General features: G+C 42.5%; 2 protein-coding genes across 3 annotated transcripts; both read left to right on the forward strand.

The window, feature by feature from the left end:
- Positions 1-1,296: 1,296 nt before the first annotated feature.
- Positions 1,297-16,722, forward strand: LOC128407559 (sulfhydryl oxidase 1-like). The gene is made up of 12 exons (XM_053376063.1): positions 1,297-1,617; positions 3,199-3,299; positions 4,596-4,644; positions 5,633-5,738; positions 6,227-6,308; positions 7,214-7,359; positions 8,273-8,407; positions 9,208-9,337; positions 11,884-12,006; positions 13,314-13,458; positions 14,323-14,478; positions 15,884-16,722. Exons 1-12 carry the CDS (start codon positions 1,353-1,355, stop codon positions 16,039-16,041), a joined length of 1,596 nt encoding a protein of 531 aa, XP_053232038.1. The 5' UTR covers positions 1,297-1,352; the 3' UTR covers positions 16,042-16,722.
- Positions 16,723-22,391: 5,669 nt separating this feature from the next.
- LOC128407561 (urotensin-2 receptor-like) lies at positions 22,392-29,241 on the forward strand. 2 transcript variants are annotated; one of them, XM_053376065.1, is made up of 2 exons: positions 22,392-22,815; positions 27,187-29,241. In XM_053376065.1, the coding sequence occupies exon 2, from the start codon at positions 27,355-27,357 to the stop codon at positions 28,462-28,464; it is 1,110 nt and encodes a 369-aa protein (XP_053232040.1). In that variant the 5' UTR covers positions 22,392-22,815; positions 27,187-27,354; the 3' UTR covers positions 28,465-29,241. The 2 variants fall into 2 exon arrangements, with proteins under 2 accessions (XP_053232040.1, XP_053232041.1); XM_053376066.1 differs by having other exon boundaries at positions 22,392-22,630.
- The last annotated feature ends 42,848 nt before the right edge of the window (positions 29,242-72,089 follow it).

Consider the following 72,089-nt stretch of genomic DNA (forward strand, 5'->3'; position numbering starts at 1 on the left):
TCCAATAAGCTTTCTTTAACTCCTAACTCTCTCTGACTGTCCTGATCTCTAGCTCCTGATTCAATCAGTGCTGAAATACTTCAGGGGCTGGACTGAAGCCAACGTTATCTGCCAACAGGAGTTGCAAAAGCGGTCAGATACCTTGACTCTGTGTCAAGTTGCATGTGCCAGAATCCATTCTTTTTTATGGGAAACCATGAGAGAACATTGGTTCAGAATAGGTCACATCATCAATGGTTGGTAGTGGGTAATGAATGTGTTATAGTACTCTGTTCAAAGGTTAGGGTTGATACAAATGCACAGCTTGCCACACGCTGTCCATATGCTGTCCATATCCTGGGCATTTTTCTTTTCTCTTTACATGCTGTTTCCCACAATACAGGTGTTGTATCCTGGGAGCTCCTTCATTACGTTGCACATTCTGTTTATTGCAATGTCCTGACTGTTGAACAGCATGCACCTGTGTCTCTTGTGTTGCTTAAAAAGGTAAAGGTACCCCTGCCCGTACGGGCCAGTCTTGACAGACTCTAGGGTTGTGCGCTCATCTCACTCTATAGGCCGGGAGCCAGCGCTGTCCGGAGACACTTCCGGGTCACGTGGCCAGCGTGACAAGCTGCATCTGGCGAGCCAGCGCAGCACACAGAACGCCGTTTACCTTCCCGCTATAAAGCGGTACCTATTTATCTACTTGCACCCGGAGGTGCTTTCGAACTGCTAGGTTGGCAGGCGCTGGGACAGAACGACGGGAGCTCACCCCGCCGCGGGGATTCGAACTGCCAACCATGCGATTGGCAAGTCCTAGGCGCTGAGGTTTTACCCACAGCGCCACCCGCGTCCTCAACTTAGGCCAACAGAATTGCATACTTCTTGCCATGGGCATAGCCAGGAGTTTTGTTGGGGAGGGGGGAAGCCTTTTATTAGAGGGGCAGAACCTCAGTTTGCTATGTATTTTTATTGATGGGGGAGAAGCTGTCCCTCCCTGCCCCCCCCCAGCTACGTCCATGCTTCTTGCCCTTTGTCTCCAATAAGGTAATAGAACAACTTTACTTAGTTTCTCCTCCTCTCCCTCCCTTTGAGCGGGAAGCGGCGTCGCGCCGAGTTTGCTTTCGACGCCCTGGGCAAACAACGTCGGGGACACTGGCACAGAAGCCCTCCAATTCCGGGACTGGATGGAGTCGCAGAGGATCCACCCCATCGTGCGCCCTCCAAAGTCTGGAGGGTGGGCATGATGGAGGGGGGGTCTGGGGGCGGGCCTGGTGGATTCCATTAAAAGCACCTCGCTCTCCCCCGCTGCACACCCAGCAGTGTGCGCGCCTCTCTCCCTCCCAACGACCCAGATCTTGCTGCTCGTCATGCCGAGGCGTCTCCCCCGAGTCGGGCCAGGGCTGCCCGCTTGCCTGGTCCTCCTGGCCGCCGCCTGCCTCTTCTCCCCGCCGTCGCAGGCCTGCGGCGTCTCTCGCTACGGACCCCACGACCCCGTGGTGGAGCTGCAGCCGGACACGCTGCAAAGCCTCTTCTTTTCTCGCAGCGCCTGGGTTGTCCAGTTTTACGCGCGCTGGTCTGCCGCCTCCGCCGCCTTCGCCCCCACGTGGCGAGCGCTCGCCCAGGATATAAAGGGTAGGACAAGCCGGGCTAATTGTGCTGCCGGGATACCTGTCTCTCACACACCCCTTCACCGTCAGATTTGGCGTTGGTGGCTGGTGAATGTGACGGAAGGACCCTCTGTGCATGCTCAGAGATTTTCTTTCCCTTGAACAGTCGCATTGCGCGCTGTTCAAGGCAGAATTATCAGGGCGTCGAGGCTGCCCCTCCAACTTATTTAGAGAAAGCCCATGTCATGCTCAGAGAGAGCGGCTACTGCTGCATCTTAAGGGACAGGAGCTCGTGCATTCCCCCTTCTCTGCTCAACCCTCGAGACACCAGCCAGCTCTCTGCCTTGAGTTAAAGCTCCGTGGCGCTCCCATGGTATTTCCCGCTTGAACCACCCTATCTCTTGCTTCTTCCATTTGAGTAGGTGGTCTCTGAATGCCAGCAGACAGTGGCCATGCCCACTTTGACAACCCCCTGCCCCATAGAACATGGGTCGGTGTGGCCCTTGAGGCAAAAAAGGCTAGATACCCCAGCTAATGGGACACGGGTGGCGCTGTGGGTTAAACCACAGAGCCTAAGACTTGCTGATCAGAAGGTCGGCGGTTCGAATCCCCACAACGGGGTGAGCTCCCGTTGCTCGGTCCCTGCTCCTGCCAACCTAGCAGTTTGAAAGCACGTCAAAGTGCAAGTAGATAAATAGGTACCGCTCTGGCAGGAAGGTAAACGGCATTTCCGTGCGCTGCTCTGGTTCGCCAGAAGCGGCTTAGTCATGCTGGCCACATGACCCGGAAGCTGTACGCCGGCTCCCTCAGCCAATAAAGTGAGATGAGCGCCGCGACCCCAGAGTCAGCCACGACTGGACCTAATGGTCAGGGGTCCCTTTACCCCAGCTAATGCCTCTTATTTTGCACTGTACATCACCTTGTAAGGCATTGGAGACAACTCCTAGGGGCCGAGGGGTCTTTGCCACCCCAAATAAAATATTTGAGGGTGCCACACCCCCAAGTTGATGGTCATTCAAATGGTATGTGTGCACCATGTCTTAGGTTTGATACGCTGAGTGGGGCTTATCTCCCCTCCCCCCATTTTTAATTCAAATTGGCAGCACCCTTGATGTAGATGTCAGCCTTCATCTCTGCAGGTGCATGCACCCCTTCTTTACTCGTCCTGTCTCCAAGGCCTTTTTTTTTAGGGGAAGAACTGTAGCTCAGCAGCTGAGGCCTTGGCATGCAGAAGGGTCTAGTTCAATCCCCAGAAACTCCAGGTATCAAGGGAGAGACCCCAGTCTGAAATCCTGGACAGCTGCTACCAGTCTGAGTAGGCGATACTGAGCTAGGTGGCCCAACGGTCTGACTGAGTAGAAGACAGATTCTTATGTTTCTATGTTCTTTCTCTTTCACATTCCACCCTCTGGCCCTTTCATCCCCTTGTTCTTTGGAACACTCACTCTTTCCAATCTCCTTTCTTTGACTGTGGTGTTTGTGTGTGCTATGTTTAAAAGCTGATGCGTTCATTGAGTGCTGTTAACTTTGCGTTCTATGATAGATTAAGCAGCCATCCCCTATTAAATCTTTTCCCCATCCCATATGGCTTTATCTGCCTTTTCAGACTGGAGACCTACTTTGAAGCTGGGTGTGATAGATTGTGGCAAGATGTGCAATGAGAAAATGTGTTCAGACTTTGAAGTCACCGCATACCCAACTGTGAAGGTAATGGTAATGTGAAAATTTGGAGGGCGTAGTTTGATGAGATCCACCTGATTTTTGTTTTGTTTTTTGGGGGGGCAGGCGTTCTTCTTTTTTAAGTGTAGTATAAAGGTAAAGGGACCCCTGACCATTAGGTCCAGTTGTGGCCGACTCTGGGGTTGCGGGACTCATCTCGCTTTATTGGCCAAGGGAGCCGGCGTACAGCTTCCGGGTCATGTGGCCAGCATGACTAAGCCGCTTCTGGCAAACCAGAGCAGCACACGGAAATGCCGTTTACCTTCCCGTCGGAGCTGTACCTGTTTATTTACTTGCACTTTGACATGCTTTCAAACTGCTAGGTTGGCAGGAGCAGGGATCGAGCAATGGGAGCTCACCCCGTCGTGGGGATTTGAACCACTGACCTTCTGATTGGCAAGTCCTAGGCTCTGTGGTTTAACCCACAGCGCCACCCGTGTCCCACAAATGTAGTATATACAACACCATAATTACAATTCCAGTGTTCCTATACTGGCTTTCTCCTTTTTCATATCTCTGTATTTCCTTCAAAATCTGTTGAAATCCTTATAAAGATAATGAGCAATAGTCTTAAATTGTAACAAAAGTTAATCACTTTGTCATTTTCATAATGTTAGCTCTGTTTCAGCCTATGGTGAAGTTATGACAACACTGTGAGGATGCCTTTTGATTGATTTTCTTGTTTTCCCATAACATTTTGCAAAAGGCAAATGTATTCATTTATACACCCACACCTTCCTGGGTCATTCATTTATTGTAGATAACCTTCTGCTGCACTCTGAAGACCAGAGGTCTAACTTATTTACTGGCAGCAGTAGCACTGGGACCCACTGTCCCTATGCTTTCCATATGGAAGAGAGAGCAGGTAGCAGACGATCAAGGAGGAAGTGGTGTCGCTGCTCTTCTTGGGTTCCTAGGGTCCTTGACACTACCATTCCCTGACCCTGGCCCTGTACATTCCTTATGGATGTGCAACATTCACAACTGCTATGTACATATTGCAATATGCAGCAATAACAAATAGAAAGCAATATAAGGAAAGAAGAGAGGAAGAAGATGAGGCCGCCAGAGCAATCCAGTCAATCACCACCAGAAGAATCCAGCAGCACCAAAATGTCCAAAAATGACTTCATCCTCCTTGCCAGATCTTCTAAACAGATGGGTGCAATCCCCAACTTGCAACCTTGTGCTTAGGCAGTATGGTGCGTACCCTACGTACTGTAGCAGACTTGGAATATATGATGCCCAAAGCAAAACCTGACTCTCTGGTTTGTTTCCTTCCAGTTTTTAAAGCCATTCTCTACATATGCTGGCGATGGCATAAAGCTTGAAGGTATGTATCCTGAAATTGATTCTAAACCTCACATAATTATTGAATCTAGAGCTCTCACTGCTGAAATGAGGGCCAGAGGTTAATTTGCTAGGCTGCGACTAGCTGGAGGGAGAACTGAGCTTCTTGCTCCCTCCTCCCCATTCTCCACCCAGATGAAACAGATGGTCATGGCCTTACAGAGCCATGGTTGTCCAAGGTGGAGGGTGGTTATCAGTGCAAATGGCTAGGACAGACACAATCTCTCTGGCTTTACCCACTTTTTCTCTTTTTGTGATGTTTCACATTTAGTGAGCAATTAAAATAACCTGCCACTCTTCTGACAATCAGCAGCTTGGAGTTCACACTCCTGTATGGGAATATATTAGCAAACTGGAAATTCATGCACACTGCACAAATATTTATATATGTTAAGATAAGACATGGGAATATATGTTCTGGTCCTGAAGGCAAGATGAACTTGACGTCCTGATATGTGTTTTAGAACCAAAATAGGCACACACAACCTACAACCCAATACCCATAAAGAAGGTGAGGTCAGAGTGGTTTCCAGACTATATTTTAGGGATGGTTTGTTTTTTGTAAAAAAAAACCAGCACTATTTTTCTCAGAGTTTCTGTTCCAAAGCAACCTTAAAACATGGCTGTGTACTCAAGCTTTGGGAAATTCTTAGTGTTCAGCTTGGGATTTTTAAAGATGCTGCTGTGCAGGGTTTGTTTTTTTACTTGTGAATAGTGATTTTATTGTTTAATGGGTTTGTTTAAAAAATGTTCTTTGCCCTGAGATTTTGAGATGAAGATTAGGATATAAATATTTATAAATAAAGTTTAAAGGCCAAAGGGAAGCTCACATTCAAAATGTGTTAGAAATTGGATCTGGCTTGCAAGCAGCCTTTGCTGGCACATGGCATCTGTTTGTGGGTGGTGTTTGGGTTGGAGAATGCACAATGACTGTCCTCAGAGTTATGACCAGCCTTTCCCTCCCCTCATAGAAATTAAGGATGACCCTCAGAGCCTGAGGGAAGACATAATCACCTTTGCAGAGAGTCATCTAACTAGTTGGTGGTCCCCTGACGCCCCACTGTTGGCTCCACTCAGGTAACTATTTTAGGCATCTTTAAATCCATTTCTTCACAAAATATGTTAAGAAGTCAGGTATTTATTGTCATCAGTCCCATGCTATGGAATACTCTTCCAGCAGAAATTGGGCAAGCATATTTACTATTGACTTTCAGGCTTGGCAGATCTTTTATGCAGACAGTTGTTTACATTTCTTGATTAGCCAATCATTGGTGATGTGTTATGTTTTATTGAATTTTTGGTACATTGCCTTGATATTTTACACAGGTTGGCAGTATATAAATGCCTTTATACATAAATTTAAAAAAGACATTTTAATTTTCTAATCTCCCACAGTGTCACATGTCAATATGCCAAATCCAGTTACGTCAAGGGATCAGTGCGTGATTTATGCCCATGAATAACTGTTGAACTATTGGGAGGACCAGTATTTGCATGAAAAGAATGTTCATGTGGGACTTTCTCCAAATTTTGTTTAACATGCTATTCTCTTTGTTATTTTACAGTACAACAGAATTTGTTGACTCCATTCAGGGAAGGAAGGTGGCCCTGATATTCGAGGGGGAGGACTCCTTTTTGGGCAGAGAGGTGAATTTTAATTGGTTGATTAAAAACAGTGTTGGATAGAGCAGATCTAGATCTGTGTGATTCACAATAGATCAGCAAAGTTTTTGGACTCTGGGTAGTTCAACAATATCAGCAACAAGATGACCCCAAATTATACTGCTGGATGAAGAAAGATTAGGGTAACTGGGAATGAATTATGGAATTATGACCATGAGGTTTTTTAAGTTCTGATACTCAAAATAAAAGAATTATGAGTCCAAAATTTATCTCCAGTTGGTGGATCTCAAGGGTTTTGTGAAAAACAAAGTAAACCCCCTTTTGCCTGAAGTCTGTGTACCCTGGATACAAGCCTGATACTAGGCTTGTAAATATGTTAGACTTGCATGTTGCATAACTCTGTAAATAAGTCACCAGCTAGAGACAAGCAACTTTTACTCACATTAATTGTAGGATTGTTATAGGATTAAAATGCCTTCAGTTTCAATGAGAAGTTAAGAAACTTGCAGATTTACTTTACAAAGGCCACTTGGGTGGCACGCACACACACAAAAAGGGCAGCTGTAGATTAAGGTTCTTGCCTAAACTTCTACACAGTGTAAGCAGTTAATACTTTTTATAGTTCTGTGTGAGGAAAGGTTAACTGGTCCATCTTGGGCTTTCTCTGGGAGAAAAGGGCATAGACACTGTCTTCTGCTGTTTCTGCCCTTCCACACCCTCAGCTGTTTGTAAAGGAACCATCTGAGGCATGCGCGTTATCCAGAGCAGCACCATCTTCAATGAAGTAGGTACTAAGACTCTGTTGAGGTGCAGCAGAAATGATCTGATCACTTGGTAGACAAGCATTAAGAGGAGGAAAGGGAGACGGTTTGCTTGTGAATCTAAAAGAGCAACTCCATTTGTAATGCAATGTGCACTTCTGATCTTAGGTCATATTGGACATGGCCCAGTATGAAAACATTGTTGTGAGGAGAGTATTGAAGAGCAATGCGGAGCTAGTGGCTAGATGCAAGGTCACCACCTTCCCTTCTGGCTTCCTGTATTCAAGCAAAGGCTCTTGCACACCCATCCCTCTGTGAGTTGCTGCTGGTATCCATAATCAACATACATATATGAGCTGCTTTTGCATAACAGTGTTCATGGTGCTTGTGTATATGATTTATAAGCTACATTCCTTCAAACCCCCATTGAGCAATTACTTATGTCTTCCTATTACACAGCCTGTGAACTCTGGGAATTGTTGATTTGTGAAGGGAATAGGGGTCTCCAATGACTCTCTGCACCATTCACAAACTACAGCTCCCAGGATTCTTTCGGGGGGAAGCCATGGCAGTTTTAAATGGTATAATACTGTTTTAAATGCATAGTGCAGAAGGGGCCTGTGTGTCTTGAGTTCTAAACTAAAAGAACCTAAATTCCATCATCTGAAGGAATTCAGTGGCCACTAAAGTTCAGCCACTAAAATCAATGATGTGCATCAGGAATTTTTGCAGGGGAAATACATGGTCCATATCATACTGCATATGCTGAATTGCATGTCAAATTGCAACCTGACAGGATCTGCTCTAGCCCTATAATTCTGCACAATTCAGTTTTTAGATAATGGGTGGTATACCTCATTCTGGGAGCAGATTTGGGCTTCCTTAAGACAAAATCCGAAACATTTTTGGCAGTGGTGCTGGAGATGTGTAGCTGTGTGCATAGGTGCATGTTGATGCTACACAATGGAGTGCCCTGCACTGTTTCTCTCTTGCATACCTTGAATGGGGTTGAACAGGTTTTATGGCAGCTGAACTGAAGAGGCTGCATGAAATGGGTTAGAACAAGGATGCCCACATGGTGACCTGCAGTTGCAACTGGAGTCAAACCCCCAACAGCCTCAGCATGGCCCATGGCATTGTAGCAAAGGGAGACCTCCTGCATCAGAAGGTCAGAATTGCCTGCCATCTTAGAGTAGAGTCTCCTCTCATATTTTACTTCCTTCACAGGGCAAACAATTCAAGATCCTTCTACACAGACTTCCTGCGGACACTACCTGGGGTCCAGAGAGAAATCATTGGCACTTCTAAGCCACCAATAGCAGAAACAAAGGCTACCCCTGACTCCTGGGAGGTAGCAGACAGGTAAGAAGCAAGAGCCATTTTAGTAGCCTCCCCTTTCTTCTGTTCTCACTGCATTTATGTAACACTGGTCATCCTTGACACTTGGTGAGCATTCAGTAGCTGATCAGGCACAGCTTTGGGAGCAGAAGGGAAGAAGGCCTTCTACTGAAGATGACTCTGTTAGTCCCTGAGCAGCAACCTGAGTTGTGGTCCAGGTGGTGCCAAAGTGGGCCCTGATTTGGTTCTTCAGAAGCCAGTTCCTGATTCCTGCAGGGTAGATCAGGAGTGGTATAGATTTCTAGGTAACTTCCAATAGATGGGCAAGGACTTCTGACTCCCAGCAGCAAAACCCAAATGCTCTCTTTACCATAAATGATGCTACGGAAATAGAAAAAAAGCTTAAGGAAACCAGGAACGGATTGTTCTGTGGAAGGGATGTGAACTCCATTCTGCTCTGGTCAGAGGCATACTAGGCTCCCTTGTGTCCTTGGCAAGGAGCTGCATTGGCGCCCCACCCCCTGTCCCTTGCGCCCTTGCCAAAGGAGCCAAGACAGAGTGGAGAGGTGCAATTTTTGCATCTCCCTAGGCCTGTGCCCTTGGCAGGGACCAACCTAGTCAACCCCTAGGTACGCCTCTGGCTCTGGTGCTCAAAAAACCAAATTTCAGGCCTAAAAATTCCTTAGGGTGTCTTTTGCACTAGGCTCCAGTTGATTCATCTCTGGTAAAAACACAGATGACCTCTGAAGTCTGCCCTCTTGTGATATAGATGATATGGCTGCTTCAATGATGAGGTTATCTTTCCACCCTCTTATCTGTCACAGGACACAGCTGTGCATGGCTGACCTGGAGTATGCGGTGCTTTGCAGCCTGCACAGAATTGAAGTAAGTTTAGCCAACTTCACTGAAGAGAGGCTCTCTGCATTGAAGCAGTATGTGCATATACTGGCCAAGGTAAGTTTTCTACATACAGTATATCCAGGCTTCTCTATTGTTGGTATAGTAGCGACTCCGTTTTTGAATGTTTTGCGAGATCTTTTAATTTTCTTTTGGGCTCTCTCATTTTCAAAAGTTCTCTGTGAGCGATTACTTGGTCCTTTGGGGCAGTAAATAAAAACTATGCTTGTCACATTTTATTTTATTTTTAAGCTATGTTTTCAGGAGGAAAACAGTTCCTGAAGTAGGCTGGTGGTGGCTTTTAGACATGGTCAAGTTTAAAACTTAACTGTGTAAGATTGTTCTTTTGCATTCCTGCATAATTTTGGCCTAGCCTTGTGATATTCCCTTAGCTAAAGGCAGATTTGTTTGAGAGGGGAAGTGGCGTTTATGTTTGAAACTCTGCAGTGGACGGTATCAGCAAGCAAACTTTTCCTAGTGTTGCTCTACACACAATTAAAACAAGCCAATTTCCCCGTTTCCTCTCCATCTGTTGTCCCACTCAGTCCATCCCCTGGTCAACCTGTCATTCCTCCAGTTCCCTTTCCCTCCCCCTCCCCCCCTCTCTCTCTCTCTGTCTTTCTGTCTTTCTGTCTTTCTGTCTGCCTGTCAGCAACCACATGCAGAATATAAATATCATAAATCTATCAGAGTTCCATCTCAGACTCAGAGTTTCCTACTTGGAAAAAAATCCAATTTTGAGAGTTTGTACCTGAAGTTGGATGTAAGGCTTTGAAGGAAGACATGGTGTGAATAGTAGAATGGTTCCTGCATACAATCTAGCAGTGGGGTTCCTCCCCCCCCAAAAAAAAGTTAATACTAGGAAGAGAATACAAAAGAACTATGGGAGTTTGGGCTAGACTAGAGAACAGTTTCCTGCTTGGTATGCTACTTAGACTGTTTGAAATGTGAGTCAGCATTCTAGAGGGAAGGCCTTAAACTACCTCCTCTGAAACAACGTGGTTTGATTAAAGGGAAGAGTTGTTGGGAACTTTAGAAGGGATTGTGAGCCTGTTCCTGGTTGTGGGCTGAGATCACAGAGCTATTGACTGAGTTGCCTGGAAAAAAATCACTAGGCAAAGAAATGGATTGCTGCTCTTCAGAGAAGGCTCCGTGAGCTCCTAATCCATCTTGAGCACGCTGAGCTTGCAAATCTGAGCAAATTAACCTGCAGAGAGAAGGAGAGAGAACAGAGGAAGAATAGCTCAGGTGGAGGTGTCTGTCTGCTGAACTACTGAAGAGAAAGCTGCATCGTGACACTGGAGTGGTTTTAACACTCTGTATTGTATCCCCATGCTGTGATGGCAAGCCATGTTTCAGATTGATTGATCTACTTAGAAGCTTTGAGCATCCAGGCTACTGAGCAACTGCCTGAATTACTGCAGCTGCTCACTTGCCAGAGACACCTGGAGGGAAAGAAAGGGTCCCTACTGCTCTAACGTAATTCTTCTTTGCTTAATGTGATGAATTAAACATATGGTTGATGCTATGCTTCTGGTGTGTGGGTTGCATGGCAAGGTGCCTGATTAAAAAAAAACCAACAGGGTTGGTGAGAATAACCCCTTGCAATGTATGAACCAAGTATTTGGGTAAAGCATGGAAGAAAGGACTGAATCTCTGGTTGTATTGTCTACCTTGCTTTGCCTGAGCAGACAGAGGTGCTCTTGGACCTCGTGTTGGAGATATCCAACTTTTGGTGCCAGGAGAGTCTTAACAGGAGTGAGGAAGGGCCATAGCTTAGCGCTAGAGCATCTGCTTTGCATGCAAAAGGTGCCAGGTTCAATCCCCAGCAACATTTATTTATTTAATTAATAATGGTGGGGGCATGACACTTTCAGCACCACGGACCACTGTATCATCCTGGGTTACCTCAGGTTACCTCAGGTGCCTTGTGTTTCTACCTGGAAGGTAGATTCCAAAAGGTGGTATTGGTGGAATAGTTAAATCCAAGGACTTAATCTGCTTTCTGATAATAGCAGCTCAAGACGGCTGATTGCTTAACCTTGGCTCCTTTGTAGCGGGAACAGGATTCCTGGTTCATACAATGTGTCAAACTGACATTAATTTAAAGTTAAATTGTGCCTTTGATCTCCTAGTACATACACCTACCTGGGTACAAGGGGAGTTTGGGGTTTGGAAAGAAAGAAAGAAAAACTAAGATTCTCAAGTACCTGAACTCTGTGTCCAGCCAAATTCTCCCTTGAGTGCAAGTGCATTGGAACTTCCAATTTGCTCTCTCATGCCCCTCCCCTGTCTGCCCAAGTGGGTTGGTAGAACCCCGAGAGCACATTGTAGGGGCAGGGGGCAAAGAGAGGAAGTCAAATTATGCAGGTTGACATCCTTGCTCTTTGGGGATGACTTGGTGGTGTACAACACAGTACTTTGTTTTTACATAGCCCTGCAGTATGTACACAGCTCAGCGAACAGCCTACAGAGCTTCACACACACACACACACACACACACACACACACACACACACACACCACTTTTCATTCAGTTCCATCACAGGTAGAAGTTTACTGGGCTCCTCTTATTAATCTTGTTTCCTATTGCTTTGTTTCAGTATTTTCCTGAGCGCTCTGCGGTCCACAACTACCTTCACAAACTGGAAGTGTGGCAGGAGTCCAACTTGTCAATAAATATTTCGCGGGATGAATGGATAGAAGCTTTAAAGGCTGCAAAAGAGGTACATGAACTAAACAAGGAGATTCTTTCCAGCCAAGTTGTGTCTATGGCATCTCTTCCCCCAACCCCATTTTCCAGAATTTCTAACTGAGTAGCTTTTAAACGTTTATCTTCAGAGAACTTTCCCCACACCACCATGTGCCAAGAAACTTCTATATCCTTGCTGTGGAATGTCCTCTGCAAGGTACAGGGGTTCTTGGGGGAATGTTCAATGGCAGCAGAAGCCTGTTTTGGACACATCTCCCATCTCAGCCAGCATAGTCAATCGTTAGGGATGATGGGAGTTGTAGTTGAAGGCACCAAATTGGCTTCACGTTCATGTGTGTCAGGTCCTGACCATCACTGAGACCATCACTGCCTGGACTGAGAGAAACATAGATTGTACCCAAAGAATATCTTCATAGACTTAGCTTATTCTAGTTGAGAAATATGTGGAGAGCTGTTCAATCTTCTAATTTTTTTTAATTCATCTTACTTATAGACACAAACAAAAATAAAAACCAGAGAAAAATGTTGTGGTGTCAAAATTTAAAGGATGGAAATTATATCCTGTGGGATGTGTGGGAAATTGCAGAGGCTAAAATAATTACACACAAAATTTGATGAATGAGAGAAATAGAGAAACTAGGAGATTTTATCTGAATTAGAATGATATGCATTCTCTGCCCCGCCCCATCACGTCTTCGACAGCTGCAAAAATGTGGAAATGACAAGAAAAAGAACAATAATACAAAATAAGGCAGTGAAAATAGCTACTTTCTCATACCTACTCCTGTAGTTGAATTGTTGCTTTTGGTTGTGTACATAGTCTTTTCCCCTTCCACAGGTTACCCTGTAAATTAAAAAGAAGGAATATAGATACGATTTAGCTACAAATATTATAAATGAGATTTTTCACTTTAAAGAACACACACACACACACACACACACACAGCATTATGCCCACGAACCACAAGTTAAGTGATCAACAGTGGCATTTATAATTTCTTTCCTTTTCGTTTTGATGCTTCAACAAGAACTGCTCAGTCGACATAATATATTGGAAGGCAGAAGAAAGGGCTAATGTTATGCATATTCTTTCCCTCTTCTTTCTGTTCTCTTCAGGATATTTTTCTTTTTTGCATCAGATTTCTTGACTCAACAATAAAAGCAAGAAAAAAACAATGTGCCAAGTGACACACACACAGAGAGAGAGAGAGAGAGAGAGAGAGAGAGAGAGAGAGAGAGAGAGAGGGAAGATGAGGAGTGATGACAAAGCTCACCCTCCACTATACTATTACATTAAAAGAGCTTCCTCATGCTTTTCAGGGTCTGAATGCCAGCTTTCCAGAGACTCCACACTGCGTGGGATGTCAAGGAAACATACCTGGGTTCGAAAGTTATTTATGCTCTCTCCGGATTATCTTCCACCTGCTGGCAGTGCAGGAAGCACTGAAAAGTGATGGGGCAAACCGTAAGCAAAGTTCCTTCTGTTTGGTTTTCCATATTGAAGCTCTAGCTAACCTCCAGGTACTGTTTGAGCTGTGGCAGCAGAGAGTGGCAAACCTGCAGCCTGTAGGGTAGATCAGACTCACAGAACCACTCCTAGTGGCCCACCAACCCTTTACCAAAATTGGGGAAGAGGAAAGCCCTCTTCTTATCTTGAAAAAGGGTCTCTGGTACTGTGCCATTACAACAAGCGGGGAAGGGGATCTGCCAGACACATGGCCTCCCCTCAGCCCTATTATTGCTTACCCAGAGGGGGGGGAAGGAGGTGGCAGAGAGGTCAGTGTGGTTGTGGGCACAGCAGAGGGAGCGTCCAATGGGCTTCTGCTGCTGTACTCCTACTGCACCAGGCTCCCATTGCCTTGTCCCTCCAGGTAAGCTCATGGCTGAAGGGAGGCCAGGTGCATGGCTCTGCCTCTTTTCCCTTCAGCCTAACAGAAATATTGTCCAGAATGGCAGGCAGGGAAAAGGTTCTGCAGTCATTTCCCTTGTGCTTCCCTCAGCTACAAAAAATAGTGTTTGGCAGTGTGGTGTGGACAATGCAGAAGTGAATTGATACAGAAATGAAGTACGTAACTGCTGAAGTCAACCATTGCTGTTCAAGAGTAGAGGTGGAAAAGCACTCACCACACATCTTGTTGCTCTTCTTATCTGCAGTGGCTGCAAAGTATTTGTCCTTGAGGAAAGTAAAGAGCCTGTTTCTGAATTCACCTTGCGAGGCCTAAGATGTTTTGTATGTGTGGTCAAGCCAATTTCCTCCACCACCACCTTACTGATCTGTGGTTCTCATGGTGACATCCTTGCCCTTTCTCTCTGTTCTGCCTTCCCTTAGCATCATCAGAAGTCTTTCCTGCAGCAAGAGAATTCATGACAAACTTCTATTTTTACTCACCGGCCGCAAAGCGCTTTGCAAGTTTGCCAGCAGAATTCATCACCGAAGTGAAGGACCAAGATGAGGCTATTTTTCAGCTGTGGTCAACCTTTACAGGTACGTCAAGCACCTCTGTTGTTTTCATTTCAGCAGCAGTTGAAGATATACCTCTTGAACTCAGGCTTTGGGGTTTTCTTTTTAGTGACTGTTTACAACATTCCCCTTTGTTTATCTTTTTTAGTTGCCTCCATCTGCCTCTGTTGCTTTGTTTTTAATATAATTACATATTGGACTTACTTAATGACAAAAATTAGTCTCTAGAGGTTGTAGCCAATGTTAATTCTACTCAGAGTAGACCATTGAAATTAATGGACCTAAGTTAATCATGTCCTTGAATAAAGGAGGGAGAAAGTAAAAGAAGGGCAAGATATTGAGTCACAGGTTTTATTGCTGCTGTCAGCATCTGTAGCCTCTGGAGAAACTGAGATCTTGGAAAGATAAACTAGAAAGGAGACTTATAAAGAATTGCTGAAAATATGAACCTACACTAATGCAGCTCTTCATAGAAACATAAACTTTCCATAGTTAAGATGTGTTTAAAGATATTAAATGTTCTTAACAACAGAGTCATCTTGATAATTAATCATTATTGACTCTCTCGGTTTGAAACAGTTACAAAATCTGACTGAAAAATGTGTACGTTTGCAGCAAAAGTCTTTGCCCATGTCTATTCTTCCTGGTTTCCTGTCTTCTCTTATAGCAACTCTTTCAGATTTTCCTTTAAGACTTTATCTCTCCTGTAATTTATTCAGGTACTTTTGCATATCATTGATGTCCTTTATGTTTGCAACAACTTGCTATGTATATATTCTTTAGATAGAAGGGTTATCCAAGAATACCCTACTTAAATTTCTCTCAGAATTTAATAGGTTTAATTTTTGCCTTGTTTTTACAGTATCAAAACCTGACTAGAGTTTTGTACACACTGTACAGAACTGCACTGCAAACCAGTTAAAATCTGAGTGTTGGCAGCTATCATTTTATTTACATCATTCTCTCTCTCTTCAAAATCAGATTTCTTCAAACTTTGTAAACTATGTCTCTGACTTGTGGCCCATCAGATGTGGACTAGAACTTGCATCATCCCTGGCTATTGTCTGTGCACGCCAGGGCTGATGGGAAGTGGAATCCAACAACATGTGGAGGGCCACAGGTTTCCCATCCCTATTTTTTTTTAAAAGGAAAGCAAACTCTTTCATTTGAAGAGTGCCACTCATCCACATAGTACAGGGGTGTCCAAACTTTTTTCAAAGAGGGCAAGATTTGATTGAAGTTGTTGTTGTTGTTGAGCTTTTTTTTAGGGATTTGACGGAGCAGATTACGCCCCCAGGCCAGACTTTAAACATACCAAACATAGTTTTACAAACAATTCAGTTTCAAGCAGTTTCAACTACAGAAGAATGTCCTTTTGTGCTTTGTGGTGGTAACATATTGAACTTCACTTTTGCTTTACATTGCATAGGTGCTGAAAGCAAGGACGACGAAATTCCCAGGACCCTGTGGCCTCCCCAAGACTTGTGTCCATCATGCAGTGAAATCGCAAATGAGAAAATTATGTGGAAAAAGGCAGCTGTTTTGAACTTCCTCAAGAAATATTTCTCAATGGACAACATTTCCTAGGGCTTCCCAAACCAACTCCTCAATGCTACCTTCAAACCAAAACCACACATAAACAAATTTACTCACACATAAACCATCCAAAGAAACAGGATACATATTGCTTGATTCCCTAAATGATAGAAGGCACTGACTACTGCACTTTTGGACTGCTGCTTTTACCTGAGCAAGGCAGCAAAAATAAGCAGACCTTCACAGAAGATCATCAAGAGCTGCTGAGGCTTTTGAGTTGGTGTGCAGCTACCTTGTGTGGCTGGTGAGCAACTAAACTGCATGCTGCAATATTTGCATAAGCAGTTCAGTAGCCTCAGGTTGTGACCTCCCTGTGTCCATCTAGGACAGAGCTTCACAACATGTAAGCATGTGTGTGCTTAGCCTTTGCACATCTATACAAAAGTATAAATTGTCAAGTGAGAAGTTGGCCACTTACTTCCACATGAACCTGCCCAGTGGTGAATAAAATATTCTGACGTTAATTGATGGGCATCTCTGTCATCTGAGATCCATTAGGTTCTGGTGATCAAGGAAACAGCCTTTTTAGTTATGCTGACACCACAGGCTAGAGAGAGTTCTTAAATTTTATAGTCTCTCCTTGGGAGCAGTTAGCTGGAAGCATTCTGATCACATATGGAGACATTTTACAGTCCTCCTCCAAGAATCAGAGGACAAAATATAACAACAACAGTAATAGTATTTTTTTTATTTGTATGCTGCCCATCTGACTGGGTTGCCCCAGCCACTCTGGGCGGCTCCCAACAGAATATTAAAAACACAATAAAATATCAAACATTAAAACCTTTCTTAAACAAGGCTGCTTTCAGGTGTCTTCTAAAAGTCAGATAGTTGTTTATTTCCTTGGCATCTGATGGGGGGCTATTCTACAGGGTAGGTGCCACTACCAAGAAGGCCCTCTGCCTAGTTTTTGTATATGTAGTTTTTCTATGGCCAATTTGGGAGCAGGAGCAAAATGGTACTTTTGAAATATGATTGGACAGAGAACACTGTAACTGGGGAAAAGTTGTTTTTTAAAAGAGTTGCATCCTGTCACTTTCTTGGCTCTGTTAGTTTGTTTTTTTCCCTCTGAAAAGACCATGACCAGCCCTATAAAAATTAAATATTATTTTACAGACCCACACACCCAACATTTTTTCTTCCATGGCTATTTTTCTATAACTTACTGAAAAGGCACTTGACAATAGAATTCATTAAAAAGAGCATCAACACATCTGCAGTATCCTTTGTGCTTTTAAATCTGAAACTAGGGTTTTGTATTCACAGCCAACCAATGACCCCTGTCTGCCAAGGGCAGTCAGCACACACTCTCCAATGAATTGTTCAGTTCCCATTATCCAAGGATTCAAGAGGCTTTTGGGGGTGGGGGGTTAAAGACTAAAAGAGCTCAAGAAGGATCCTGATAGTTGCTATAAATAGAAAAAAAAATGTGTTTGTGAGAGTGGGATATTGGGAAGCTTCTGCATAGACTCTTGTGATCTGCATAGACTCTTGAGATCTGAAAAGAAGGCATGATGTCAAATATTTGAAAAGTAGACAGACTCTGTGTTCCCCTTTACAAGTAAATTTCAGCATTAGGGGAGCATTGTTTATAAGCAGGAAAGTTTGTATCCTTTGGCACGGGACAAATCAGAAAGACACTCTGCTTGGAGACAAAAAAAGCCTCTTTAATGATGATATTTCTACTACAAGCTCTGGTCAGGATAGTGTAAAAATATTCTGTGCAAAAATACTCACTGCTTCAAGAAAGAATTCCCTCTCCAAATTCTTGTTTCCATAGTAGTGCTGTATTGCATAATCAATAGCACAATAAACAAAAAAATTAAGTATATTGATTGGGGAGGGTGTTTTAAATCCATGGTGGCCTTTTAATCCATGATGGCAAATTTTCATAAATTGGGCTTTCAGCCATTGAAACAACTACAATGGACAATGGACCATTTGGGGCTAATAGGTTTTGTATCCAACGAAATCCTACCTGCAGTGGACCCACTGAAATTAAGTCCATTAAGTTAGCCATTAATTTCTATTGAGTCTAATCTGAATAGGACCAAAGTTGGATACAACCTTAGGTGCCCTCTAGCATTTTGTTAGCCATGAAGAGAAGATTGCGATAATGTATAGATCACTATATCCTGAGAAAGGGGGCTTTTCAAAAGTCTGCTTCCATGCTGTCCCGTCTCTGCAGCACTGACATCCTTCACTCACTCTTAATGGAGAACCCAGTTCCTCAAACGTCTGTGGTTTTGGTACTGTCCTCCCCATGTTGTTGTTGTTTTAGAACTGATTCGTGGTTGCTATGCAATTGAAGCATCAGCCTGTCCAATGTAGGCTGGCCAAGTGCTGCTGATACATCTGACATTGGCATTTAAGCTGATGCCTTTCTGTATCATTGAAGCTGCCATCTTCTGGTTGTCTTGCCATCATACCTTCTGCAAAGGGGTTCCTGACATAGCTTAGTGGTAGAACATCTGCGTGGTTCAATCCCTGGCATCTCTAGGTAGGACTGAGAGGTAACGCTATGTGAAATCCTGGAGAAAACCAGCAGCAGCCTGTGTAGATTATATTGAGCGAGATTGACCAATTCCCTGGCTTTGAATAAGGCATCTTCCCTTGTTGCTATATTACTCTGAAACAATGGGAATGGAGCTGTAGGGTGATTTTTAAGCAAGCAAGGAAGGAAACCAAGTAACTAGAACCAACCACTGCAATTTCTGCTAACGCATAAAACCGATCTTCTATTTCACAATATCAGTTTCATATACAGTGGTACCTCGGGTTACATATGCTTCAGGTTACATACGCTTCAGGTTACAGACTCCGCTAACCCAGAAATAGTACTTCAGGTTAAGAACTTTGCTTCAGGATAAGAACAGAAATCGTGCTCCAGCAGCACGGTGGCAGCAGGAGGCCCTATTAGCTAAAGTGGTGCTTCAGGTTAAGAACAGTTTCAGGTTAAGAACGGACCTCCAGAATGAATTAAGTACTTAACCAGAGGTTCCACTGTAGTTTGAAACACACATGTGGACACAGAAACACGTTTTACCCCTCCTAATACTAAAAAAAATGTCTCTGCTATGTGCTAAGGACTCAGAAATCCTAACAGGTCTGAGAATGGTTTGTAGTGGTTAGGCAAGGAAGGTGCTTGGAGACCCCCTTTTCCTCTTTTTAGCAACACTCCACAGTTTATTACATCCAGAACATAAGAGCAGGTGAGATGCATTCAGCTCAAAAGAGGGCAGTGTAGCAATCCTGATGTCGCATTCCTTTCCCCTTCCCCTTGATAGTCATTACAATGGCATGTGAATGAGGAAAACAATGCAGAGTCCTAATTTAGTTTGACTGACACCAGAAGCCACCTGGTCCCCGAGAAAATCTGTCTACAACCATCTTCCAAATGCCAACAGCAGCAATGACAAGTTTGCTTCTGCTGCAAAGACTACAGGAGAGCTTTGATGAAAAGACTTATTAGCATGGGATAATTTGGTTCTCCTGAAGCACAGTGAAGCAATCTATGAGTGGTTTGCAAATGCTGGCTTAAGCCTCGGATCAGAGCTAAGCAGGTGAGGGATTATATCTCTTCCCAGGTAAATCTCACACATTAATGAGCGAGCAGCTCTTGCACCATCATGACAACCGTGCCCAATGTTAATCAAGATCCAAGCATGTACAGGAAGGAAAAGGGTGTTGAGGAAGCAGAATGACATGGCCAAGGCAAAATGATGATGCTGTAGCAAGAGGGATGAGGGAGATTAAAAGGCCAGTCTATGACCATTGCACAAATTCAAGGCTATCTATCCCAAAGCTATCCCTCTTGGATGGCTATACTGGTGGAAGTGCTTCAACTACTGATATTTCATTGCTAATTGATATTTTATTTTTTGGCTTTGCTGTCTGTAGCAAATGTTAGAAAGCCACAAAATAAACCATAAAATACTTCTTCTAGTCCAGATTTGTTAGCAAACTATTTCCCATATTTAAACTAGCTCTTCCTCCCACCAGTTTAAGCCCGTATTCTTATTACATCTCAGTTACCCACTCAGAATGCAGTTAACTCTATTTGGCTTTAAAAAGTATGTATATATTTGAAAAGATCAGCCATATTTCCTGGCTACTCTAGCCTTTGCTGGTGATGCCCGGTGCTTTTAAATGTACTTTCTGTCAGCTTTCCTCCCCCTGCCACAAATTATAACACTTGTATAATAATATTCAGTACTTTTCCTAAGAACTAAATTCTTGTGACACATCAATAGTCATAAGCCAGTGCTAACACTCCCTCTTACAGATGTCTTCAGGCTGCTCTATAAATTAATGGCTGTGCTAAGTTTAAATCCCCCCTCTCACATATACTACTACTTTAGTCTAGTTCTCTAATTAATGTACCCCAACAGATTCAAGGGTAAGTTAAAATGAAAAGGCCTTAAGCACTGAAACCAACAGACCAGATCAAAATGAGTGAATAGAAGACCTGTGCAGTGTTCCCAATTGGAGGCAGTGAGATGAAAAGGAAAAAGAGAACCTAGGAACTGAGCAGAACATGGAAGAAAGTCAGGGCTCATTGAGGCAACTCCAATTTCAGGGATGGTCTTGCCATGGGGCTCTTTTGGGGACTCAGGTGGGCAATAAAGGAAATACCAAGTTGCACTTTAACAGGAGTTATTTACTATATACAATACAAAGCATAAAGCTTAAGTTACCACTCTGCTTCACACCACACTGTATTAATACTTACGCACAGAGGTTGATAATTTAGATTATGACTTGGCAGTGTCGGCAATGTCATTTTTGCCATTTTCCCATAAAAATAGCTCAAAAACAGCATTATTTTTTTAGTGATTTTGCCCAAAAAGCTCAACATTTCTGTCCGGATTTTCACTGTTTGAAATATGGCAGCCCTGGATTATGAAGATGTGTTAACAATATGACTGAAGTGAAGCAACGTGGATGCAACCAAGAGACTGGCTCAGCAGTTTGTTGTGCTAAGCCACAAATCAACCAATTTCTTAGCCGAACCAACTGACTTTGCCCAAGAGCTCTTAGTGCAGTGAAGAGACACAAGAGTCCAAGCCTGCCCTTCCTTTCAGAGCAAGCTGGGGCTGGATTCAGAAAGGTGATGGACTATACAAGCCCCTGTCAACAATCCTCGCAGATGCTCCCCATACTTGCCATGAACTGCTTCCTTGCAGCTTTTTAACATGTGCCCAAAGTTCCACTTCATTTCTACAAACGTGTGAAATATTAAATGTAGCTAAGAGACGTACAATTTCAAATATTTGTGCAGATGTGTATATTGTTGAACATTTCTATAAAGTACAACTGTAGGGTTTTTCAAAACTATCTTGGTGTTCTGAAGAGTTTTATGAATTGCCTTCATATCTTGTGTCGTATATTACCAACTGCTTGCTATACCATGCTCAAAGAAAAGAATTATTTAAATTGGCTGCATATCTGTGTGTACAGATTTGCAATACCACACATTCTGCAATATTTGAAAATTATCATTTTGCATTAGTCAATAATATAGTATAAATTTGATGCTTTGTGAAAAAAGAGCACCATTCTTATATCGGTCACTGTTATGTCGTGCCATGTGTATCCTCACACCAGTATAACATGCCTCCACATCTGAACATGATCATTATTAATCAGTCCACAAATAAGTTTTGTGGACAAGTGCACTATTGTGAAAATTTGAGCTCTGCACTCCAAGAGGCTCCAAAGCTTAAGCTTAATAATTAAAATAAGGCAGTATAAGGAGAGGTTCCACCTTCCACCTTCCAGTAAAGGGTCCAGCAGAGAATGATTCTGTCAACAATGAATGCTTCTTGAAGGAGAGGAAGGGGAGCAAGTGATTTGGCCTGGCATCTGCAGCCCCTACCTGCGTTCAGCTCCTTTTTCTTTCATCTTCATTAAGCAGCTTCTCCCAGTCCTAAAAAGTTTTCATTTTCAAAGCAGTCCGCTCATCTTTTTCCCTTTAGTTTGCCACAGTCATCCCAAGTCGAAAGGGAAATTAGCAGAGAGCCCTAAACAAGTTGGACAGCTGTTTATTATCATCAGGACAGCAGGTCTTAAAGGTGTCACTTATGATACCCGAGTAGTAGATCAGCTGTCAATAAATCCTCCAACCCAAACAAATTCACAGCTCCCTTTTGGAATTAAATCTCAATGCCAAGTCTCCCGCTGGCACCTTCCCCAGAAGGATTTAACCCTTTCTTACACAAACCCCAGACCTGTTTTTTTATTCCCAAGCTTCTGCAAAGAATATTGGATCCCCTCCCCTCCCTACACAGAGATCTGTTTGGGGAAAGGCTAAGAATGTTTCAAGGAGTATATAAGTAGCCCTCTCAGTCAGGATGAAACAGTCCTGATGTGCGATGCATGGCTTGCGGTCTCTTGGGCTAGCAACCAGCTTTAGTTTTTGAAACGCTGCATCTTTAAAAAAAAAATAATGAGAGAGGATCCCGGCTAGCTCGCCTGCTGCAGTTGCAGTCCAACAATGTTGAGCGTCACGGGGAGCAGCATAAATAGCAGGCATAAGTGAATGCAAGGATTGGGAGGGCACACATTTCAAACATACTTAGTGAGGTTTCTCGCTCTCTCACTCTCTTTCACACAGTCATCCCAGATGCTCTGAGCACTGGGTTTTGCACCGTTTCCTCGTGTCTAGGAAGATCCTCTGGAGACATTTTCACCAAGCCACCCATTATTTATTTACTCCACTCACGCAAGAAGAAACTTCATCAGCTGGAATTTCACAGAAGTCAGGTTTGGATCTGGAATTTCCATTTCTGGATGGGATTTATTTATCTCTCTGGGGCAACTCCTTGAAATGTGTGTGCTGGTCACCTGAGATGAAAGATGTAACTGAAGGTCAGGAAGGATAGTTCTTATTTTTTAATGCCTCTGAGGGCTGCATTATGCATTGGCAGTTGATATCAAAATGCAAACATGGTATGTATGTGTTTGTGTGTGCCTGTGCCTCATTTTTGACATGCTGATGAAAATCGAGTCTTTTTCTCTTCTTCCTACCCTCAGCTCAGGAGGATCTTTTGTGTTTTCTCATTGTTAGGAAGGTATGTTATCGTCTGGGTGTTTTTAGCCTGTTTCCAAACTGAGCACACATCAAGATGTACTTTAGAAGTAGCATCTTTGTGCAACTAGGGCTGATATCTTGGGTCAATTTAGAAGTGTTATTATTATATGTCACTGGATTGAATGTGCAGCTTTTTCATTCGTGTGTGTGTGTGCGTGCGCGTGGAAGAGGAATTTGACTCCAATGGGATATTTCACCATCAAAACAAATACCAGTTTCAGAAGAAGGATTTTCCTCAGCACTGCAGCAGGGGAGGAAACAGTTACATCCCCCTTCCATACCTGCTATGATACTGATAATAGCTCCCCAGCCAATGCTATGTGCATTTTGTCAAAGCTGCAAGTTGAATGCAAAGTAGGGCTACATTACAGGTAAAAGGCATAGGACTAGGCTGCCTGAATCCTTGGAGTAGTACTATATGAATCAAAGCAAACGGGCTGTCTCAGTCTTTTTGTCTATGAGTGCATTGATCTAATTTGCCTGAAGTGCCTCACAGACCTGTTCTTTGATGAAGTCTGAACTGCTTGTGTTAAGGATAGAGGAACTTTAGAAGTGTGTGGTCCCCAAGAGAGGCAAACAAGATAATTTGAATCCCTCCTTCCACATCTGTTAAGAAGCAAGCCTCAGTTTAAAATGTTACCCTTTACCAAGTCTGGACAAAAATGCCCCCTGCTGTGTTGCATTGCTTTGTAACATAAGGAATTGTGCTGGGCGCTGGGCGACAGATCTGTGCTCAAGCCAGGCTGGTGACACTTTCAACACCTGCTGTCTCCAGCACAGATATTTTCCTTCATGGCAAAAGCCTGAAAGGACTTTGTTATCATTTGTTCCTCAGAAATATTAACAAAATATATTAATGGTTCCCCTCCCCTCCAAATCAGTAGAGAGTGTGAGGAGGAGCGAATTTGTCTTGGAGGTCTGTCAAAACTTCATGCATGATCCTATATTTTTGTGACCTGTTTTCAGCTTTCTCAGGAAACATTGTTAAGAAATGCAAAAACAAACATTGGGCAGTACAGACCATTTCAAAAAATCACTTATTATTGCCTACCTTTATGTGAACTGGACCTAAATGTGAACTTGGGGTGAGTTCAAAAATTTTAAAATCCTTTCTTTCTCCAAGCAAGCTTGTCCCATTTATGTACAACCAGGATGGGGAACCTGTGTCTCTCCAGATGTGGTTGGACTCCATTGATGATGGCCAATGGTCAGGGATCATGGGAGTTGGAATCGAACAACATCTGGAGGGCCACAGGTTCTCCACCCCTGATGTACAAGATCATGGGGGGAAACATGGTTTGCACTGGCGACGTGTTCTCTCTGTGCTAAATTGCTGTGGTCGCAGTGGCTCCCTACAAAAATCCAACTATGCGGTTGCAGAAATGACTTGGTGTCAATTGTGCACGGTATGTTTCTACTGGTAATTCCTATGTGAAAGGGCTCAATAAACATGCCTTCAGAAATCCACAATGCACAGCAGCCTTTTTCCTCTTCCTGCTCATTGCCTGTTTGCACTGGCTGAGCATCTCCTACATCAAACACCCCTCCACCCTTAAACACGCTCACATTTCGTAGGTTGCCAGGATTGGGCACCAAACAGCTCATCTCTCAAAAGAAGCAAGGTGCAAAGAGCTTCTCTCTGTGAGTGGTGGTGGCTGGTATAGGTGCCTTTCCCTGCTGCCTACAGATAGGGGGCAGGTGATGAGACAGGTCATTTTTTATTTTCCTGCTCTTTCAGGTGTGACAGCCATTAATGCCGTCCCGCGGCAGCCATCTGATGTTGTATCCTGCCCCACATGGCATCCATTTTTGTGTTATACCATGTCCCGCAGCATTCATTTTGTGAGTCTACCTTACACCATCTCAAAATTCCAAATGTGCCCACAGAAGACCCCTGCTGTTTGGGGTGAACATGGAAATCACTTTCGCTGTACAAGATCACTGGTATATTGTCATCTAACATCCTGCTTCCCACCATGCCAAACCTGATGGCCACATGGCAATGGCCCTCCCCTGTTGTTCTTCTGAGCAGCCCATCTAATTCTGGAGGCTGACAAGACTTCTTTTCTAGTGTTTGTCACTTTGACACCCTTCTGAAACCATCACCCAACCTTGTGGCAGTAGCCAGTCCCACAAATCAACTTCATACAGTGGGCAACAAATTGGTGAAATTCTTTGCCACAAGGTAAGATGAGGGACTCTTGCTGAGAGGGCTTTAAGAGAAGACTGTGGAGGTTGAGTTGTAAGAGAACCCCAGGTGCACACTTCTGCCAGTGCACCATTACCAGCCAAAGCATCAGAAACTCTTGACTGGGTCCCAACCAATGTTTCCTATTTTTTAAAAAAGATAGAAAACAAATCAGTACACATAGGTTTCGGAAATGATGGTTCAACATGAGAATGTTGTGCTGAGATGAACCACTGAGTAGCAGCATGCCCGCGATTGCCACCTCATCCCAAACTGATGACAAGCCTGGAAGTTAGCCTGGGCTCATTGAAAATGGAGGCTGAGTCATGTGGCCATTTCTTTAGCCACATAGAAATACAATTCATTATTGGTGATTCATTATTGAAGAGTGTGAACAGTTTACCAAAGGCTGTTGGGGTTCAATTTAGTAAAATGTATTCTTCGTCTATAGAGCCAGGGTGGTTGCCTTATGTTGTTGCTGGTTTTTTGCAAGAGTTGCATTCATCCTTGGCCAACACTCTGGTGTCTGAATGCCAGCAGTAGGTGTGACTATCCCACATTCTTGCATGTGCACATGTATACCCGTTTGACAAAAGACATGCACACACACACACAAGTTCCCCCTCCTCAGCTGATCTGTGCAGATTAACAGAAGAAAGGGTTCTCACCTGCCTCATCAAATGACTGGCCTGATGACCAGTGGGTTGGTTTACATCCCCATCGCAGTGCTGGGCTAAGCAGGAAAAAATATTAATAATCCTGGGGAGAGTGGAGAGGTTTAAATCTCTCTGCCTAGCACAGCAGTCTAATGGGGATGCAAATCATCCCCTACCAGCTCATCAGATCAATCATTTGTCGTCTGGGGAGGAGACAATAAGCCCCCTCCTTTCAACTGATGGGGACAAAAATCCCCCCTCCCTGCTGATTACATTATACATTATACAACATTAATAGTAGTAAGGTAAAGGTAAAAGGACCCCTGACCATTAGGTCCAGTCTTGGACAACTCTGGGGTTGTGGCGCTCATCTCGCTTTCCTGGCTGAGGGAGCCGGCATACAGCTTCCAGGTCATGTGGCCAGCATGACTAAGCTGCTTCTGGTGAACCAGAGCAGCGCATGGAAATGCCGTTTACCTTCCCGCCGGAGCGGTACCTATTCATTTACTTGCACTCTGACGTGCTTTCAAACTGCTAGGTTGGCAGGAGCAGGGACTGAGCAACGGGAGCTCACCCCATCGTGGGGATTTGAACCGCCAGCCTTCTGATCGGCAAGTCCTAGGCTCTGTGGTTTAACCCACAGCACCACCCACATCCCATTATTAGTAGTAGCATTACTATTATTATTAAAGTTTGTATACCACTCTTCATCCAAAGATCACAACATATAAATACAATTGATGAGGGTCTGATGAGCAGAGGGTGGGTGGTTTTTATCTCCAGGAGAGCACAGTGAGCCATGTTTATTATAATGTTTTCCCTCTTGCCATCACCATAAAGTTGCTTGGGTCTTGGAGGACCAGAAACATTTGCCCAGGGGGAGCCACCCCTGCTATAGGACACCTTTGGCACCTTGGACAGTGCACATTTCTGTACTCTGCTGGTGGCACCAAAGGCATCTAAGGTAGCAAATCTCTCGTTCTACGAATGCAGATAGTTGGACTAGCTGTTCAGAAAATCAGAATGAGAAGGGGCCAAATTCCCAAGTAGCTAACAAAACTCAGGCTGCCTGCCAGTTTGTAACCCTGTCACTTATCCAGACTCACAGTCTAGACTGCAGTTGAAACTTCCACCTTTGCAGCCCTCCTGTTCTATGATTCTCCCTACCCTAACACTGTTTCTTCATGTCCTTTCTCTAGAATAAACCACTTGGTGTAAACTTCGGGGAAGCTGCCTCTGCTTCGGCACAAGCAATAAAAGCTGAAAAATGAAGCCTGCTTTGCCCTCCTTATGGTGTCTGGAATACCCAGCTGAGAAGAACTCACTTTGCACTGTTCATGGGCTGCTGAGTTAGATCATTTAAGAGGATGGAGGACACCGTCTCCTCAACAGTGAAGGTGGGCACAGATAAGGGCAACCTACTCAGAAGCAACCCCAACATTTCCTACAATACAACCTGGGACGGGGCCTCCACAGAGGACTTCATAGCCACCTGCACCATCGGGACTATCCTCTCCATCATGTGCGTTATTGGAGTGACAGGCAACATCTACACCTTAGTGGTGATGTGCCATTATCTGAGATACTCTGCCTCTATGTACATCTACATCATCAACCTTGCCCTAGCGGACCTACTCTACCTTCTCACCATCCCTTTCATTGTCGGGACATATTTCACCAGGGGATGGTACTTTGGAGAAGCTGGGTGCCGGATCCTTTTCAGCTTGGATTTCCTCACCATGCACACCAGTATTTTCACCTTGATGGTGATGAGCACAGAGAGATACCTGGCAGTGCTGAAGCCCCTGGACACCGTGAAAAGGTCCAAGAGCTACCGGAAAGCCATTGCCGTCATCATCTGGGTTGTGTCTCTGCTCCTCACCCTCCCAATGCTCATCATGATCCAGCTTGTAAGAGAGGACAAGAACATCTGCCTCCCTACCTGGAGCAAATTGTCCTACAAGATCTACATCACCATCCTCTTCTGTACCAGCATTGTGGGTCCCGGGGTTGTCATCGGGTATCTTTACATCCGGCTGGCAAGGACTTACTGGGTGTCCCAAACGACTTCTTTGAAAGAGACCAAGAGGCTGCCCAACCAAAAAGTGCTGTACTTGATCTTCACTATCGTGCTGGTCTTCTGGGCCTGCTTCCTGCCTTTCTGGATCTGGCACCTCCTCTCCCAATACATCGACCCCCTCCCAGTGTCTCACAATGCCACCAGGAACATCAACTACCTGACCACGTGCCTGACTTACAGCAACAGCTGCATCAACCCTTTCCTCTACACCTTGCTGACCAAAAACTACAAAGAGTACTTGAGGAACAGGCAGCGATCCTTTAACAGCAGCGGCAGCTACTTCCAGAGGAGAAGCAGGTTCCAGAGGATCTCTGGGAGATCGTGGTCCACAAGCAGCCAGCACTACACAGAGACCTTTGTGCTCCCTCCCATTCCTGGGGGAAACAGCAGTCCCTGAAGGGGGGGCGACACCTCCAAGCACTGGCTATCCTCATGGGAGCCTGGACTGAGAGGCTGCTGTGTTGTCAAATGGCAAAAGCAGAGAAGCAGGGAACCACCAAAGGTGGCATTCAACTAAAATGTTCCATCAGCACAAGGATCACTGCTTGCATAGTAGGTCTTTCCCACTTCTCCTCCCCCAGAGGTTTGGTGGAACCCCTAGAACAGATCTAGGGGGTGTGCATGGGGAGGAGGAAAACACTAAAAAAAAAATCCTTGTGCTGACAGAAGATTCACTTAGTGCTCCATTGAATGCAATGCAAAGTATCAAATGGATATCATAAAATAGACATGTCCTGACTTAAGGGTATGATCTTCTAGCAGGGGTGCCAACTTCAAAAAAATATTGGAGGTGCCCAGGTAAACCCTGCCCCTCACAATCAATCACAAGACACAGTGTGTGTGCACCATTTGAATGGCAATGCCCATCAACTTGGGGGAGGGGCTCAAATATTTTATTGGAGGAGCCGATGGGACCTTCGCCCCTAGGAGTTGCCTCTTATGTCTCCTAGAGTTCCCAATCCACTGCTTTTTGCCTTAGATGTAACTTTGGGTGAACTCACTCAATCACAAAAAACGTGTAATACACCCCAACTATCCCATGATGTGTCAACTTAAATTATTGAACCAATGTTTGTCAAAAGTTTTTTTTATTATTATTACTGTTGTTTTGAAGTATATCACCCAAGCAGTTGTTTGGGGAAATAAGTGAAATCAATAAAGAACTAAGACTTCAGTTTGTGATCATGTGTGTCTTGTTGCGGTTGAGAACCAACAGAGCCGTTGAGTTTGGGGAAAATGGTATTGAGTACATTGAGGCTAGTTTCAGGTTTGGATACATGATACTTCTCTTACTCTGTTTAGCTGCCCTGCTACTACCTCACCCACACACCCAAAGAGGTTCCTCAGCTTCCATAGCTAGCTGTCAGTACTAAGTGTCCATGTAAACATGGTTAATCAGTCACACAAAGCCATATTTGAAGTTAAAGAATAGCAGAAACCTGGTAAAATAATTTTCTAGCCTGAAGCTACAGCTGTCAGTCACAAACTACACTGCCGCCACCGCCTCCCTGCCCCCCACACTCCTGGTATTTCTCTTTTATGGGCTAGCTCAGGGGGATGTAGAATGTATGAGCTGAAAATGGTTTCTTCGCCATAACTCACTTTAAAGAACTGGAAATATGAACTGCAGTCCCAGTCGGTGAAATGTTCACTGCACAGTCACTGGAGCCTGACAAAAGAGATGCCTGCCTCCTTGTCTGCGGAGATGAATAGCTTGGATAAAAGCATTGCAAAATAATTATTGCACCTTATCAGTTGGTTATTTCTGGTAAAATGAATCTACTTTCAAACATCTAAGACTGTGCCTTTACTTTCTCATGCTTTCCCCCAGAATATAAAAGGCAGGAAAGTCAGCATGTCACCTCTGCTTTTCAGTTCTTTGTGGGACAGAATGAAGAAGGGTGCTCCGTTGTATTCACACAGTGTGTGCAGGTGAATGTATGTATGTTTATGTGTGTTTAACCAGGAATAAGAGTGTTGGACAGTGACCCTATATACACTTCTTTGGGAGTAAGTCCCACCAAACTCAATAGGGCTTACTTCTGAGTAGACACTTAGGAGCAGAATTGCAGTATCGTTCATCATTTCTCTCTATACGTCTTCTCCACACAAATGATCTCTTGCAAAAGATACCGCCCCCCCCCATGAATAAGACTGCTTTGGATTATGAACAGCAGGGGGAACATTCCCAGCAAGTTCCAAAGTCAACAAATGCAGCAAGGTTGTAGTAAAAACACTAACTTGGAGAAGCATCACAACCTCCCTATTACAAGAACTCCTTATAACAGGGGATTCAAAACTGGGGTCCATGAGCTTCATTCAGAAGGGCCAATTCTGAGGAATTCAGATTGCGATACCATAAAATGAAATCTAAGGAGGGGACGGGGAGGAAGAAGCAGTGGAGATACTATTAATGTAGATCTAGCACACCGCATTACAAATCCTGCAATGGGCAGAAAGGTCATTTAAGCTGTCTGCCAAGACCCTCAGCAATTTTCAAGTGGCTCATGGGGTGAAAGGTTTGGGAGCCACTGTCACATTGGTTTCAATGCACACCTCTTTCCTCTGTGATCAGGCATTTGAGTCTCACATCCTTGTCCATAGTCCTGTGGAGGAATGCCAAGGAACAGAAGTGAAGGTCAAGTTAAGAATATCAAGAATGAAGGACTGCATTTCTTATAGTGTGGGGTCTTTTTTTAAGTAAATGAGAAAAGAGATCCAAAAGAATTTTCAAACAATCTGTCTGGATGCTACAGGCTCTTTAACAGCATAACATGAGTTCCTCAATGCATATTGCTTAACATTGCAAACCCCATACTACTGGGTTTACTAAGCTGAAGCTCCATATTTTAGGCCTTGAATACTGAAATAATAAGAAACTCTCCTTAAGTATTCAAAGAATATGTTTCCCACAGGTTATGTTTCCCACTAAGACCACATAACACCGGTCTTAAAGACCTACATTGGCTCCCAGTATGTTTCCAAGCACAATTCAAAGTGTTGGTGCTGACCTTTAAAGCCCTAAACGGCCTCGGCCCACTATACCTGAAGGAGCGTCTCCACCATTGTTCAACCCAGACACTGAGGTCCAGCTCCGAGGGCCTTCTGGCCGTTCCTTCACTTCGAGAAGCGAAGTTATAGGGAACCAGGCAGAGGGCCTTCTCAGTAATGGTGCCCACCCTGTGGAATGTCCTCCCATCAGATGTCAAGGATATAAACAACTATATGACATTTAGAAGACATCTGAAGGCAGCCCTGTTTAGGGAAGTTTTTAATGACTGGTGTTTTAATGTATTTTTAATCTTTTGCTGGAAACCCAGCCAGATGGGCAGGGTAGAAATATATAATAATAATAATAATAATAATAATAATAATAATAATAATAAACCCTACCAGAAGCCACACACTTGGAATTAACAGAAGGAGCAACTTCTAGGCACAGAATGCGTAGTCTCAATCAGGCTGGGGAGCTCACCTATCTCATTTAGACACTGAGTGTGCAGGCTTCAAAATGACCAAAAGGGTGGATAGCCATCTGGCTTGATCACATTACTTCCACAGTTTAGCTTCAAGTGATCTCAGCCCATATTTTCTGAGCTTTGTTTATGCCAAAATACACTGTTATGCCCTCAATATTTTTTTTTTGTTCAGCTTCCTGTGCCAAAGAGTTGTTGAGACCAATAAATCAAGAACAGGCAGTATTTTCCAAACCTAATTGCTGCATCTAGGATTTCTTTAGAGTCACTGGTACTCTGTTCTCGAGTAAGGGATTTGTTTTGCTCCATGATTAGAACTGCAGATAGCAATGCAAAGGATGTCTAAGCCCTTACAGCGATTGCAGGCAAGAGAGGATAACAGATGAAGAATTGTTCAGTCTTAAAACTGGTCACTAGGTATTTTCACCAGGTGTTTCACTTTGTCGAATTTGGAACAATGCATTTCTGAGTTATCCCACTGCCAACAAGGAGAGAAGAATCATCCAAGTATCAGTAGGTCCATAGACTAGAAGAAATACTGTAAACGTTACGAGAGCAGCTGAGCACTACCCACTTTCTCCTCGCCTATCTCTGAAGTTCTGCTGGCTTCTGGGAATGTTTTCATTACTCCAGTTTCAGGCTGGCCTAACTGAGGCTCCTGATGATTGGCCCCCTCCAGGGAACCATGGGACTTAGGATTGTAAATCTCTAGGTGTCCCATCCTGCATAATAATAATAATAATAATAATAATAATAATAATAATAATAATGTGGTACCTTGGTTCTCGAACTTAATCCATTTCGGAAGTCCGTTTGACTCCTGAAACCATTCGAAAACCAAGGTACGGCTTCCAATTGGCTGCAGGAGCTTCCTGCAGTCAAGCGGAAGCCACGTCGGATGTTCGGCTTCCAAAAAATGTTCACAAACCAGAACACTTACTTTCGGGTTTGCGGCGTTCAAGTACCAAGGTGTTCGAGAACCAAGGCACAACTGTAATAATAGCCTCCCTAATGTCAACAATGTTACAACAATTAAAACACAACAGTAATATAAAAATGAAATACTGCACAATATTAAAAACAGTGTAAAAAAACCTTTAAATGCCTTATGTGGGGGGCCTTTGTAATGGCTGCTGTGGACAGAGCTGGGGCTTCTGCTACAGCAGAGGTCACAGCAGCTGCACTTCTCTCTGCCAGCAACCCTCGACCACCCCACCTTTAGCACTTTAGTTAATAGTTAAAATGCTTATTTGTAAAATACTCATCCATCTACCATGCCTCAACATGAGCTCATTTAAAAGCTATCTTTTTAAAATCGAATGATGACCTGGTTACCAAACAGTAACACTAATAAATAAGTGCCGGTGACAAAACTAAAGAGCAACTAAAGAGGCACAACTGTATTTGTTCTGTGTACTGTGTACAGTTTTCACAGCAGTAAGTGCTGTAGAGTGTGGGAGGAAATTCACATGTCTTGCAAAAATGCAGTGGGAGAGAGGTCCAAAGTCCACGGCAGCAAGCAAGGCTGTTTAGAGAATTGGCTCCCTTTCGTATTGTACTTCTTCATATTAGCAAACGAAGGGATACCTTTGACCAACTGCTGCATAGTGGTTGGAATTAGGCATGCTGGATCCAAAGCTGTTCCAGGATGGATCCATCTGAGGCCCTTCTGCCGCACCAGCCAGCAGCTTGCACAGCAAAAAAGCCACACCCCAAACTTGCACCCTGACAAACAGAAGCAGGCAGGGCTCTGGATGCAGCAATGGCTTTGCTGCTTGGATTGGCCTGACCCCTTGCAAGCATTGCTCTGTTATGTTGCATGGGTTTTCACACTGTAAGTCAGGGTTGAATTTAGTTGAGTTTGTAAGTTTCCATTTAATGCTATTTCTGTACTGTGTGGGACACCATGTTCCAGTTTTTGCTGGGGGCAAATGTTATTATTATTTATTAAATTTCTATACCACCCTTCATCCAAGGATCACAGGAAGGTTTACAATATAAAAACACAAAAATACATAGCATAGTAACAAACAAAAACAATATCCCCACAATATTGTTTAACAATAACATTATTGGAAAAATAAATTGCTCTGTTAGGTCAATATTTCTGGTACCTGGGATGTTAATGCAGGCTGCAGTTCTAAGCACCCTTATCAGTGAGTAATGTTCTCTTGAGAGAAATGGAACTTACTCCTGAGTAAATATGCTTTGGATTGTGCTGTTAGTCAAGTCACTAAAAAGTTTAATTGGATTATCATTTCTAGAAACAGAGTTCTGATGTGCCTAATGTTGTTTTCAGATTTTGTGAAAAATTGTTAAAGTTTAGATCTTATTTAAGTTTATATTGCAATCCACTGATGCTCCAGAACCTCAGACTGGATGTTATACAGACAACTGAACCTTCTGTTTAGCAGCACTGCGATAATTTTTACAATTCCCTGAGCTGGCAAATAAGATGCTGACATGATTTTACGCATCTAGTGTTTTGGGAATATTCCCAAAACACTAGATGAGTAAAATCATATCAGTGATTTTTTATTTATTCCCAAAACACTGAATGAGTAAAATCCTCCTTCGTTGCATTCAAAAGCACTCACCTCACTTTTAGAATAATTAGTATACAGTGAATTCTTTTTGCAAAACAGAGTTGCTAGCAGCCTACTACATAAACCCACCTGAGTGTAAGGGAATACAAAAAAATGTCATCTGCAAAAACAAATGTAGATAGTTTTCTTTTCTCTATAATAGGGAGGGGGGAGGAACTTGTCACCACTGAGCTCCACAACAATTTCATAGAATCACAGAGCTACTGTATAGATTTGGAAGGGACTGCCATTCCACACACCCCTCTCTATTGTCTGTCCAGAGAAGCTAGAGTTCCAGCCAGGAAAAAGCACTTAACAGAGGCTACAATGCAAAGCCAATGAGAGGTGTGGCCTGAAGAAAGTAGGTGTGGTCTGAGCAGGATCCCAAGGGTCAGATAAAGAGGCCTGCATTTGGCCCTTGGCCTGAGGTTCCCCACCCCTGAATTAAAGAGAAATAAGATCTATAACTGCCTATCTTTTAAGCATACATCTATTTTGGCCCTTACTAAACATGAAGCAGGGTAGCTGTGTTCAGCCCACTTTGTTCAACAATAAACCTTAATAAGGCTAGATTAATGCTCCAGTGCTTGGATCAGGGACACAGCCTGCCTGGAACTAAAATTAACAAATAACAAAACGGAGCAGAGATCAATTTGCTGGCATTTCCCATTGGAGCTCTTTGGCATCTTAAAATAACACAACAGCAAAAGGAGAAGTCTCCAGAGAAACCGTTGCTTCTCCAGCGGAAAAGTAATTTTCCCATGCCAAATTTTCTACTGATGGGACGGAGTGTCACCATATGATCAGGAATAGAATTTACATGCTTTGTAATGATAGAATGCTGAAATAGCCATTCACCCAGTCCGACTTTGCATGCATCATTGTGGGCCCCACTGACACCATCCCTACCTTCAGCTACAATAACCACTGCAACATCCTGGAAACTGGTTCTACCAGCATCCATCTGCAAGTGACAGGGGGTCATTTCATAAACAAGGTTTGCTCGGGTAATTTTGGTACCCACAGCAGAACATCCAAATGGAATCCCAACCACCCTGATCTCTGCCATAAATGCGAGTCAGACTCCAACAGGGAACTCCACTGAAATGAATAGGAGCTGCATGTGTGCATGTGTGTGAATGTGTGCACATGCACACACACAATTTGGGGGGTCATTTTTAAGGGTTTGCATTTGCACACAGGAAATGACTAGGAAATGATGTCCAAGAGTCAGCAAGGGTTTTGGGCTAAAAACTAAGATTTTTTTCAGCTCATGTGGATTGCATATGGACCTCACTCAGGAAAGTAACACTTAGCTGGCTAGCACAGACCAGGAGATACCACAAAGGTCATTATAGTGATGGCATTTGCTGAAGAACGTTATTATATTAAGGAAATCCCTGGTCCCTTTCCATCATCTCCATGGCACGCTAGAAAATGCCTCAAAGGCCTGAAAAGTTTTATTATGTTCATCACTCTGTGAATATGGAACAGTCTCTTGTGTTGCCGTGATGATAAGAGATGGATGAGGTGCACACTCCACTTGCATGCGTCAGGCGCAAAGGAGCATGCAATTATCTTTGGCATCACTCTCAGGTGCCGAAGGGATATTTATAAGCGTGCTCTTTTCAGTGAAAGAAAAATACACACAGGCTAAGTTACTTGACAGCTACTTCCTTTTTCTGAAGTGAAGCGGAGAACACAGAACAGGACTTCGCGAGATGTGATTAATTCTTGGCAAGTTCTTTCTTCCTGCATATATGGTTTTTGTGGTTTCAGCTGACAACTCTAGAATAGATGTTGCAACATTCCATGTTTATGTACATAGGATAATGCAAAACAATGTTTCTGACTGCACCAGATCAAGACAGTTTCCAGTCCTGAAACCTTAAGCTGATTCTAGGTAGATCGTTGTGCATTCTGTGTCTCCTCTGCAGCTTTTGAGAGAAGCCCCATTTAATGTAAGAGCAGTGTCCGTCTCACTAAGGGTCAGAGAAAGCAGAGCCTACACTGAACAACTGAAAAGCAATAGTCATTCTCAGAAACAACTGTGTGAAATGTGCTTTTCTAGGCCCAAAGTCCATGTGTGCTGCATCTCATTCACTATTTTATAAACCAACAAAATCAACAGTGAAACCATATTATTAAAACAACTACTGTACTTCCTTCCTATAGCTCTGGTAGCCAAACTATCATACAGTGAGGCTGGCTACAGCCCAGGCTGAAGCTGGCAGATTGACTCTGAATTAAGTAAGTCTTGTCTCTCACATTTATGTTTACTATATATAATAGCCTGAATTTCTGATCTGGAGCTGATCTGAAAGCTTCTCAGTTCTACTTGCTCAACCCATTTATCTCTGAATTTGGAAGGCATTTAAAAGGACTTTATTCACTGCACTTGCTGAGCTGGGCACTGCAACGTTTCTGCAAGACTGCATTTGAAACATCGTTCTCTGTTTTTAATTTACAAGGAAGCAGTGACCATAGAAATCCATTATAGGGAGAGTGAAGATTTTGGGAAGCCGAATTACGATGGCCAAATGCTTTTTGCTCTTTGATAGACTCCAAACCATTTTTGAAAACGCAGGTTCTTCCACTTTCTGCCGCTTTGGGAGTAGATGCAGTGAGGTGCTCATTAGATTGTTCTGGGACGTTGCCATCATTGCCATTAGCTGATGAAGATAGCTGAACTTTTAAAAGATGGAAAGCAGGAGAAAGTAGTTGAACCCCAGAAGTAAATCCCATTATCATGGAGTCACATTACCAATATAGGACTGCCAGTAGGCTTATTCACAAACTACACTGAACGCAGGCACAAGCTGTCTCTACATAGGTACAAGTTTTCGTGTGAAAGTGTATGCACTTGCTGATGGGTAGAGCTCAACTATTGTGTACACAGGATCATACCACACATAGTATGGAGCAGCCCTACCTCATGTCAAATAAACAACACCAGTAGGGGGACCACAAAACACACAGATAGGGCAGAAGACACAAAACAAGCATCAATATCACCATGACCATGAGTTCAGTCCTTGCAACACACCAATGGTTCTACACTCCTCCTTAGCACTTCAGATGATCCTCGACATCCACCTCTTATCCGGAATGCAAAGGAAGATCATCTTTCCCTGGGTTGCCTCCAACTGAGAGCCTTGTGCCCTTTGGCTTACGCCTCCAGCAAGAGCAAGATTGAAAGACCTGTCTGTGAGAGTGAGAGGAGACTGGCACTCAAGTACAAAGCCCAGCTGAATACAGTTGCCCATTCTTCTCGCCACTTCCATCTGTGCATCCAGCAAGCATTGCTCCAATATGGTTTTTTATATAGTACGTACACTACCCACAGTCTAGAATGCTTGGATTTGAGATTTATGCACCAAACCTAAACAAATTTACCTGGCATTAAGCCCCAGTGATTTAAAATGGATTTACTTCCAAGAAAATTTGTAATGCAAAATTCAGTGCAGTAGTCCCTTGACATCAAGGGATTACATCAGATTTGATCCAAGTACTCGGGTGTGAAGTGGTGTGTAAACTGCAGCCTAAGTCCTTCCGTATGTTCTGTATGACATAAGTGAAACACAAATGACACCTGCCAACACAGGCTCACACCAGAGGCTCCCACCTGTGGGGTGGGAGGCTGAGACCCCCAAATTTTCAAGGAGGGGACTGGGCCCCCAATATTGCAAGCCTGTAGTGGCACCTGCTGAGCCTTCCCATGGCTGCGACAGGCCCCATCGGGCCTTCCCATGGCTACGATGGGCACCAATGGATCTACCTGCTGCAGTGGTGGGCCTTGCTGGGCCTTCCCACAGCTGCAGGAAGCCCTGTCAGGCCTCCTGTGGTGTGGCATCTCACTGCACCATGTACATGATGTCACACGGTAAACTACAGTGCTCAGGGGGTGGTATGGTGTATAGGCAGCCTCAGCTGAAAAATTAAGAGCTGCCCACACCAGACAATGTAGAAACAAAGGCCACAACCAAACAATCCACTTAAAGCACATAACTTCTCTCAAAGAATCTTGGGAACTGTAGCTCTGTAAGAAGTATACTACAGTTCCCAGGATTCCTTGAGGGTAGCCATGTCCTTGAAATGTATGGTGTGGATGTGACCAAAGTGAATTGGAGACGGCAAAGAAAGAGTTTATTGCTCTTATTGTCTTCTGTGCATTTCTTATTGGGGGAGAAAGTGCTTAAAATACCACTGATGGTGGGTGGGAAAGTCTGTCTGCATGGGCAAAGACATTTAGCATAAGCTCCCATTAACTAATTACCAGATAACAGGGTTGTATGTGGAGCTGGAACGTTAGAGATGCATGGGGAAGCCAAGTCGTGCTCATTAATCCCATCTCTTTCACAGCTAGAGGCACTTAGCCAAACTTTTTCTTAGAAACGTATTTGTAAGAATAAAGTTCTTTCTGCAACTATATCTGGAAGACTGATTAATTTGTGTCTCTGAATGGTTTGGTAACATATTTGTGTGTCTTTCTCCCTTTTTAGTAAAGCAGAAAGTGTTATGGCTTCTTCTCCTACATGAAATGATGAGGCAGAGAGAGAATCATAGAACTGTAGAGTTGGAAGGGACCCTGAAGATCATCTAGTCCAATCCCCTGCAGTGCAGGAATATGCAGCTGTCCCATTCAGGGATCAAACCTGCAACCTTGGCATTATCATCAGCACCATGCTCTAACCAACTGAGCTTTCCAGGTTGGTCTAGGTCAGGTGGTCTAGGCTGCACAGCTGATACACTTCCCTCATCCCCAGTAATGCCCTACAATGCCCAGTCAAGAACACGGAAAGCTGTGGCCTTTAGAAACCATTTGATTTATTGATATGGGGCCTGTTTTAACAAATAGTTATGCATATTCATGTCATTCATTCTTGGACTTTCTGAATGCATTCCTGTTATTCCAGCAATGAATCTTGTGAGGAGCGAATCTTCCTGAAGCACCCTCAGCTGAACAAACAGTGAATCCTTCTGCTCAGCTTACTAAGTGCCTTACTACAGTTAAGTATTTGTACCCTAGTAACTTTCCCCCCAAATTATTGACATATAAATTGCTTCTACAATCCTTTCCATAATCTGCCTCTACACATATGGTAAATATGGGGAGTGCAGGACCATACATTATTATGGCTTTGCTTGTGACATCATGTCAGATGGCCTGCCCCCAATGGGGAGCCAACATATACAGCTGGATATGCTCCCCTTTCCAAATGCTAATCTCATAGATATTGGGGGTGGGGCTAGCAAGCACAGCCCCCAACCCCCTTAACAAGTTTAGTGCATATGAGAAAATAGCTTGGGGAAAGGAACCACTTCACCACAGGCTCTAGCATTTGCCATTTGCCAGGCACTCTAGCTGTTCAATGGTTTTGTTGGGCAGATAGAGTTAGTAGATACATAGTCCTACTTGCTGCTTCAATGCAGCACACCTACCCTTGGATATGGCCTGGTGTGGGCTTCAGCTAATTCCTGCCCCCCTTCCCCCCCCTTTTTTTGCAGGACTGGGAAGGAGAGATACATGCAGTTTAAGATGCAGATACAACTGGTTTATATAATGGTGGGTATTGCGAATTCCCCCCCCCACACACACACACCTCCAAAAAGAGTGCTGAAATTGATGTTTTTTGCTCACTCCCACAATTCAATCTTTGCAGATGCAGTGGTACCTCAGGTTACAGACGCTTCAGGCTACAGACTCCGCTAACCCAGAAATAGTGCTTCAGGTTAAGAACTTTGCTTCAGGATGAGAACAGAAATTGTGCTCCAGTGCCGTGGCGGCAGCAGGAGGCCCCATTAGCTAAAGTGGTACCTCAGGTTAAGAAGAGTTTCAGGTTAAGAACGGACCTCCAGAACAAATTAAGTACTTAACCTGAGGTACCACTGTACTTGGACAACCAGAAAAGTGAACAGCTGACAAATACAACCGCCTCCAGCCCAAAGAAATTTCACTGAGCGCAAATGTGCTCCCCTACATCTATGTGTTCCCTCATTGGCATCTCAAATTCTTGGCACTCCTTCTCAGATTATGCACTGCCCCAGGAAAACATTTGGAAACCCTCTGCAGGAAGCAGAGATATTGTAGGCAACTGCTGCGTTTGCAAGGCAGTCAAAGGCTGTGTAGTGCAACCTTTTACTTGTGTGGCTGGATGACGAATAGCTTGAGGCTCGGCAGGTAAAAAGGTCAGAAAACTTAAACAGGAGGAATCAGCTGGAAGAGGAGAAGAAAGGTCATCACAGGCAAGCAGAGCGATCACCACCACCCCTCCGGACCTGCCAGCAACTTGCAGGAGCATATGCCCAGACTAAAAACAAAGAATCAGTCTCAAGAAATGGGGGAAGGTAAATGTTGTCAACACATTGCCTCTGGATACATTTCTACAGTAGCTTCACGAAGGGGAAAAACACTGAAAACAATTATCTCAAAATTATCTTCAATTTCATCCATTATGCAACAATTCTTGGGATTTGTCAGAATGACCTAGGAGAAAAGAGAACTTTTAGAACAGATTTTCGTGTTGTCCTGACCTAGGAAAAAAATGCCCTGGAATCAGGAAGAAACTCCTGAGCCTCTCTGAGATAACTGCCAAGGCCCACGGATGCTTTCATAGGAATATATCCGTGCTAAATTATTGTGGTACTGATTTAGCATTCTTGAAAATACAAAGGAAACAAGTGTGCCATTTTCTGGAAGAGAACTTGGCATTTAGAGGAAATTGATCTTGTGACCCGTTTTTATATTTTACCATCTAATGAAGGTATATAACTAGTAAAACTGCTAGATGCTTGGAATGAGCTGTTCCTGGCTAAAGATAGAATTTCAGTGGAGGAAGGAGGAGGAATTGAATCCTCTGTAGAGAAGCAGCTACACTGCTATCAAATAAAGCCATTATTTGCAGTTCTTTAGAAACTCTTCTTTCACAATGTGATCTTATCAGTACTTTGATATTCAGGCTGTTCAGGTAAAGGTGAAGTTAAATAATTGGTTGCTCATTAAAATGGTTAATTAAACCAGCTCTCATTTGAAACAATGTTTTCTTGACCAGATCCCTAGCCTCCAGGATCTGAAGATTCAGTTAACTCTTCACTGCCCACCTTCAAAATCTACTTGTGGATTTGCTCTTATTTTACACCAGTTGGATCTTCTCCTAGACTGTCCTACAGATAATTAACCACCTGCCAGTGCAGCAGAGAATCACATTGACCATCTTGTCTGTGGAGGAGACAACTGTTGAACATGAGGGTAGTTGCCATCAAGACTCAGACACAAAAATTGGTTAATGCTATCTTATTCACCTAGGCCTTCCCTGCAGTGTGACCCAGCCATGTTGTCCATACTACTGAAGATGCTTCACTATTTTTCTATATTTTATTTTGCATACACTTACACGTCTTAAAAAGTCCACTGCTCTGGTGTCTTATATGTCAAGCGGTATAGAAGTTCCTACAAATAAAGAGTGATTTGGCACTTGCATAAAAGATAACTATGATAAAAACAAAACATTACACCATGGCACTTTCATTCTTAAGAGGTCCTGCAGTCTATTGGAGAGAAATAATACGGGGATATATTTGGCCCTTGACTGTTGGGTTGCCTCTGTATAAGCTTTTAAAAAACAAACCCTCAATAACAATTTATTCTCAGAAAAACCACATTTCTTTAAATTATTAGTCTTTAGGATTTCCATCTCATTGTAATAGTTTCTGTTGCATGAATTCATTATCAAGATTTTCAAAAGGAAAGTAGTTCCTTCACTTCACAAGTTTTGAAATTGCACATATTTTATGAAAAAATGTAACCTAGTGAGCATAATCTCCTGATAGAGAGATGACTTCCCTACTTTACTATGAAATAACCTACCTAGAAGTTAATTTAGAGGCATGTGAGAAAGATAAACAGATACTTGTCTGGAAACAAACAATCAAAAAAGATCCAGCTCTGACTCCTTGGTGTTCAAATACTAAACTGTAGATTATAAAGAAGAAGTCTGGAGACATTACCATCTCCAAATCAATCATCATTGATGAGTAAGGTTCTCCATAAGGTTTTGTGTCAAATGATTTTGGGTCTGGCAAAGAGTCGTTTAAAGAGGATACACATTTAAATTTAATAAGGGGAGAAATGAGTACCATTCTTCTTGGACAACCAAGTGTATCATTTTTAGCTCCACCTCAGAACAGTAAATAATGGGTTAGAAGCCACTTGGAAATTCCTTCTTGGAACATTACTGGCTGAAATACTTGCTACCCTGAGAAGAATTTTTCAGCATTCCATAAGAAATACGATACCCGCCTCCCAGAAATCTGGACTACAAATTGTGAAGATGACAAAAAATATCTAAAGTAAGGTAGATAAGTTTTTAAGTGGAGATCTGCAGGTGAGCTCACCCTTTTGGCCAACAGAAAGGTTAGTACTTCTTATTAAGAGATTGGGCTAGAAACCACTTATGGTGATTTTAAAAATTGTATTCTTGCTGATATTAATAAATATTTATATTCTGTCAAGAATTCAAACTGGCATACCATAATCATCTGGAATGGTTTGTGTTCTGTAATTGAGCTTTTGGAGACCTGATGTGTTGGCTCCATTGTCAGTAGGGAAATTAATGACAGTATTGGCGGAAATGCTAACAAAATGGCAAGACTTTTGCATATGGAAGGAGAAGGGTCTGGCTGGATCATAATAGGAGCATAGTCTTTAACTGAAACTTAAAACCAGTAAATTGCCCTTTATATTCTTATGCTTCATTGTCCTTATATTTTATTGTCCCTATATTTTGTCACCCTTTGTTGTTTTCATTCCTGTTTGTATCCACATTGAACTGCACAAGAAAAGGGAGAGGGAATAGAATTATTTCAAATAAACAATGGCTAATGCTCATAGGAGTGCTGTGGGCATTTTATTTACATTCCTGTCTCTGGATTATACTTGTATTCTCTTGCCAGGTGGAAGATACATTTATTAACTTTGATGTGCTTCTGCTTTTCTACTTCTGCATGAGTTCAGTGATCACCAGCTGGCAAAAGTTATTCCAGAATTTTTCTCATGTGACAGGTTTAGCGATTGCTGGCTTTAGGTGTCTTAGACGGGATGGTGCTTTTGCAGAAGAAATTAAGGATTGCTTGCTGACAGAGTCTCTTTTAAATCTGCAGGACTCTCTTTTAAACCTCAAGAAGCCATCTCCCAGTATCCGACTATTGTATCACAAAACATCCCAGCCCAAACCTCAACACCTGAATTGCAGATTGTTGTTTGATATGATCATGAGAGCTAAAAGAAAAGGTCAACAGAAACACAAAGATGGTGAAAACTGACTCCTTTGACTCTGCAGTAAAAGAACCTAGACTTGTCAAAGAAATGCACAACAACAACAACCCTCCGCAACTTCTGTTCCCTAGAAGTCAACAAGTGGTGAAACAGGCAAGGCATCCTTTTAACCAAAGGAGCTTCTTCCACTAAGTGGGGAGCGAAGTCAACTACCCAGACCAATACCCAGCCTTCAATAGTGTGATGAACCTGAATTTTTCAGAATAAGAGCTTAAAGTTCATTTAAGGAAACCAAGGAAAAAAACGAGCACATTCGCCATAACAATTGCCCCTGTCTGCTGGTCTTCTTGCATATGCATTCTGGGAAGTGAGGGATAACTTCTTCATCTCATGAAAATCTTCACATATTCTGGGTTGTATCCAACCATGTCTTTCTGTCCATGCAAGGCCTTCTGCTTGTGCAGTGGAACTTCCCCTCTCACTCCTCCCCTCCCAACTCCTAAAATTTGTTCTAGGGGTTCTCCTAACATAGAGCAGATTTTGTGGGGAGTGGAGACAGATGGGAATTTCCTTTGAGCAAACAGAAATCCTTGTGCAAATGGAACAGCTTCATTGGATAAAACCCTCCATTATATGTAGAGTTACCACTATGTCAAAATAATAATACTGTAATCTCAGGAGTGATACAACAGGAATGTACATTAGCCAAGCAGTGCAATTAGCAGCACATTGATGGCTTTAAAAAAAATCATAACACTCACTCCAGTATTTTTCCTGACTCAGAGTCTCCAGTGGGTTGTTTGGTACAGCTTATTTCCCCAAATCAACCACAGAAAGAGGAGCAGCCTTTGAATTCTGAAGACTGAAGTGAGAAAGCAGATGGCAAAAAGAAAGCAAGAAAGAGCATACATCCAAGCTCCAAAAGGTTTATGTCATGGTCTGTAAGCACTGGAAAGAACTTGGTGTCTGTGTATAATTTACCCTGAGAAGCAGGCAGCCGGCCAAACCTTCTACTCCCCTGTTCTCTTTGTTCTCAGGAATTCTGGATTGTTCCAAGCATCTGTCGCAATCCATCTCCTTTTTATCTCTGCATTCTACATTTTTTAAATGCTGGAACTTGTGACTGGTTAGTTCATCCCAACTCAACATGAGATACAAAGTCAAGTCTAATTATGGTTGTGACATTTTAAAATTCCATCACCGGCAACTCACAATTTGTGCAGCGGTTATGTTCCAAGACACTGTGCATTTAACTGAAATCATGTATATTTGAAACACCATTGAAAAAGCATGCAAACACCCTGTTCCACCCAGCCCCCGCCACATTCCACCCCTTTTTTGTAACATTTTTGTGATGTTTCCGGGTCGCTTCCAGGTTCAACGCAATGCGCATGTGTGCAGTCATGCACATATCAGATCCCGTACCACAGCTAAGCCATCCTGGGAGGTAGAATGGAGTTCTTATACTGACAAGCTCTGGTCCTCAGGCCTCTTTGTCTACCAATGCTTACCAAGGAAAGTTAGTCACTGGCCACGGGCTTGTTATGTTTCAGAATGGAAGGCAGCATACATATTACAATATTCTAGCAATTTGTGCACCTTAAGTTTTACAAATGATTGAGATCCACAACTCCTATCCCCTTTTCCCAAGAGTATCAGGAACTGTTTGCAAAAATGAATAGAGTATTCATTTAGGATGGCAACATCCAAAGCCATCAGCTTTCATCTTGCTAAACCACCAGGTTCCTCTTCCTTGTTTTCCCATTTCTGCCCTTCAAATGCCCATGGGAATACTCCAAGTTAACGTGCAAGATACCATACCACTCAGCCTACAGCCCCCTTTTGTTGAAAAAGTTAAAGAGAAATTTAGCAGCATTTAAACAGTAAAAATCAGCTTAAATACACCGTGCCGAAATACGAGCTAAATAATAATTAACTCCAGCAGAACAAGTAGCTAAGTTGTTACCACCAACATCCATGGTTGAAAGTCTTCCAATTTGCAGCAGAGACCCCCAGAGGGAAAAACCAGCAAGCAGTTCCTGAAGCTTACAACTTTAAGCATTGGCCAGGTTGTCTGTGATAGTCTGTAGCATTTCTCTTCAAGCAGCTATTGGCTTTGTTTCTGTTGCTGGCAATTTTGTTTGCTTCAAGGTCTGGAAATCATAGATTAGAGCTGTAAAATATCAGCATAGTCCAGGAAAGAGAGCTGATTTACAAAACCAATTTTGCATGCCATTTAACAGATGCTCTTGTGAATGTCTTGATGGATCACACCGCCATGGGACGGGGAATTTCCATAGCCTCAAACCCTGCCCCCACACCTCTGAAACTCCCTCTCTGATTAACTACAATTGGTCCCCACAGTAAGTAGTTTTAAGGTGCAAGTACAGACTTCTTTGTATTTCACCAGGTATTTGTTTGACGAGCCCCACCACCAAATTTTACCAATCGGATACTCTGTTTGCATATTTATATATTGTAAGCCATCTAGGGATTCACACTGAAAGAAAGGTGGGATACGAGGTGGCTTCTCTACCTGAAAACAGTCGCATTGCATGAAATTACTGGCCTAAAACAACAACAACTGATTTTTGTAAATCTCCTTGTTTCACAACCCCCTCTGCCCTGAAGGCATTCTTACTCACTTTACCAGGTGGTTTAGCCTTTAATGTGGAACCTCATTAAATAAATTATCCTTAACTTTGTTGAAAAACAAGTGAGCTTCATAACGACAATATTATGACAATTGCAACCAAGGCATGCAACCGAGGGTGAAATTCAGTGTAGTGCTAAGGAGCTCGTTCCATCAGAGCAAGCAGTTTGGCTTGACTGACAAAATGATCTCCATTCTCCTCCCCCCGCACACTGTTCTGGGGGTTCTCCTGACTATCCAAAGGAGTTTCAGGGCAGGCATGCTGGGGGAGGAGAGAGTGGAAGGTCCTATTGAGCTAAAAGGGGGCTTTGCATTGGCTTCTGCTAACCAGAGGTGGCTCTAAAGGGAACACGATCAGTGTGGTTGCACCAGGCATGGAGCTTCTGGGGCAATGCCACTATTACTCCAATGGAAGAAGAGAAGCAGGGAAGTGCTGGATTTTGGTGTTGTACAGGGCACCACTGAAAGTTAAGATGCCAAGGTCCGCTACTGTGCTAACAGAACTAGGTGGTTAAATCTGGCCCTCAACGTTTCAGTAATGTGTGCTTCCACTCAGGGTTTCAGCCAGCCATGTCTTCTTCTAGGATATTCCATACAAACATAGTTTTACAACCTCCCACACCAAGTTGCTCAGCATTCCATGGTCACTGAGTGTGTTCATGTCAAGAAGAACATTTCAACATGTCAAGCCCTAAAGAGGAAGGTTTGCCTATTTACCGATGTAACAATGGGTAATTTGAATCCATCCCTCAGTATCTTAATGATTTTTTTTTTAGCAGTGTTTCTATTATGCTTAATGTATGTAGAGTTTGGTGTCAGCGTGCTTGTGCTGTTCACTTGTGTTCCTTTGGTGGTGAGAGAGGTTGGGGTTGGCCTAGGGTGTGATTGTTTGTTTGTGATTGGCTGTGGTGATCTTTGTTTTCGTGTGTGAGTGGGGAGGGTGGGTGTTTTGGATCAGTATCTTAATTATGCATTCAAAGACGCACCATTGATGAAAGGACAGAACAGGATTTTTATTATTTTATATATTTTTTACATTTTCTAAGGAGACATTACCAATTTGCTAACAGCCACCCAATGAATAATATTCAAGGCACCATGGAAAGCCAGCAGAAATCGAATACGCCAATAATATGTGCTGAAACTGTATCCTGGAGAATGCAACTGAATAATAGCTTTGCCATCAAATGACATACACCAACTAAATTATCTTTACAGATGGTGAGTCAATGTTAGCGACTCATTTATTCTACAGTTTTCCCATCAGGGATTCAATAAAGTTTGTTTTCCAGACATCTCTGGCCTCTTAAATAGATTTTTTTTTTGTATCCCTGCACGTGTCACAAACCTACTTATTTAGAGCAGAACGTAAAAACTTAGAAAGATTGTACAAGTCTCCTGACTTGACTAGAAGGAAAATTAATTTCAATATTATCTACTACATAGTTTAATTTTTCACTGTGCATTTGGGCACCTCTTAAGATATTATAACCAAATTTTGCATGTTGGTTCCTGATGTCAATGAGCAAGCTTTGTCTATGTTTGTCTACAGTTGGGTGCCCTTTTGAATCAAAATGGTGGACCAGATCTTTCAAAACTGCACAGATTTGAGGGTGGGGCCTTCTTAGATTACTTGAGCAATGCTGGGTATGAAGCTCCAAGTATAAATAATTTAGGAAGGGTGCAAAATTAATCCAAGCTTCCTAACGATAATTTAAAAAAACACACCTGAGGTCTACCTAGCTAAAAAGAGATAACTAGTTACAGGTAGAGCCTGGTACCCACATCACTTCAACTGTGAGGGACTATTATATATTCATCACCTCACATAGTCTAGTTGCCCTTTGTGTTTCCTCCATTCTTCATCCTTCATGTCTCATCTGGTCTTAGAAGCTGATGGATTTTCATGAGAACTTTTTAATAAATATTGCAAACTGGATGTGGAAAGGTAGAAAACTGAACTTTAATGGAAATATTAGAAACAGGGAGAAATGAGGTTTGTGGAATGCTCTCCCCAGAGAGGCTTGCCTGGCACCTTCATTGTATTAAGTGCCAGGCAAAAACATTTCTCTTCAACCAGGTGTTTGACTGATTAACATTCTACGGCTTTTTTAATGTGTTTAAATACGGCTTATGGGAGGAAGGTTATTGGTTTGTTCTTGTTTTATTATGTATTTTGTATTCTCATTTTGCATTTTTATATTGTGAATGGCTCTGGGATCTTCAGATGAAGGGCGTTGTACAAATCTAATTAATAATAATAATATACGGTAAATCAAAATCGACATATTCACTCATCTCTACTTTGGAACTATCAAGTCATTCTGTAAAGTGTAGCCCTTGTTTTGCTGCTTTAATGTCCTAGCTTTTGTATGATGTGATAATACAGTACTATCTCTGTACAATGACCAAGCAAATGATATGATATTGAACTGGAGTCTAATAGCCACAGATCACATCCATCCTCGAAGATACATAGTCATGGCCTTATTCATGCACCATGTGTCTCATTACAAAGCATAAGGTTTCTAGCCACGTCTCAATATTTTATTGCCTCTGTTTATCATCCCCATTCCGAGAGTGTTTGGCTGCTTCAGATTCTGCTTACTGATTAAATATCGTGTAGAAAAACAATAGAATTTCTTCTATTTTCTACTTTTCACCTTTCACATTCATTAAAAAGCCCATTCTGTGTCTAGAAGATACAGCATTTTCTATCTGCTTCACAGCACAATAAATGGCCACAAGATGTGTTGATGGTTGCTGAATTAGATTGCTTTAAAAAGGTGTTAGACCAATTGGTAGAGGCTCAATACCCATTAGCCATGATAGCTAAACAGAATATCCTTCAGATAAACAGCGTGCCACTGATCTCCACTTGCTGCAGAAAGCTGTGCCTCTATGTGCTGCTTCCTGGAGATAATCTGGTTGGCCACCGTGGAAAACAGGATGCTAGAGTAGATGGACTGTTAGTGTTGGGATGTGAATAGATGCTAGGAGAAGATATATTCAGTGCTTTTTTTTCTAAAAAAAAAATGTTTAGGGGTACTCTCATTTTCCTACTCATATTGAAATGCTGCCCCTCAATGAGGCCAAACTTAGATTCACAAATTGTTTAAGGCAGGGTTACCAGACGTCCCCGTTTCCCAGGGACTGTCCCCAGATTTGTGAATAAGTCCCCGAACAAATTCCATCCCCAGAATGTCCCCAGATTTTATCTAATGTCTCCAGAAAACGCAGCAGCGGCAATCTCAGCAGCCCAGTGCAGTTGGCTCTGGCTGGCTTCAGGAGCTGCTCGGAAGTCCCCATATGATGGTGGTGCAGGGGCTCTAAGATGCAGCTACTAGGCTGCCTCCACCTTCCCTGACCCCAGCAACTAAGCTGTGAATGGAGGCTTCATGCTGCCTATCAGAGCAGCCTCCCAACTCCTACTTGCATGCAAGCAGGAGCGGGGCAGGGATCCCTCAGGTGGGAAGGGAGGCTTCCCATGGCCTAACTGAGAGATCCCTGTCCCCTCCTCCTTGCACGCAAGATCTGACAGGTAGTGTGAAGCCTCCCTCCACAGCTGAGAGATCCCCACCCCTGCTTGCACACAAGTAGGAATGGGATTGGGACTGCTCCAATGGGAAGGGAGGCATTGTGCTGCCCGAGCGTCACTGCCACTGCTCTCGGCCCTCCTTCTCTGTCTGACCCACCATGCACAGCTTCCCCGCCGCATTAAAATTCTTTGTTTTATATTGTAAAACAAATTCCCTCACTATAAATCAATCTAAATCAAAAGTACTAATTTTCTCAAAAAGTCGGAAATCCTATAAGTGGCAATTAGATGGAAAACCTATTGAACAGGTCTATAAATTTCAATACCTGGGAGTTTTTCTCCAATATAATCTGGGTTGGAAGGCGCATATTGCACATATTTTAAACAAGGCCAAGGCCCTATCCTTTGCGCTTTTGCGCTTTTTCTTTTCGGACGGGGCTCTTCATGTTCCATCTGCCTTGAAAGTATTCAAAGCTAAAGTAATTGCAACATTGGCATATGCTGTTCCTTTATGGGGGACTGCAGTAAACTTGATGCCCTTGGAGGTAATTCAAAATCAGTTTCTAAGACGACTGCTAAAACTTCCTCAGTGCGTTAGTAACGCAGCTATTCGCTTAGAATTAAAAACTACATCTTTAGAAAATACTCTTTGGAGGCGCAGCCTTTGTTACTGGTTGTCCTTAAGGCATAGGCTCCCAAATCTGTATTTGATCCAATGCCTCTGGAGAGATAATTTTCCCATCCTAGGGGCAAAAGAGATCCATTCTAAAGTAGTGACCTATGGATTGTCTCCATCAGAATTATTGGAATTGGACCTAGCCACAGCAAAAAAAACCCTCATTCAAAAACTTGAGGAGATTGACCTACAACAAAACACCATTTTGGGTAGTGGCACTTGCTCACCATTAAATCTTGGCATAGTGCCCTCACAGCAGATACCATCTTATTTGACTTCTCTGTCTGTAGCGGCCCACAGATATGCCTTTATTAAGGCAAGATTTAACGCCTTTCCTTCCAATGTCTTGAATAATAGATTTTCCAATGGTCGGATCTCAGCGGTGTGTGTATGTGATAATAGATCTATAGAATCTTTACAACATATACTATTCTGTTGTTCACTACATTCAGTTTCTCGGATCAGATTTTTGTCCCCTTTATTATTGGAAATCTCAGTTGACTCCTTGGAAACACAGCTAATACATTTATTGCAAGATTCTGATCTGAGTAGGTCCCTTTCTGTTGCCAGATTTCTGATAACAGTATTAGCCTATAAAAGGAAAAATGGATTACTCTATGATTATTGATTTTGCCTAAATAATATTGATTTATACTGATAATTTGATATTTTAAGCGCTATATTGTTCTTATTTTAATGGAATTTAGAAACTTACGGTTTGAGATGTACTTGATTTAAACGTAATTTAATTTATTAATTTTATCTTGTTATACCTGTTTTGCTGTATGATATATTGAATATGGGCCTATGGCCGTAATAAACTATCTATCTATCTATGTATTTAAAGCGTCCCCGGATTCATTGAAAAAAATCTGGTAACCTTAGTTTAGGGGTATGCGTACCCCCATGAAAAAAGCGCTGGATATATTTATTAGATATTATCCTTCCTTGCTCACGTTTGTGAGTTCAGCAGAGTGCATCCCTTTGCAGCTTAAAAGAAAGCTTAGATAGACTAGCTTTAGCCTTTAGGTTTAAGTATTCCAGGATGTTTTAAGGCAGGTTGCTATTTTAAGGCGGAGAAAAGGGGGAAATACCAGGAAAATCCAATCACACACAAACAGTCCTGCAAAAGGCAAAAATAACATTGACTCAGAATACTTGTTGAAGAGTAACAAATACAGCAGCTTTGTTCAGGCAGGCTTAAAATGGTAATTCATTTACGAAGACCTACTTAATTCTAGTTTAAAATGTAGTCTGAGCATGGAGTTCAGACTTAGATGTTCTCACATTGCTGGCAGAGTGGAAAGAGATGGAAAGAGGAAGAAGGTGTTCCTAGGTAGGGAGGAGAATATATGGCTGCACCCTTTTCCTGTCAGGGACAGTAGGAGTGTCTCTCACAGAGTTCTCTCCAGCAAGTTTACAGGGAAACTCTGAGCTTCATCTCCTATCACGTGCCTATCAACAAAACATGAATTATTAGTTTGACTGCATTTTAAACATCCCACTATTGGGACTCTTTGTGTCCTTTGAATATAAATGGAGAAGGATCTTTTTTACTAAATTATTTAAAAAAAAACAAAAAACCCAAGACACTACCACCTATCGTGGTGCAGATGGGACCCGTGAAAAACTGGTGTCACTTAACATCACACGTTGAACTTACCGCAACATCTCATCATGCTTCCAGTACTGCTATGGAACACCCACACAGAGCACATTCTGTGTGGTATAAATGTCTCTAGCAAGTAGCCTCTGCATTGCTCTTCAAAGCGTTAATTGAAATAGGCTTTTGCATTTGCACGGATAGATCTATACAAACATTAGATCTGAGTGTGTTGCTTCCATTGGCGCATTATAATTTCTTCTTAGTGTATCTTCGTTCACATCTGCCTTTCCCAGAGAACTTAATGAGGTTGCTGGGCTATCGGTTTGGACGTTGGAATGAATGGCTTCTTAATAGGATCATTAAAACTGTCACATGTACCCTCCCTCTCCTCTTTCCCAAACCTCCCCCCCACCTGTACTCATGGTCCTTAATCTCCCAATTTGTTCTTCTCTAAATAAATTCATCAAAATTAGTTCAAAGCAGAAACGGATATAATTATTTTAATTGCTGAGACAAGCATCTCTTGCCTTTTAACCCTCATTCCTGAGCTAATAAGAGATGGGATGAATCAGGGAGGAAGGAAAATATAGAACCGGTTTGGTAGTTAGTGCTACTGACATGAAAATTTCAGCACTTCCATTAAGACTTGATTAGAAGAGGCATATTCTATTGAAAGTCTGTCAGTGTGTAGATGCTTTTTTTATTTACTATGTTAATGGGGTAGAAATATGGCAGGGAAGATGGGAAATGCTGTCTGTGGTGTTATCTCTTGCTGCAAAACCTTTACAAATATGTAGGTTTTCCATCAATTAACACTGCAGACAACAGTGATGTTCCATCAGTGTCCTGATCTGGTTCTCAAAGCTTCTGTTTCTAGGATTTAAAACAAACAAACAAACAGGAAAAAAGATGACTGGCAAATATGCTCCCTTTTGTACATGAAATAGTTCCTCAGTTTCTGTCTGTGGTACCCAGGGGGAAAGGGGCAAATTGCTTGTGCATCCTCACCTCAGAGACTTGAGCCATTGCAGTAGATGAGCTTCAGTGTTAGCCGATTGTCCCTTTGGTAGTATCTTCCATCTGAGTCCATGACAACATCTATGTGAGTTGATCCTCATTAAGCTGTGGAAGTGTGTGTTGCACTTCCTGAACACTGCATTTTTGTTTGAATTAGAGCATACTATTCTTGTGCGCCACCTCAATCTCCAAGTGGTGCAAGATTCCAGGTACTTGCCCAGGGTTCATGTTTCCTGTTGGAAAAGAGGCATAGCAGAGACTGTGGTGTCTTTATGATATTTGATTTATTTATTCATATATACAACCTGAGCCTATGATGGAGGGTTTCATAGCATTGGCACCCCATGAGGGTCTTGCTTCTCCCATAGCTGCAACCTTGAATGCAAACAGAAATCCACCATCGTGCTCTGACTTCTATCCAGTTTGCCACAACCAGCCTGTAACCTTTTTAATTTAGGTCATTTCACCTCCAACACCAAATATTCTAATTCAAACTTTGTCTTCTATCTCTGAGCTGGAGAAGGGGCCCCACCCAGTTGCCATATGAAACAGAGTCCACGCTTCTTGGCTTTCTTAAATGGCCAATTACATTGTCTTTGTTTTCTAAATGGCTTATCTCCCAGATGGTTACCTTATCAGGAAACTGTCCTGGCTTATATTTGAACCCTTGCTGGATCCAGAGGTTCAAGAGGCTTGGTTAAATTCTAGCACTTACTGGATCTGGTAATTTAGAGGAGTCTGGCACCCCCAAACTCCTAACACAATTTTTAAAAAATGCTTCTTTGGTTCATGAAATTGTCAACATCATGTTAATCATAAAAATGTTGATTTCTCTCTCTTGCCATAATATTGGCCTTTGGTGACATATTTTAGTGTTAAGACTATGCGAAGTTTGTGCTTATGAGCCTATTCAGAATCTCTTTCTGGGAAGTAAACAAAGGATAACTTCTATGCATTTGAGAAGATTTTCATGCAGGTGTGGACTCTAGCACTTTTCCATTTCAAGAATCACCCACATTCAACATGCTTTAAAAACTGTCACATCCCATGCATGGTTAGGTAACAGTATGTAAAACATATGTATGCAGGCCAACAGTTGCAGAGTAGCAAATTTAGTTTGCATTCCCTACACATGGTTACATTCCTGGCTGCCACTTGAAACATCCCTGTGTCCCCAATTTCAAGCCAATTCAAGTGTAGGAAAGGGTGAAACAGAATTCCCACAGCGGTGCAATATTCTGCCATCTGTCTTTTGGCTTGCTCTGAAGTGTTGGCTGTTGTTGTGAGGCAGGCCTCATTTGAAGCAGGGAGGCCTTCGTTTTCAGACTTCCCTAATGCCAGATTGTGTGTACAAAATGACAGCCCTGTCTTGAGGGTGCTGGTACCCACCACGAGTGTTGTGCATGCGTATGTTATTATGCACCTGTGATTCAACTTCCTAAGCCAGCTTTTCAGGACAAAGAAAAGCCCAACTCTGTGGAAAACACAGAATGCTGGCATCCGTGTCTTGAACATGATTGTGCAAAGGTAAAGGCAAACTGTCAGAGGTTGGCTACAACACAAAACTTTGCCTTGTTGCTGAGAATACTTTGTCCACCTGTGATGACATAAACCAGCACAAAAATGGCTTGCTTAGAATTTAAAAACAGGATTACTGCATAGTCTCATTGCCAAGGGGTGGGCCTATTTTTGAAAATAAACAGAGACTGAGATGCAAAACAAAACAACTACCCCTGCTCCCACTGTTCGCTTTACTGAGCACACGTGGCCCTCTGGCCTGTCGTAGGAGGTGAACAGTAGCACATCCCTCCATATTATGTACTATCCACAAAGCCTTGCATTTATTTCTCACATAAGAACATGCTGTCTTTTACCACATCTGGTTCTCATCTGAATTCTGAGGCACAGACTGATAATCATACCAGCTGGTTGGCTTGTCAATACAAAAGCGTAAAAGAAATCTCTGGCTAGAGGCACTCATTCCAGGAGCTACTGAACTTGATCAGCTGCTGTTTATTAACTCATCATCTGCACTGTATGTATATAAACACATTTACAACTGTAAATACAACTACAGCTGTAAATACACTATAAGCGATATAATTTCAAGAGCAAGCATAAAGACACCATGGGAGGGATTCAACATAAGACCATGGAAATTGTTCTGTCAGTGCTAGCAGAAGATCCTGCACTGACCTCTGCTATTGGGACTCATTAGTTGAATCCCACCCCATATAGCTATCGGATAACCCATCCGTGGAGCACATCTAAACTATGGGGGACATTTAGATAAGGAAAACAGCAACATTTACTCAGCTTTCCAACTCATCTGCAGATCTCATCATGGATTTTGTTTGTCCTTCAGGTGCTCAAAGTGCAAGCAAACTCTGCTCAGGGACCACAGCAGTACCTGTGGTGCCCTTCTCCCAAGTCTCTTGGTGTGTTTGAGGAGAATCAGAAAAGGAGCATTGCTCCTGTAAAGAACACAACACCCTAAAAAGTTAATAGCTTATCTTGGTTCCTCATCCCTAACCAATCATCCGGTAGTCGAAATGAACTAGTGTGCTTGAACAAAGTTCATTGAATTAGTTCACAAAATTTCCAAATAGCACCTGAAAGTAGTTCCCATAATTGCCAGGGGAACTAAGTGTAAATTAAGCACATTTTGGGATAGACCTTTGAACAATTAGTAGTTCGTCTTCATAGTCACACACATGTCACCCCAGCAGGGAGCCTGAATGCTTAACTTTCTTTTCTTTAAAAAGTAAGTCAGCTGGACATATAAAAAGAAAGTTATAAAGCAAACAGTAGAGGCAACATTCTAAGGCTTATTAGGCAGATATGCAGGTGCTGCCGATGCTAAGGTCGCTTAGTCACTTAATCACTGTTGCCAAGCAATCAGAAGGCAGAAATGTGAGGCATTTCCTGTATCTTCCCTGCTGAAAAGACACATTTTTTCCCCCAACAGGAGCAGCTTGCAGTAAGAAATACAAGTACTGGAACAAAGGGAATGATGCCTCTAACAGCTGTGAGGCAGACAAAATTTAAACAGGGTAAGCCTCACTTGTTGACATTCTTAATTACTTGTGTGTGGTCCTGATTTACTTTTGGATCCCATACAGCAGCTAATAACATTCTGAATGCTGGGGAGAAATTACTGAGAATAAACCTTTCTATGAACTAAAAAAAAATGTCATTTTGATGACCTTGAGCAGAACTAGTTACCGTAACTTTCAAAATGTCATTTTGATGACCTTGAGCAGAACTAGTTACCGTAACTTTCTTAAAGTACAGACTTTTAACTGGAGCTACCGTAATTCATTTTTGGAAGGGATAAATTTTACCCAACTCCTTTTAAAAATGTACTTTCCAAGTAATGCAGTCACCTCTTCAAGCCAAATTCACATAAAGTGTTTAATTGAAAGGTAAGGGGACACAAAGGAAATAAAAGTGCACCCAGGCACCTGCTATGGAATTCCTTACAGGCACTCTAATCTTCTTAGCAGTGTGTGGCACTTGCCTCCCCCTCAGCTTCTAGACAAAGAGACCACCAATTTCCTGCCATTTTGACTTAGAACAATTCAGGCACCCCAGTTCTCCACATACCCCTTCCATCTCAAGTTGATCATAAGAATCTCTGCTAAAATGGTTTGCCTAGACAGGGAAGATACGGGAGAGTTTCACTTTCTTCTTTTTTCATGTTGACTGCCCCAAACTGACAAAGGTTAGTTTTTAGGCGGAATTAATGAATCGGGTAGAGAGAAATATTAGCTGGAGAGAAGTTCTTCATCTGCCAATGTCCATGTGAGGATATTTGGAAGCTTAGGGACTCCTTCATGTACCACAGACACATGCATTGCATCATGAGTGCATCTAACAACAACACCTTGCTAGAATTGCCATGATTTTACTGGTCTGTGCTCCTGGGCTTTATAGCAACTTCTGTGGCCTGGTAGCAGCCCTAGATCTTGTTGTCTCCCCTGAAATCTGTTTGTTCACCATCACTGAAATTTATATATATATATATATTTTAATAAATTTTTATTAAGATTTTACAAAACAAACGATTCATCATTTCAAAATGTATCCTTTCCATACATAAAGTTCACATGAAAAACAAATACAACAGAAAAACAAAAATATATAACAAAAAAAAGAAAAAAAAGAAAAATAGAGAAAAAACCCTTTTTCTTAAATTTATAAAGTTCCATACCCCTCTGTCTTGACCTCCTCACATCCCCCTTTTTTGTGTTCCTCTTTATTCTAATCCAATTCAGCAAATTCAAAACCTTATTAAACCATACTTAATTTTACATTCTTCTAATTATTATGTCCCGATTTTCCATTTATTTTAATCCATCTCTCATCTTATATACTATGACATAATAATGTTCTGTTCATAACCCCTTATCCTTTTTAACATTCTTCTTTTAATTTACCTTTAACCAAGTCACACAAACCCTGTCACCTTCACTTCCCACAACATATTAACACTCCAAGATTTTGCAATATTTCTGTAAATAGTCCTTAAACTTTTTCCAGTCCTGTTCAATCAAATCTTCTCCCTGATCACGGATTCTGCCAGTCATTTCAGCCATCTCCATGTAGTCGATCACTTGCGTCTGCCATTCCTCCACGGTGGGTAAATCTTGTGTCTTCCAGTACTTGGCAAGAAGTATTCTTGCTGCTGTTGTTGCATACATAAAAAATATTCTCTCTTTCTTTGGCACCCATTGGCCAACTATGCCCAAAAGAAAGGCCTCTGGTTTCTTAGGAAAGGTACTTTTAAATACCTTCTTGAGTTCATTATATATCATTTCCCAGTAAGCCTTAACCCTTGGGCATGTCCACCAAAGGTGAAAGAATGTTCCCTCAGCTTCTTTACATTTCCAACACTGGTTGTCAGGCAGGTGATAAATTTTTGCAAGCTTGACTGGGGTCATGTACCACCTGTAAATCATTTTCATAATATTCTCCTTTAAGGCAATACATGCCGTAAACTTCATACCGGTGGTCCACAACTGCTCCCAGTCAGCAAACATAATGTTATGACCTAAATCCTGCGCCCATTTAATCATTGCTGATTTAACCGTTTCATTCTGCGTGTTCCATTTCAACAGCAAGTTATACATCTTTGACAAAATCTTAGTTTTTGGTTCTAACAGTTCTGTTTCCAATTTTGATTTCTCCACCTGGAAGCCAATTTTTCTGTCCAAATTATAGGCCTCTCTTATTTGATAATAATGAAGCCAATCTCGCACTTTGTCTTTTAATTTTTCAAAACTCTGCAGTTTCAATCTGTCACCTTCTTGTTCCAAAATTTCCCAATATTTTGGCCATTTGGCCTCCATATTGAGCTTTTTCTGAGCCTTAGCTTCCATAGGTGACAACCACCTTGGGGTTTTGCTTTCCAGCAAATCTTTATATCTTATCCAGACGTTAAACAGAGATTTCCTGACAATATGGTTTTTAAATGCCTTATGAGCTTTAACCTTGTCGTACCACAGATATGCATGCCACCCAAAAACATTGTTGAAACCTTCTAAATCCAAAATGTCCGTGTTCTCAAGAAGCAGCCAGTCTTTCAACCAGCAGAATGCTGCTGATTCATAATACAATTTAAGGTCTGGCAGGGCAAATCCACCTCTTTCTTTTGCATCAGTTAAAATTTTAAACTTTATTCTAGGTTTCTTGCCCTGCCAGACAAATCTAGAGATGTCTCTCTGCCACTTCTTGAAACAGTCCATCTTGTCCAGAATTTGCAAGGATTGAAACAAAAATAACATTTTTGGCAATACATTCATTTTTATAGCTGCGATTCGACCCAACAAGGAAAGCTTCAAATTAGACCAAATTTCTAAGTCTTTTTTAACTTCTGACCAACATTTCTCATAGTTCTCTTTAAATAAGTTCAAATTTTTCGCAGTCATATTAATCCCTAGGTATTTCACTTTCTTAACCACCGTTAAACCTGTTTCATTCTGAAACCTATCCTTTTCCATTAGAGTTAAGTTCTTCTCTAATACTTTAGTTTTTACCCTGTTTAATCTAAATCCCGCCACATGACCAAATTCTTTAATCAATTCCAAAGCTCTTTTCATACTAGATTCCGGCTCCTGTAGAGTTAGGACCAAATCATCTGCAAAAGCTTTCAATTTATATTGTTTGGCTCCGACCTGAATTCCTTTAACAAACCGGTCCCCTCTGATCATATTTAACAGCACCTCCAGGACCGAGATAAATAATAATGGAGAGATAGGGCAGCCCTGACGTGTTCCTTTTTCTATCATAAAATCTTCAGTCACCACATTGTTTACAATCAATTTTGCTTTTTGTTCTGAATATATTGCTCCTATACCATTTTCGAACCCCTGTCCCACTCCCATCCCTTTCAAATTTTTCTTCATAAAACTCCAAGAAATGTTATCAAAGGCTTTCTCCGCATCAATAAAAACTAAAACAGCTTTCGTATTAATATTCCTTTGCAGCAACTCCAAAATGTCAATTATATTCCTTGTATTATCAGATAAATGTCTGCCTGGGAGAAAGCCTGCCTGGTCCTTATGTATTACTTCCACTAATACTTTTTTAAGTCTGCTAGCTAAAATGTCTGCGAAAATTTTATAATCCACATTCAAAAGGGAGATGGGACGGTAGTTCTTTAGTTGTGTCTTTTCAGCTTCTGTCTTAGGTATCAATGTGATGTATGCTTCTTTCCACGATTCAGGCGCCCTTTTCCCTTCCAAAATCTCATTGCACACCTCCTTTAATGGTTGAATTAAAAAGTCTTTCAAAGTTCTATAATATTTGGAGGTTAGTCCATCCGGTCCTGGAGATTTGCCCAATTGCATATTCTGAATGGCACCTTCAATTTCTTGTTCTGTAATTTGCTGATTCAATACAAATTTATTTTCTAGAGATATTTTTTGTAATCCATTGGTTCTTAAAAATTGGTCTATCTCAGTTTCTTTCTGCGGCCCTTGCATATAAAGTTGTTTGAAGTATCTCTGAAAGCACCTTCTAATCTCCTCCGGGTTCTGTATATTTTTTCCATCGATCTCAAGGTTTGTAATCGTATTTAACTTCTGTCTTTTTTTCAATTGCCACGCCAATAATTTCCCACATTTATTGGCTGACTCAAAAGTCTTTTGTCTCATTTGTTTAATTTTTCATTCTACTTCCTCATTAATCAATTTCATATATTGCACCTGATATAACTTAATCTCTCTTAAGATCTCTTTTGAGTTTGGTTTAGCTCTTAACTTCTTCTCCCCTTGTTTTATTTTCTCCAAAATTTTCCCTTTTTTCTCATTTTGAGATCTCTTTTTTATTGCTCACCATCACTGAAATTTATAGTGGCACCCTTGGTGCCAACTTCTTTGATGCTACTGATCCAGTTTGGTAAAGCACATTGTGATTATTTTTGTGACCATTTTAAAGGAAGTGTAATCACGGACTAAAAGAGGGCAAATCGAAACTTTTCTATCAGAAAGAGAAAGGCCACTAACATAAGGTGTGTGCAAATGTGCACCTGCATGAGCAAAGTGGGGGGGGGGGAGTAACTAGGTAATTATTAACCTGAAGAGTAGCAGTTAAGGAGCAATTTATATACCGCCTCTTAAGTGACAAGTGTAATTGTGGTCCACTCAGGTTACATATAGGATAATAATTGCTTTCAGCTGAGCTGCACTTTGTAATTCACTGGAGAACAGTTCTAATGGATAAAACAGGGCAGGATATTTCTACCTTGGAGGTTTGTAATTGGCACTGGAGGATTGCAAAGACACTGGAGGATGACAGCTTTGTAGATGAAGAAGCCACCTCTGATTGACAGTGCCACACAGAGGCTTCGTGACCACCCATCAAGTCTAGATGGGTGAAAGAGAGCTAGATCACGCTGTTGTTTGAGGCTCCTGCTTAAGGTTGATGGGTGCAGTGGGATTTTGTTTGCTCCTCACTTAAAAAACAAACAAGCGTAAAGGTTGGCATGAACAGTTTCTTAAAGCTCATCCATGTGAAGGCTTTAGGTGTTGATGGATGAGCTTTTAGGGCACACCCGGCTATGAAATCTACCTGCACTCAGGGAGAGAAGACTGGTGATTATTCCACCTGGCAGGGATTAATACTTGTGCCGATCAAACCGTTATAATAGCACAGATGTTGAATTCCAACCCGTGGCTGTATCCCTATAAAGCAGTTACGGAGGGGATTGCATTTAGGCAGCAGATAACAAAAAGTAATACTGTACAGCAAATATTTGATACCCCTGGTTTCTCCCCAAAGGAGATGCAGTTTATTTGAATGTACTCCCTCTTTCTTCCTCCCCTCATCATTTTAATAGAAATCCTTGGTGCCGTTCCACAGGCAACCCTCTGGTGCAAACAGCCATCATCATCACTTTCATTCAATCAGATCTTAAACTCGGGCTACGCATGTACTATAACATTAAAGCACATTTGAAGCGCATTCTTTTACTTGAAGGATTCTGGGCACAGTAGTTTGTTAAACGTTGCCAGGAGGGGTAAATCAATGAGGGGTAAGCTGAGTGCCCAGAATTATTTGAAAGACAGAATGAGTTTAGAATGTACTTTGCAGTTGTAGTGTGTACACCACCTAAGGGCATTACAGATCAGAATTCCAGAAAATTGAAGCTCTGCTGCAGCATGTTTTTGAGAGCACCACCACATGGAAAAGCATACTGGTCTCTGGGCTAAGCTCTTTTTGGGTCTCCATCCATCCAGGCTATAATGGCTTGCATGCAGTATGAAAACAGCCAAGCAGTTATTGTTTCTGTAACTGTGGGAAAATGAAAATATTAGTAAGTTGCCTGGAATGAGGCATATAATTCCCATGCTTTCTGTATGCTTGGCAAATGTCAAGTATTGGACTAGGGAGAAAAATTAATGTATTTCAGCATGACTGCCCTTGTATGCCTATTTGACTTCAAGAAGATCAAGTCTGATTTATGGACAGGTGAAATGTGGCGCTCCAAGTTATGGCTAACACATGATCTCAGTGAATTGTCACATCTGTGATCACCAGCATATTTTTATGTAACTAAAATATTGAGTTACATCTTCTCCCCACTTCTCACTGGAAGTACAAACAAATTAGCAGGATTAGAAATCCATAGCTGCAAGCCCCTGAGAAGCGCATCTCTTCTACTATTTGAGAAATGTCTTCTGCAGATTCTGTGTTGGTGCTCTATTGGCTAGAAAAGCTGCTTTTTGTTGAATTGGGCAAGTCACTTTTCAAATAAGACCATTTATATAAAGTATAACACCACTGTGCATATCTATTTGACAATGAACTGCTACAGGGATGGTGAGGGATTAAACTCTGTGAGCTATATTCATCATCAGTGCATTGCTTGCCTAAATATTCATTCTAGTTCTAGAGCGGATGTTTCTTTGATAGTCTCTCTTTCACCTTGGTTGAAGAACCATCAGGGGGTAGCAGTTTTGTATCAATAGGTAAAAGCTTCCTAGTTGGTGAATCCTTCCCTTGCCGATAGTAAAGTTCATGGTGTGCTTTTCTTTCTGCAAATCAGCCTAGCTTATTTGTCAAATTAAAATCAGACCTGTAAGCAGCCAAACACAAAAATAACTTTGTTCAACTGCTGAACGATTTTTGTCAGGGTTAATTGAACCCTGAATTATTCATGCCAGTGATAACATGAGAGGTAGGCGCAGGAGATAATCATAGAAACTCCCAGTGCTGTTTTTCTAGAAAATGAGGTGCCGGAACTCACCATGAATGCCGCCCTTGTTCTCTTATAATGAGAGGTGCTGGAACTGAGCTCCGGTGAGTTCCTGGTCTTGGGAGACCAGGAAAAAATTGCCAAGACAGCTAGATCAGGCTGGGGGTTACCCACCTCTGCTTTAGATCCAAAGAAATGAACAAACCTGATTGCTTTCTCTTAATGATAAGAGGGTGCCTAGGGGAAAAGGAGTTTTGCTGTGGGAGTTCTGGCCCACTCAGCACTCAGATGGACTGAGCTTTAAGCTGCATTTTATTTTACATAAGCATGTACAGTGGCAGATTTAGGGCAGTGTGACTGGTTCCGCCACACTGGGCGCTGAGCCTAGGGGGCGCTGCAGAGTGTCACAACTATGACATAGTGAACTGAGCAGAACAAAAGGCGAGAAGAGAGGTGGGAGAGTCAAAATTTGGCCTTGCACAGGGCAACGCTGAAATTTGAAAGACCAACGTTTGCCCCGTCATGTATATGATCTACATTTCTGGAAAGCCCTCATACTCAGATTTATATGGCTTTCCTTGTATTGAAAAGAGGATAGTAAAACTGGTTTGGATTACGGATTGTGGGGTGAAGTGAGAACTTCTGAAGTCCTAGAGTCCAGCTCAGGTCAACAGAAGTCAGCTGGAGAAAAGACTGGCCAACAAAGGTTATAAATCAGTATGTGTTAGCCACTTTCCTATTCTTTGTTACTTCTAACCAACTAAAAAAAAAATGCAGGGGAGTGGAGAATCCTCAGAATCCTTTGACTGAAGTATATGATTCTTTGAGTTCAAGCCAGAAAAATCTTGAACATTCTGCCCTCTTCTAGTAGACCCAAGCAATCAGATGTGGCAGAAGAAGCAGCCTGAAATTATGAAAATTTATGGACACTTTGATAAAACGAGTTTTACTAATTTGTCTCTTTTCAGAAAGGAGGGCTAATGAGGATCACATTCTAACCTGGTACAAATACCACTGGAGAGAAAAGAGTGAAACTTTTGTATGAAGTCTGTTGTGCAGCTCTGACTCCTAAAGAAGATTCATACTCATTGCTGACCTGCTGTGCTTCACAGTTCATTGTGGAGGCAGCTCTCATTCTTGATCCCAGGCAGATGTGCTCTGTATTTGTTCAGTGAGCATCTCTCATTGCACAGCTCACAGTTCCCATGGAGACCATTGAGATATTTTATATGAATGGATCGCCACGCAAGGTCTGGGGGGAAACGTGCTTGGTGGTGCATCACAGAGCGCAGGTTCAATGAACGAATAAAAGCAACTCGCACAACTCCAGGGAAGGACATGACACCGGGGCAGGAAATGCTGTAAAATCTTTCTATACCTTTTCATTTTTATTTGCACTTTGTAAAAAAAAAGACAAAAAACAAAAAACAAAGAGCATGCGCTATGTATCTTGGGTAACTCCAAGTTGGAAGAGACAGAGAAATTTTTAAAAAGCCAGCTAACTTAATCTTCTGCTGTGTCAAGTGCTTGGCTGAAGGGCATGTAAATACCTTGAGCAGTGGACAAGCCAAAGCAGTTTGGCAAGACAGTGGAAGAACCTGGTAGCCTCCCTCAGTGACAAGTTGCCCACCAGCTAATCTAGGAGCTACTAAGTCGCAAGAACTGGACTGGCCTCCTAGTTTCACCAGACTGCATGGAACAGGAATATTTGGGGCTGCAGCAAGTGTGCCCACCTGGAATTTGCCTGCATTTTCTCCTTCCAACCAGCAGCCCCAGAGAAGAGTCAGTGCTTATCTGCAATCCTTTCGAGTTTAAGCCTCACAGCACCATTCACCACCTGTGGGGAGCAGGGAGTGTTCATTAGGACTCTGCAATTGCTATCAGAGAGGAGGGTTAAATGCCTCCTGGATATACAAAATGGTGTGTGGTTCTGATCTCAATTGTAGCAGTATGAAACTCTATGGATGAGACATGTTCTGTTTGGGTAAAGAGATGTAGTGTATCTTGCCCATTGCCACAGAACATCCAACTTTCCTATTAGATGGGAGACTCTTTTGCACTAGGCGGTGCTTTATTTACCATAAATTTAGCCATTCCTGTTTGTATTGAATTGCTACCAGAGAAGTGCAGACTGCTTGAGGGTGGGAGTCACATAATTCCATGACACTTTGCTTGCTATAGGTAGCCCTTTTTGTATAAGCAATACAGTGGTACCTCGGGTTAAGAATTTAATTCATTCTGGAGGTCCGTTCTTAACCTGAGGTACCACTTTAGCTAATGGGGCCTCCTGCTGCTGCCACCGCACAATTTCTGTTCTCATCCTGAAGCAAAGTTCTTAACCTGAGGTACTATTTCTGGGTTAGCGGAGTCTGTAACTTGAAGCGTCTGTAACCCAAGGTATCACTGTATAAAACATCCCTTCCCCTATCATTTGTTGATTTGATTTGAACAAACTTTTGCATGAATTTACACTAGTAAATGAGATGTTGGTCTGTCATCAGCATTCTGTATTTTGTTTGTTATTGAAAAACCTATTTACTTCAAAGGAGATTACATTCATATTGAATGTCTTTTCTGATGCTGCTTGCTATAAAATTCATTTATTTATCATGCATAAAATGAATTCTGGGGCTGGAAATGGGGGGCAGGGAATCAAGTTGTTTTGTGGTGGTCTGAAAATTTCATTTCCAGTTAAAAATAAACCCTAACCCTAAATTAAAGGCATTTGGTTGAAATATTTGAATGGCTGCAATTAGTGTTCCCACACTATGCAAAGTCAGGACAGAATCCCAACTCTACCAAAACGAATGGGCAATGTGACACAGACAGCTGTAAGATTCACCTCCCAAAACTAGCATTTAAAGGGTAGATGACTTCTAATTTTTACAGTGCTGCCACCCCACCTGAGAGCTCTGATGCACTCAGTCCATTTTCCAGCTCATGATGGTGGCTGTAGATAGATCACATCCTAATTCACCAAGCGTTGACAAATCCACAGAATGCGAAGGCACTTGAAATTGAAAATGTAACTAGAGGCTGTAATGCATTACTAGTTAACATTTTAATAGCTAATAAATAAGCTTGTGTTAATGGTTTTGTTTGTTCCTCTTTAAATGCCCACTGAATAAAATGTTAACATTCAGGAATTGCATTCCTGTCCCCCATTTACACACTAAAATGCCTGGAATTTAAGTTCTGCTGCTAACAGAGATGATCACTTACTTTGGCTCCAACGTTTACTGGAGCTCCAGGTTATAAAGGCTGCTGTGGATTTCTTTAAAAGGGTAGAAATAGGATGTTCCGTTCTTTAAGAGAAATGAGTCTAAAAAGATAATGTGTTTAAATAGTAAAGCAAAAAAATGATAACAGTTCTATAAAAGTGGACGTCATGCTCCCAAATGAGGAAAAATAATTAAAACTACAGGCTCTCCAAAGCAGATGTGAAGTCACAAGGTGCAGGTTCCTAGATATGAAAGCTAATAATGATTTATTTAAATCCCGAGGTACCACTGTAACACCTTTTGTTGTCTTCAGGGCCAGCTGTCTTCCTGTAGGAAATGTTGCAACCATGAAAATGCAGCTTCTCAAAGAGTAGTTTGCTGGTTAAGTTCTCGCTTGAATAATCAGTTATTGCATATTTACCCTAAAGTACCCTTTGGGACCTTCCTGTTGCTGGATTTTAAGTTTTGCTGAGATAATCAGAGAGGAAGTGAGCTCCCTCAAAATGCCTCTTTTGCCCATAAAATAGGAGCTCTGTCCTATGCACACTCCACAGTCACAGCCTTTTGAGCTTTCAAGGTGTTTTTGGTTTTTGGTTTTGTTTAACAGGAATTGGCAGTGTAGTGTAGCTCTTTTCTTTTTTAGAATGATGTGTTGTTTACCCTTTCACTCTGTCATTCATATAGAGCCATATCCTAGGCTAGGATCTATGTGGCAGCAACAAGCCAGAGAGAAATATTTTATTTCCAACATAACCATAGAAGGTAATGGAAAACAGAATATTGAGGCTTAAATTATAGACGCAGTAGATTTGAGATAACATGTCATCCTGGATCAGGTGTAGAATGAAAACCCATTTGAATATCATGCATAAAAGATGATAAATGTAGTCCAGGAGACTGAAATAGAGCTCTGGGAGAATGAAACACAGAAAAGAATTAAAAGCTATGAATGGTTAAGTCTCCACTTCCTCCTCAGGCACAGTATGAGGCAAATTCTGGGGGGCAAATCCAGAGTATTAGTTGTTGTAGCAGCAGCAGCAGCATTTTAAAACGTAGCACAATGTTACACGGTAATAATGACTGATAACGGTGCCCATTTCCCCTTCTTCCTTCCAGGACAGTAGTAAAGGAGAGCTTCTTTTGGGGGGCGGGGCAGGGCAGGAAACGGAGAACAAAGCACAAAACAATGCACTGCAGAATCAGACACACACTGTCTGCAGCATTCATGTGAAGGGTCCCAGAAAGAATCTGAGAACTACACAAATGAGACAGAGAAAAGATGGCCAACCTGAGCACTGTCAAAGCTTCTTTAAAGTGGACCCTGAGGTGGTTCCACTGTGAAGCTAGTCATCTGCATCATTAAAAAAAAAAGTAGCTGTGGAAAGAGGGCGAAAGAAGAAGAAGAAACAGGGCATAGCTGTCTAGTTAGCTGCTTACATTTTCTTTTCCTAGAATCAAGCAACTGGAATACATGCTACATTAATTGCAATAGCTGCAGTTCAGCTTTCGTTTGAGGATATCTACTCCACCGTACCTCCATACGTGACAAGCATCCTGGTTTTGTCTGGCACAGTGCCTGCGTTCAAATGATCATTTTGTGGCTTATGAAACTGAAAGATGAATGAGCCTTTTGCCACATTAATACTGGGAAAGGGCCTTTTGGGGTATCATTCAATGACTGGAAAAGGGAGCCAACGACTGTGAATATAAACTAGAGCCCAAAGATGTGGGAAAGAGGAGAAGGGAGAAAATATAATGCTTAGACAAGAAGTTTGAACAATGTATCTCCAGGGCTGCATACAGGAAGCATATCTGCAGTGCAATTGCTTAAAGAAGTCAGAAATGCCTTATGACTCTGAAGGCTAATAAAAGCTTATCGGACCCACACACAAAAAAGAATGTGAGCTTCTCATTGAATTAAGAGTCAACACTCCCTTTAAAAACCTCCTTAGAAAAATCACTCCTTAGAAAAGGGGACAAATGAACCTTTTTCATGGTTCACTGCATTGAGCCTCGCTAGTCATTCTCAATTGTGTTTAAAGCAAGCCTGATCAGTAATGAGGAATCAAGCATGCAAGAGAAAGCCAAAGTACAATCTGCCACCATTATTTGCTCCATAAATTTTAGAGGTTCGGACTACTGAAGTTCTCAGTCTAACACAGGAGACACATTTACCTTCCAGCACATTTTGTGCAGTGCTCCCAGTCAGGGCTTGTTAGGCTTTTTGCAATACAAACCAAGCACACGCAAGCTGAGGACATACATAGGGCTTTTTAATATATGATCACCACCTTAGTAGACCCCATAACAGGGGACATTAACTCCTATTCCCTACTGATATTCCCTTCTCAGCACACCCCTCCACTTTTTAGTAATGACTTCCATTTTTTCCTTTGAAGATTAATTTCTATTTTAAATGAATGGGCTACACACACACATTAAATGAACATTTTCCCAAGCCGAGGAAACGTGCATTTGAACATTTTGACAAGCTTCTTCTGCAAGCCTCTTAATTTATCTCACATTTCTTTCTTTCGAGTTTTATTCTTTTAGCACATGCCAAATTGCTACACAAGGAACAGCTGGTGGCGTCAGAGAAGGTGCTGTATGGTACAGCAGTTACAGCCAACAAAGGGGTGTGTGTGTGTGTGTGTGTGTGTGTGTGTGTGTAATACAGTCTGATAATGAATGAGGGAAACTTGGCAAATAAAAGACTCAATGCCAGACACCAAGGGAGGGAACTGAACATCTTGCATACACATCACTGTCAGGCTCTGTAATGGAAAATGATGTCAAGGAGAAGAATAACTACACAACTTTTAGAAGACATCTGAAGGTAGCCCTGCATAGGGAAGTTTTTAATGTCTGATGTTTTATTATGCTTTTATATTTGTTGGAAGCCACCCAGAGTGGCTTGGGTAACCCAGTTAGATGGGTTTGTAAAATTATTATTATTATTATTATTATTATTATTATTATTATTATTATCCTAACCCAAAGAATTAGCATGCAAAGTCTGATGCCCCTGTATTACTATGCTCTGTTTGTAAGCTATGGTAAACTGTTGAAAGCAAAACCAGGAAACCCCTGAGCCTTGCCACAGGAGCAGGTAGAGGTTGAAACCATTCAGGTGACCCTTTGCTGTCAAAATACTGCCTTTTTATCAACCAACAAGCAAGCTCTGGGTGGGATGTAAGCGAGACAAACTGATCTCAAACACCAACTTTTAAAAATTTCAGTATTTTCTTCACTGACATACTAAAGAGACCACTTTCCCCCAAAGTAGTATGTCAACCATTTACAAATAAGCATTGATACATCGCTTTTTTAAAAGTTACCTGACAGGCTCTAAATTATATGTCTCAATAACCTCCATCTAACTCCCACCCCATCCTCAAGAGCTGTGAAAGCAAAACAGCGAGAGAGTGGAGGACCAGTGATGGAAGGTCCATCTCTCTGCCCTTCATCCCCATTCCTGAGAACTCAAATAACTACTGAAGAAAATTTACAACAGGGGGGGGACCAGTTTAGGCCTCTAGTGTAGAATTGCCATGCCATGCTCCCTCACATATTTGTTGCATTTATGTTCCATCTTTCCTCAAGTTGACATACATGTTGCTCCCCCTCTCCATTTTATAACCCTCTTGATTTTTTCAAAAAAATTATTAGTGCTAAACATATGCAAGAACTCTGAACCTAGCGATACCTGACCAGAGTGAGTGTTGTTGCAGCTGCAATCTACACAGGAATGTCCTCCTACTCACCCTCAGGCAAGTAACACACCACAAACCAGAACCAACCTGAGAGCCACTTGGTGGAAGTGATGTGACTTCATTAAGGGGTCATCCACCCTTCTGCTTCTCCTGTCCAAGCTGTTTGGGATGGGGAACCTGTGGCCCTCTAGATGTTGTTGGACTCCAACTCCCATCAGCCCTAGCCAGTATGGCAAACAGTCTGGGATCATAAGAGTTGTAGGCCAACAACATCAGGAGATTCGCAGTTCCCCCACCCCTGCACTAGATGATGTACCGTATTTTTTGCTCTATAAAACTCACTTTTTCTCTCCTAAAAAGTAAGGGGAAATGTGTGTGCGTCTTATGGAGCGAGTGCAGGCTGCGCAGCTATCCCAGAAGCCAGAAAAACAAGAGGGATCACTGCTTTCATTGTGCAGCGATCCCTCTTGTTGTTCTGGCTTCTGAGATTCAGAATATTTTTTTTCTTCTTTTCCTCCTCCAAAAACTAGGTGCGTCTTATGGTCTGGTGCGAAAAATACGGTATTTCAGGAATTTGAATGTGCATATTCTTACCTGTAAGCTCAGGTTCCTTCACAATGTTCTACAGGAGACCCTTCATGAGGTACTTTTCACTCTTCAGACAACCATCATGTACTACAATCCCTCTTGCCCCTGTAAATCATGGTGCCTCTACACTTCTCCTCACTTAATAAGCTATCTATTCAATGAAAACTGCTCTTCCTTTTCCAAATCAATCCACCCACATGCTTTCCCATGTTTGCACCGGCAAAGGTTGATCTTTGGTTTGTTGTGCGTAACAATTCTTAGAATATGGTTGTTCAGAAGCATCCATTATAACATGATTGTGCTAATTATGTACTAAGTGCCTCTTCAAGATTTTGAAGCTGCATATGAAGCTTTAGTATGTTTGAAGAATGTGCACTTAAAAAAATGTTCAAAGGGGAACAATGGACAGAAAAGCCAGGAGAGGGGAAATTGAACAGCTTGAAATCTGAACAGAAACACTGGAGTGTTTTATTGTAGATCTCCCTGGTCTTTACATCTGTTATGTTATTTCTTTTAAAACTAACTGTAGATATAACATCCTGACCCTCAGAAGTAAGTCCATTAGTTTCATATGATTAGGTAAAGGGACCCCTGACAGTTAGGTCCAGTCGCGGACGACTCTGGGTTGCAGCGCTCATCTCGCTTTACTGGCCGAGGGAGCCAGCGTACAGCTTCCGGGTCATGTGGCCAGCATGACTAAGCTGCTTCTGGTGAACCAGAGCAGCACACAGAAACGCCGTTTACCTTCCTGCCAGAGCGGTACTTATTTATCTACTTGCACTTTGATGTGCTTTCAAACTGCTAGGTTGGCAGGAGCTGGGACCGAGCAATGGGAGCTCACCCCCTTGCAGGGATTCAAACCGCCAACCTTCTGATCAGCAAGCTCTAGGCTCTGTGGTTTAGACCACAGCGCCACCCACGTCCCCCACAGCGCCATCCACTGTGGAAATATGATTATTTCCCGGCATTGAATGTGTTGGCCTAGTGTGGGGCTCCGAGATGAGCTTGGCTGTCTGGCTGGTGTACCGGCCACCTAGCGCACCAGCAGCCACCCTGTCAGGCCTGCTGGAGGCGGTGGCCGGCTGGGCCTTGGAGTTCCCTAACCTATTGGTATTGGGGGACTTCAACATCCATGCTGATGCCATTCCCTCCTCACAGGCTCTGGACCTGGTGTCTTCCATGGCGACACTAGGGCTCTCCCAGTTTGTTTCGGGCCCCACACATCAAGCAGGCCACACGCTGGATTTGATCTTTGGCGCCGGTATAGATGTGATCATGTCTCCTTCGATGAAGGTGCCATGGTCTGATCACTACGCTCTGAAAGCCAGGATTGATTTTCCACCCCCACCCTGCTTAGGTGGCGAGCCAATTTGGGCTCGCCCGCAGAGGCTGATGGACCCTGATAGATTCCGTCAGGCCTTGCGGGACCTTTCTCCCCCTGGCGACTCATTGACTGAGCTTGTTGAGGGCTGGAATATCCAGCTCCTAGAAGCCATCGATGAGATCGCACTTAGGCGCCCTCTGCGACCCTGCAGAAACCGGGCTCCCTGGTTTACCAAGGAGCTTCGGAAAATGAAGCGGGACCTCAGACGGCTAGAGCGAGTATGGCGGGGTGCCCGTGACGGAGCCTCAAGAACATCTTATAGGGTTTTTATGAAAACCTACGAGATGGCAGTGAAGGCCGCTAAGAAGTCCTACTTCTCGGCCTCCATTGCCTCCGCTAGCTCTCGCCCGGCGCAATTATTTAGTATAATTAGGTCTTTAACGTCCCTTGAAGGACAGCCAAATTTAAATAACAATTTGACACACAGCTGTGAGGCATTTGCGAGCTTTTTTGCGGAGAAGGTCCTGTTGCTCCGCCATGACCTCCCTGCCAATTTGGATACAATAAAGGAACTGGAGGCCCCTTGACTGTCCTCGGGTCCAGTATTGGACCACTTTGACCGGATATCCCCAGCCGATGTGGACAGACTCC

The sequence above is a fragment of the Podarcis raffonei genome, chromosome 2 (genome assembly GCF_027172205.1).
Source record: "Podarcis raffonei isolate rPodRaf1 chromosome 2, rPodRaf1.pri, whole genome shotgun sequence".
NCBI classification, from domain to species: Eukaryota; Metazoa; Chordata; class Lepidosauria; order Squamata; family Lacertidae; genus Podarcis; species Podarcis raffonei.

Excerpts from the sequence above, each read along its gene's own strand:
- LOC128407559 (XM_053376063.1), top strand. The coding sequence starts at position 1,353 with ATGCCGAGGCGTCTCCCCCGAGTCGGGCCAGGGCTGCCCGCTTGCCTG. Across the intron at positions 5,739-6,226 it reads CCACTGTTGGCTCCACTCAG|TACAACAGAATTTGTTGACT; the intron begins GTAACTATTTTA and ends GTTATTTTACAG. Across the intron at positions 13,459-14,322 it reads GAAAAGTGATGGGGCAAACC|CATCATCAGAAGTCTTTCCT; the intron begins GTAAGCAAAGTT and ends GCCTTCCCTTAG.
- LOC128407561 (XM_053376065.1), top strand. The coding sequence starts at position 27,355 with ATGGAGGACACCGTCTCCTCAACAGTGAAGGTGGGCACAGATAAGGGC.